Source organism: Poecilia formosa, unplaced genomic scaffold (assembly GCF_000485575.1).
Source record: "Poecilia formosa unplaced genomic scaffold, Poecilia_formosa-5.1.2 Scaffold2, whole genome shotgun sequence".
NCBI lineage: Eukaryota > Metazoa > Chordata > Actinopteri > Cyprinodontiformes > Poeciliidae > Poecilia > Poecilia formosa.
This window is the reverse complement of record NW_006799941.1, coordinates 2,261,640-2,333,728: the sequence shown is the minus strand read 5'-3', so window position 1 is coordinate 2,333,728 and position 72,089 is coordinate 2,261,640. Positions and strand designations below refer to the sequence as shown.

Below are 72,089 nucleotides of genomic sequence, written 5' to 3'. Positions count from 1 at the left end.
TAGCATCTTTAAATGTAGGTTTACTACTTTGGATTCTTGTTGCTGTTCATTTTGTTTGTGTTTTACAACTCAACTTGGTCTGGTTGCGATTCAGCAGCACAAAATGCAAACACTTTTCATTTTTTGAAAATGAAAAACCTCAGTCTTAAGGTTTTGATCAGGAGTGTGTGCGTGTGTGTTAAGTGTAAGGAGACCAAATACACGCTCAGTAGCAGCAGCTTGCATGCAAGATATGCCAGAACAACTAACAACTAACTCTGACAACTGACTGAAGTGTAAGGATTTGAGTGAGATGGACAAATAGTGAAAGTTAAACAACTGGGTCAGAGCCTCTCCGAACTTCAGTCCTTGTGGGCCGTACCCAGATCAATTTATCAAAACAGGTTTTAGCAGAAAACAGGATCACTGATACATGTGGGGAGTGCAGGATGACCCATGTGGTCTGGTCTAACCTATGACTTTACCTCAAATCATTAATGAAGTTCATGTTGGTTCTGAGAATAAAGCCAGAATACACAGCTAATCTAAAAATGCTGCTCCCAGATGGCTGAATAATGAGTTCAGGATTGGTTTGAGGAATTGACTTACCTTCCAAATTGTCCAGATCTCAGTCCAACTGAGCATCTGTGGGATCTGCAGGACAGACAACTGTGATTCGCGGATCTGCTGGTAACAACCAGATGACAGATACCATTGCACACCTTTAAGGATCTAGTGGAGTTTTTAAAATCACTTAAAAACTTTGCAGTATTCCTAGTTTAAAAGCTGCATCCAGATCAGTCTTCGGGGAAACATAAACGGACGTAGATTCAGATAAGACTTTATTTAAGTCCAGATTCAAACTACTGTCTGTCTTTCAGACGGTCTCTGGTCTGGATGGTAAAATGACTTTATAAAACAAGCATGTGTCACTGAAAAGGACTTGCAACCATAAACATATTAGTAAATACTTTGAATTACACATCTGTTCCTCTATATTGTGAATTAGGGTTCTGTTTTTAATAGGTTATTTGATGATTTGGATAATATACGTAGATTTGTGTCTACGTTTACAAAGTTTGTTCAACAAAATAAACCATGAACCTAAAACTCATTGAAAGGTCTAAAGATTTGGAGATTGAATAGAAACTCAGTTAAGTATCTAAGTGTACTTCTGCTGAACACAAAGACTGTAGATGTGAAACAGCTTAATTTGCTACTTAATGTTGTGATTTGAAAACTCAGATTTGTATTCTGATATTATCTTTGTTGGCATGAGAAAAATGATGGGTGGGAATTTTTCATGCACCTAATGAATTATATTTTTCTTGTATCAACCTATTTATGATTTTTAGACATCCGTTGGTAAATAAATTTGTGTTGTTATTAAAAAGGTGGCATAAAGTTATATCCAGCGCAAAGGTTGATCAGAGGGACATCCGTTCTTTCAGTGAGATGTAATGAAAAATAATCACAGGGAAAGATATTTCCTGACCTTTGGTCACTGAAATCTTCAGCTAGATGACAATATTGGAGCTCGGAGCAATAAGATAATGAATTTCTTTGTTACTTGCTCCTGAAATAGGAGGAGGCTAAAATCACATCTTACGCTCTCTGCTTTGACAGTTTATCAATTCCTTTCTACTTATTTCTGTTGATTGAAATTGGATTGCTGATGTTTGATCTTACTATGAGGAGGGGTGTATTTTCACTTTCATTATGAATAAATCTTAAAGTAATTATAGAATGTGAAACTGAAAATCAATTTTATGCATGAAAAAGCCATTTGTGATTTTATGCATTTAAAAAACAGATTATAAGATGATTTCATCACTGATCTTTTAAAAATGCTTATATTTTTCCTGCAACTATGTTTTATTCTTTGGATAGAAGAAGTTATTCATTTAGAAATGGAACAAAGTTGTTGTTTTTTTTTTTGTAAGTTTTTAAAATTGTGAAAAATATGATGATAAAATTTTTCACTCTATTATATTTTTAGAGAAATTTAACGCTAGAAGGTCCATGGAATTTTGAAAAAGATAAACTAATATTTAAAAACCCACAAAGTCTGTCCTCCACACCTCCAATTCTTTTGATATTCAAAAAAGCTATTAAACAGTTTAAGAATACTGAATAATGTTTCAGGGTGTGTGTGTGACGCAAACTCCTCAATTTAAAATGACAAAAAATGTACAGATTCTCCCGCAAAATTACAAATTAAGTGATGAAATGTTATCACTAATCTAAAATGAATGAACTGGTGCTGCAGACACTCACTGTATTTAAACAGGAATTTAACAAATTAGGATCTGACATCCCACAACACAAATAAAGGCCTAAACTGCTAATAGTGCGCTACAATTGAGCAATCTCTTTTCTACTAGCTGGGTGAATTTGAGAGAAAGTGATGCTCACACTGTGTCCACGTAATCTAAAATAGCTTACCACCATATGCACTCACAATAGAGGAGAGGCACTTCATAGATACAGCACAAAGAACAAAACGAATAAGATCGCCTTGGGCGTTGAATTATCGGTCTGAATTAGCCTCCTCCTCTCTCCCCTTATGTTATTTCTGTGCAGCGGCTCATGGAATAGTAAACCAAATAATCCACTCGTTGTTGCACGTTGCATCATTAAAAGATAATAGCCTGTCCTTGATGACACGCCATCAGGCAAAGGGAATTTGGTTAATATGCTTCGAGATCGTTTGTGGATTTACAGACTTTTTTTTCCCAAAGAGTATAACGTGAGATGATAAAGACTGATGTCGGAGAATATTTGTCATGCGAAAGGCTTTGGATGTATTTTCAAAATTACCATTATGCTTCATCGTTCTAGGAAAGTATAATAGTTGGCTGTAACATCCCATGACACTAATAATGAAGCATGTTTGATCATAGGACTTTTTTTTACAGCTTCTTACTGGAGTAAAGCAAGGAATTAAAGAAAACAAAATCAAGGAAAACAGAAAACAGCACTATGGTTGAGAGTCTGAAGGAGGAAGACTAGAGGTGGGAAAAGCAAAATAAAAAAATAAGAGATCAACTCTGAGAAGCCTAGCAAAGAAAGAGGAAAGAAGGAAATGGACTGAAAGTAAAACGAACTTGTAGAGGAATACAATGAAAGACGTTTGCTTTGAAGCTATCAGTCCTCTGAAGTAGACGGTTCAAAGACATTTCTGTACACTGCTGAGACTGGTGTCACCTTTGACCCTTTTCTTCAGTCTGCATAACTGCACTAAAATGTCTCTTTAGAAAATTGGTGGGGGGAAAAAAAAATAATCAGAATCTGCTAAAGTTGAAAAAGTCAAAGTGGAGAAGATTAAGATGGATTTAAATAACATTTTATGTTTTATTCTGATTTGGCAAACACCCAATCACTTAGAAGCAGAAAGTTTTTAAATTAGCTTCTCTGATGTTTGCAAAACTAATTCCAGTTGCCATGAATCAAAACTGAGACTTGTCTATAACTATAAAGTCTCTCCATTCGTGTCTCAGCTATTGCCCACTAACAGATCGTATAAAATAAATATAGCCTAAACAGTTTTTAAAGGGATGGCAAATCAAAGCAACAGTATGGAATGTTATGTATGTTTTTGATGAGGGAACAACATTATTTCCATAAATATAAAATCCTAAAATTTCACTACTGTTTCAAAAGCAATTGAGACTTTAACAGTGATCCTAAGCATACAGCTATGTTGGGTTGGTTAGATAAAAACAGTTCACAGCTAAATCCAATGGACAATTATTGAAAACCAATGATTACACAAGATATCGATGCATCATTTATTCAAAGGAACACATACCAAATTCATATACCAAACCTCAGGCCAAATGTTATTGAAGGAAAAACTCTGTTGTTTTTCATCGCTGCGTCTGCACAGTGACCTTTACGGTTGATGGTGTGGAGCGCGGGGACTGAAGTGGCTCACAGGGAAGTGTTTCCGCCTGCAGCTAAACTTATCGGCATGCAAGTTTTTAAGTCTCTTGACTCCAAAGGTGTCCGTCGAGTGAGAGTGACGCTTGAACTTTGTGTGACACAATCATTTCACGATATTTTTTTAACTTCTTCTGGCGAGTTTGAAGGCGTGAACAAGCCCTGATGTTACTTTAGTCCAGATGTGGTTCTGTTGGATCAGCTGTGCTTTAGGCTCCAGTTCCACTGTCCTCTGAATATTATTTGTTGTATTTTTGCAATCAAAGTAAAAAACAAAGACTGAGCAAATTTAGACATAGAAATATGGCAGGGATGATGTGGCTAATTACTGTGAAATGTATCCTTGAACCCTGATATTTTATTTGAATCCTCTGGAGATTATAAAATCATAGAAGTTTCTTTATTGCTTCAATAAATTCCTAGATCTCTTCCAATTCTCATGACATTCATTCACTGCTGTCCTTGGTATGGATAATGATGTGCTTAGATCTATCTAGGTTTACAGATAAGAATATTTAAGACGAATAGTTTCTTTATTTCCACAGTTTAACAGGAAGTGTAATAAATGAACACTGAGGATTCAAAGGTCAAATTAGACTGTTAACCTTAATTACTCTACTCTCTTCAAAATGACCAGGAGGTCATCATTGTGATTAGGAGTTTCATTTTATAATGCTAAGGGATGTTCTTTTACAGATGGCATCTCTCTCATACGTATATAATTTCTCAGGAAGCTACACAGAAACATGACAAAGGCAGGCTGGTAAAATCACCTCTCAAAATTAGAACCAGTTTTCAAAGTAAAAGAGAGACCAAGACATTTAAATGTGTTTATATTGCCACTGTACTGCAAAGTACAAGATGTAGCGGGGTCACAGATTAGCAAGGGCCTGAATCTTCTTCTGTTCTGTTTCTTTAAGGGAACAATGATGTGTAACAACCTAATTAAAAAACAAAAACATGAAAAACCACAAAGCTGAGAGTTGATTGTGTAACACCACAAAGGAAAATTCAGATTCCTGCTGAGAAAATTGCCCTAAAGCTTGGTGAATGACAACTTTTAGCAGCAAAAAGTCATTTTAAATTTGTCAGTAAGCCCGCTGAACACGGGTTTGGTGCACTATATTACAAAATTTTACATTATGTTTATAAAACAAGACACTTATTAATAAATGTGTGTAAAAATTATTCGATAAAGTGTAAATATTTTTGGCATAAAATATGATTAAAAATTGAAATTTACATATACAATGTACAAATATTGATCATGTGTGTTTCCTCACACATGATCAATTTTACATGCTGTAACTTGTCCTTAAACAAAGGCAGTTGAGACAGTGAATGAAATACTAACATCCATCTACTGATGATTGGATACTGACTACTTATAGTTACTCCACAGATTCTCTTTTCAAATACAAAAGACGTCTCCACAAGTCCAGGAATGTAACAGTCATAAGATCTCTTTGGTGTTTTTTTTAATACCTGAGAACTGATGTGCTAACTAACCAGTGACCCATTGCACCACGTTACTCAGCGGTGAAATTGGGAACACTGTTTCTTTCTGGACTTTGAAAGGCGATGTGACCCAGCTCTAACTAACTCAAGGTGCATGCACGTGTCTGTGTGGATGGTCTGTTGTTGATGCTGAAATGTGCGGTGCAGCTAAAATGTTGGAGAAATTCCCGTGCTTTGTTCCCCGGCATTGCTGCTTTCCGTGTGAGTCTGTGTGTGTTGCCGAGCCTCCTGCGTTGAAGATGAAGATTTTTCCAAGGTCAGGAGGAAATAAGCAGAAATTACACAGCTGCCAGAATCCATTACAGTAGAATCCCAGAGCACAGAGCCTGTCCAATGAGCAAACACCATCCAGTGAATCTGCCAAGTAAGTCCGCATGAACGCTGCACATATGCACGAGCATGTACACTGTTTCTACACGAATACACATGATTATGAGACATACAGAGTAGAGCAAAATGTTCCCACCCGCATGTGTCACGTTGTATCTGTGTGAATGTCATCATTTGTGGTCTTCACACACTGCTGTGTGATTTAATATAAAACAGACATATCAAAGGACGGACAGAACCACCCTAGCAAATTGCATTGATTCAGTCGTGGTTCTTGATGTACGCTTTTCACTCGAAAGCAAAATTAAATTGACTTTAAGCAGGTTTTAAGCAGGTATGAACCTTTGTGCCTTTGAATCAGGCTTCAGCTGAACAGCTGTGTTTGGCCTTTTACTCTCTTGGTCATTTTCACACTAATTAACAGCATAAAGGTAAGAAACCCTGTCTGAATATTTGGAGCAGAGGTTCCTCTAGAAATGTTACAACACTGACTTTAACTAGATTGGCTAAGTGTTGATTTCTACCACGTGTGACAAACATCCTGGTGGTGATGACTGTAGATTGGAGCAATGTGCACCCTTATCAATATTTTGGATTACTATTTATTTGCTGGCTACTGCAGAGGATGGGAAGGGTGGCAGAGAGGAAAGCAGATGGCTGGAGTGTCCCCAGATGTCTCCATTTATGAACCATTAACTTTGTACTTCTGTAACTCTCTCCTTTGCAACTTGTAAGTCAGTCTTTGGTATTCAAAGTCTCCCTGAAACACATTAAAATGATTATTACTAAATTATGGCATGATTTGTGGTGTCTATAGATATGAAACACTGAAAAGAACAAGGAATCAACTACAAGCAGTAATAGTGACTGTTATTCCTGCCAGAAAGAATCATTTTATGGATCTGGGCCGGATGGCTTTTGTGGGAGTTACAGCTGTTTGCATGTCAAATTTAACGTCATAATTTTACAACATATAATAACAAGACAAAAGTCTTGAAATTATATAGTTTCATATATATTTAAATACAAAAATGTTTTACACATGGTTTTACATGTCTAAAATGTAATATTTTTAAAATTCCTTTTGTCTCCAGTTTGATCTTGTCTGCACAGGTCTCTCTGGAGTTTGCTTGCACAGTTTTGTTCAAACATTTATGTTTGGTTTGTTGGTGATTTCTAAATGAACCTATGCCTGAGTTGGAGCATAGATGGTGTTTATCTGAGTATTGTGTCTCCACTTAATGTTGAACCAAGAAAAAAAAAAAATCTTGTTTGCAGGAACTTCTAGCTCTAAATGTGTTTGGTAACTGCCTTGGTAAATCTTACATTTTTGGAAAGCTGTGAAGGAAAACCAATATTTCTATGGTTTGTCAGCTACACTTACTTTTTATTTGTATTAACAATACTGGGAAGCAGACTTTCACAGACACTTTGGTACCTTTTGACCTAACAATTTCCTGTCCAGCTCTCACCTCTCTACCCTCATCAGCAACAGGAAAGCTTTATGTCACCAAATCAGTCAAATCCTCAACCTTCCCATTTCTATTTCTGTGCCACTCTTATTATTTGCTGCTGATCCTAAAATCCTTTGAGCTGACTTTTGACACAGAAACCCTACAGGTCATAATTCCAACGTGGCAGAAAGGGATTCACTAAAAACACATAATGTGTAGCCGAGTAAAACATGTTATTTATGCTACATTGTTTTATTCTTGTTTCTTTTGTTTGATTGTTTTTGAGGAGAGACACTTCTTGCATTCAGCATTTAGACACGAGACTTGAATTGATTATTTCTCTCCCATGTTAAAATGCATGTTTATGGTAGATCAGAGAGCAGAGACACTATTTTTACTGCCGTCTTTCACCGTCTCAGCATAGGACAGAATGTACAATAATTTTACCTGAAGGTGAAGCCTCTTCAGGCAGGTAGTTTGCAATTTGCTGCCCCCTACTGAAAAATAACCTCAGGTGTCAGATCATCTTCGAAGCTTAAACTGGCTTTTTGTGAAGGTTTTGTTACACCAAAGAAGCAAAAAAACAAATTGTCTGATGAGCCAAGAAGGTATATATTAAATGTTCTTTATTGCATTCTCAGCCAATGTTTGAAACATTCATGTAAAGGATTGATTAAAACATAATATTGATCTAAAATGAATAAAATTAGCATAGCACATTGTAGTGCACTGTGGATCTAATAAAAGGGTGGTTTAATATTAATAATGCCACACAGGAACAGGATTTTTTTTTTTTTTTGCACTTTCATTCTTCTTTCTCATTCTGTATTTAACGACTAGGGGGAAAGAATGGGCTTGCTAAGATCTTTGGGCAAGAGTGACTTTTGGCCGCTGCATGTTGAATTTTTCTGTGGCAGCTTTGTCCTGAAGCGCTGCCCCAGAACACTGTGCATGACTCAACTAATCTGCTCTGCATAAGAATAATGAGAGCAAGAAAGCTCCATCTCTGCAGTCTCTACTTATCGGCCTTTTCTGTCTGATCTCTAACATCTCCAACCATCTAGACTGTAAAATTGTATCTGTTATTACAGTGTCATTGCTGCCTTAATGTCATGGAATGTGTCTACTTGTCTTTCATCATATCTGCTTTCTTCTTTCTTTCTGTTTTGCTTCCCAAGTGTCATTAAAGCACATTATTCATTCTCCTTCATGCATAAGAGCATCTGTTTGTGTGTCAGCCTATCATAATCAGCCTCTTTGTGGAAGACTACAAGTTGAAACTGACCCTTTAGATTCACTAAATATGAAGCTTTGGAGAGACACTTATTATTTCTTTCTGTTTGGTGTTTTGTTTTCAATGTCTACCCGTTTACATTTTATTTCTGTATCTTGTAACTTAATTGAACTGTTCTCACAATGAATGCAACCGATTGCAAAGTTTTCTGTTAACTGGCAAAAGGACAATAATGCTGTGAGAAAGACCTGGACTTGGAGTTAAAACTCTGACCGAGATAAAAAGCAGATGAAGAAAATCTTAAATGCGCTCAACCTCACTTCCCTTCTTATTCTGCTTTCTGTCAGATGTGAGTGCATGTCTTAAACTTTTACAAAATCCTGCTTTAATATGACAAATATCCTGTAAAACTCAAAGCAAATAAATTTAGAGAAGGCAATAAAAGGCTGGTTGATATTGCAATTGTTAGGGCCTCATACTCATCAGAACGAGAAGGCGTTCTGTGTCCTAAATAAGTGTCTTTTTCGCTTATTAGCAACTGCACAAAAAGCCTTGTGTCAAGATGCCGGTTGGAGTTTTTAAGTGAGTGCCGTGGTCCAAAGTGATTGCTTTTCTGAGTTGGACTTTCTGGCATGCTTTGTAAGTAAGTAACAGCTAAAGGTCACAAACTGATAGACCTTATCCTTCTGGATTTACAGAGCATGGTTCCATCAATCAAGCCAAGTCAACCAGTTGGTACATAGATGGGATGTTTTGTTTCTGAAATGGCACGCTAGCTTTATGCTACATGTGAGAGGATGTACACCTTCCCGCTCTTGTCTCACCGGTAAGCAGAGTGTTGTCCCCAGAGTTTTCTGTTATGTTTTTTGGGGAAAATATGGGGGTGGAGGGAATCAATTGTGAGGTTTTTCTCTTTTTTTCAGCAGTAATTTTCACCTTATATTTCCCCACATTGTTTCTTTTGCTTGGCAGAAAGTTCCGTTTTGGCCTCATCTGTCCCCTACATGGCTTGTGGGAGACTGAATTAGGACTTCTGGTGGTTTTCTAAAAACAATGGCTTTTTTCTTGCTGCTTTTCCATGAAGACCATATGTGCAGAGAGCAAATGGTTGTCCAGTCCAAAATTACCACAGGCTTTTTGGCCGCTTCTGTGTTTGCCAGTGTAGGTGGGTGAATTATTCTTGATAGATTTTCATTTGTGGTACAATCTTTCTTTTTTTGGATAATGGGTTCAACTGTGGTTTAGGGGATGTTCAAAGTCTGGGGTATAAATAAATCATGCTTTAAAGATCTCCACAGTTTTATACCCTAACCTGCCTGACGTGTTCTTTGTTTTATTTAAGTTTTTGCTCATCAATGTTTTCTAACCAAACAGTTAAATTTACACTGAGATTAAGTTACACAGAGGTGGTCTCTGCTTACTAATTGGTTTCGAAATTATCTGGTTGAAGTGGATTTTATTGAGGGGTGTAACATTAAAAGAAAGAAAAGTTAAATACAAGTGGACATCATTCTTTTTCAGATTTTTGTTTGTTGAGAAAAACAATCAAAACAATGCATCGCTTTTGTACCACTTCACAATTGTACACTGCTTTCTAATGTATGACATAAAATCCTAATTAAAGATATATTTAAGTTTTTGTTTGTAGTTGGAAACAATCCAAGATATAAATGCTTTTCCAAGGCAGTTCAGTTTTTTACTAGGCACAAAGTTCTCTTAGAATAACAATTTCAGCTCCTCTGCCAATGACAGCTGATCAACACTGTAATTATTTTCTAAATCCCTTCTTCCCTTCACAATTTTTGCTCAGCTTTGAACAGTGTCACATTCCTAATCACTACACTAACAGGGAGGAAAATCAAGGCTACTGATTTTTCTTGCAACACTTTTCATCACGTTTCTCAGTCTGCTTATCTTTTGGGGAGGGGATCCGTTTGAGCCCCTTATTGGACCCCGTCTTTTCAGCACTTGAGAGAAACAGATTTGCAGTTTAAAAAGCAATATGGAGACATTCAAAATAATTTTTATTTAAACGCAGTTTCCTTTGATGTTACACCCAGAAAGGTCACAATGTCTTCTTAAAAGTTGCAAAACCACAACGTGGCACAACGACAAAATATGTCCAACATATTGTGTGTTGAATCAGCTTCAGATGGCAACTCCACATAAACTAAACTAATGCCTTTTTCTGATGAGTGCAGGCATAACTGCAGGCACTGCCTCACTTAAACACTACATACGTCTTATGGGTCCAGAAGAACAATGACAAATTCATGACCATATACTGATTCCAAACTTTGCTGGTTTGGATTCCATAAAATCTTGTTTCTAACAATGAAAAATTCCCTCAAACAAACTGAATTGACTCCTCAGTCATTGTCGGATTTTGAGAGACAGGAAAACCAAAAGTCTGAACAATAGAAATAGTCAGTAGAAGTGTTGATGTGAACATTATTTTTTTGTAAACTCCTCTTTCATCAACAAGGTCATCTTTTTAGAAACATTAGCTTTGTAAAAGCAGTAGCATCAGATTTTATGAACAGGTCAGGATTTGTTGAAAAAAAGTAATTGAGAGAAAACAGTAATCTGTCAATACAATCAAAAGTACTTTCTTACTCCTAAAGGGAAATTAAATGTTGTTGTGACACATATTACTCAAGGTTATTCAAAGACTTATTGTAGATGCCAACGTTGGTGGGCAGAAAGAATCTCCTGTAGCAGTCTGTATTACTGCGGTTCTGAAGAAGCCTCTGACTGAAACAAATCTGTTGTTGTCAAGCAACCTCATGAAGAAGATGCTCAGGCTTATGTGTAATTTCTTAGATTTTATGAAGAATCCTTCTTTGCATTTTAATCTGCAGATTTCCCACATTCGTTCTCAGAACAAAACCACAACCAAGTCCTTGAAGAGATTTCACTTTCCGTTACAAACTTATAGAAGATATGCAGCATCTTACTGCAAACAGTGAAGGATCAAATCTTTCAGAATAAGTACAATCAGTTCTGTCCCTTCCATATTTTAGTTGAACTGTAAGCAAAACTCATGAGGGTGAATGGCTGACATTTTAACATACAAAAAGTTATGAAACAAAGTCATTTTGACAATTTTAGGGAAATATTCATCCTATGCTCTAGGTACTCCTGGTAAACATTTGCAAACTTTGATTTTAGAACATAATCAAAATCCAGACAATTTTAAAAGGTAGCTGAGACTGCAGCATTTCTTGTTGCTTAATAATAAATTAATATCACGTGTATGCAAGTATAACATAACCAACAGGGACTTACCTGAAACTACTTGTTATAAAGTTCAGAAAGAACAAAAGATTAGAACGCTAGTCAGGAAGACTTCTAACTTCAAACTTTGTTCCCAAAGATAAATTCCCAAAATACCAGTGGAAACATGTAAATAGCTGGTCAGCAATTATAAGAAGAGTGCCTCTAGCATCAGTGGGAAGGGTATAAATAATTTTGATGTGCCATTTTTCTCAATAAAATATAAATATTTTTTTTTCTAAAATTGATAATCCTTTTATATTTATTTTTTAAAAATAAACATCTTGGTTGAATAAAAATACATTTAAATCAAAATCTCCCAGTGGTATGAATAGTTATGGACTTAAGCGTGCATGCCAAAATGTGGCTCATGTCCTACCAACACAAATGTTAACATGCTAACTGCTGCTGGAACATTTTGGCAACAGACAATAATCATGTAAATAATGACAATTTAAAATATTTCTTGTGCACTGTTCAGTAAGGCAGATGATCCATGATGCTGTGGGCTTTTTTCCAAAAGCCAGAGGAGCCTTGCCAGAGTGCAGGGCAATTTAAACTCCTTGAAATACCAGAGAACATTTTAAGTAAAAATATTTCAGAATACTGAACAGTAGTCGTCATGGGCTCACAGAAACAAACAAAAACTCATATTTTATTAAAGTTTTTTTTGTTTGTTTGTTAGATTTTTTTTTGCCTTAGAGCTATCTAAAACAGATTTTGGATAACACTGAAAAAAATGAGTCATAAGAACGGAAGACAAATAAAAAGCTGCAATCATGAGTCAATTTTTTTCATATTTATTTTTAAAAATGAGTAAGCAGACAGTTCGTGTGTCCAGTGAATACCAAAAGGTGTGTAGAGCAGTGCTGAACAGTATTTAACACTTTTTTAATATACCTCTATTACAGATTCTTTTGAGCATATCAAAAGTTGAAATATTGTCTTTTTATTATAGCAATTCATTTTAAACACTTTCCAACAGACAGGAAGTAAACCATTGACTACAGCAGTGTGATTAGTGTTAAGCAGCACGCTAGGATTTTGGATGCACACAACTACTACCTTGCAGAAACATGAGTGAAGAGGTGATAAAGTTAAAATGCACCAGCAACTAACGGGCTGATTAGTTGCTAGAGAGAATGTGACTGCTAAGAGGAGGCGCTTCAAACATTTAACACTTCCTCTGCTTCTTTTAGCTTCTTCTCGATCACAAACTTCCTCCTCTCGCAAACTCCTGAATTCTTCACCTACTTTTTTTTTTTTTTTTTGCCTCCCCCTAAACATTATGAGAATTTGCTTTAATTTCCTCAGATGCTCTCCTCTGGTAGCATTTTCATCAGAAAACACAAGAAAGACAAAAAGTGAAAGAAATTTAAGTGCGTGTAGGATATTTGACTGATTTAGACAATGAGACCAGCTCACTGTCTCCCACCACAGATGACTAGATCATTTCTTTCACCTTCACTGTGGCTCAGACAGAAAAAATAAAAATAAAAATTAAACCATGAGGTTCTCAGTTTCAAACGAAAGGTCAGAGAATTGCAACAGAATCAATAGAATTAATATTGCCGAGGCATAAATGTGTAATAAAATGCAAAGTATTATATTTCATTCATACAAGACTGGTGTAATTTTTCAAGCCAGCCATGCGATGAAAGGGAGCGAAAAATAAGCAGAGTAGATGAAAGAAGAAAACACTGAAAGAGGCAGAAAGGAAGAGGCAGAGGCTGAAAAGGGAGAACAGTGGGGAAAAAAAAGAGCAAAAAAGATGAGACTGAAAATAAAGGGGACAGATGAGGTCTGAAATGCTCATCTGATGCGTGTCCATCTTCTTCTCTACAGGCGGAGCAGGAAATAAAAATGCAGGGTTGAAGGCACATCTATCTGTCAGTCTCTGTTAGTCTCAGCATAATTACTGTGAAATGACAGATATCTATGACTTTAAGGAGGGCGGCTAGAGGAGAAAGAGGCGTGTTTTTGACTCAGCCGGCGAGTCACAAACATCTATTTGTAGCCATGTGAACAAATGTAGTGTAAACCTCAAAATAAAAGATTTTTAAACCAAGGAAATTGTTTTGTCTTTCTGTAATACCGCAACACTCCAAATGGTGGACATTTATGTAGAAGTTTAGTTTCTTCTTTGTTTTCATGCTGGTCTACAACACCTAAAGTTTAAAAAAAAAAAACCGTCCTCACAGTCTTAGATCTTATATTTCAATGGTAAATTATTACTTGCAGGGGTATGGAGCCCCCCCTCATGTAGCTTGAGCATGAATATGCATTCAGAACGGCCCCTCCAGCTGCTACATCTCAGTCTCATTTGGGTACCTTTTACCTAATAGGATCTCAGCAATTTGCAAGTGATTGTAGAGAGCAAGCCTTATAGAACACGCTGCTATCGTCCTAAAGGCACAGACATAAGTGAGACCATTACTGACAGTTACCAGGACAGGATTTCACCATTTAGCACACAAAATCAACACGTCTTTAAATGTTAATGGCTAAAAATGAGGAAACAGCTGCTTAAGCTTGAAAGTTAAGACAATAATTGTGTTATTTAAAAGCAGTGCAAAACAGAAGCAGACTACATATGAGCATCAACATTTCTTAGACTCGTTTCTTTACAAAACAAAAACAGCACTCTGAGTCGTTTGTTTCCATTTTTTTGTCTTGTGTGGTGGCCTGTAATGCTGCGACGGTTTTCATTTTTGTTTGACTGGTCCTTTAAGACAGCTGGCAGCTCGGGTCAATTAGAAATGCGTCTCCTTCTCTGAGATGGTGGATATTTTGCCATCTGTTTTAAGTTTGGCATCATTGACAGCGTAAGGACTGAGGGCAGCGAGCTTGCCTCTCATTTTTAGGTCAGGGCTGGGAGTGGTCAGCTTCTTCATTCTCTGCAAAGAGTCAGAAAGAAAGATGTGTTAACTTTATACGCCACGATGATCACGGCATAAAGTGTTGCTCCGGTTGAAGTTACAAATATACAGAGGTTCCTCTGGGCTTTCAGGGTATTTTTTTAGGGTTTTCACACGACATGGCAGCTTTTGAACTTTACTCCTAGAATGCCCATGTCTGGCTCACAGATGCTGCAGAAGTGTGGAAGTCTGCTGAGCTAATCAAAGATCACTCTCAGTAGACTTGGTTTGATTGTGGACCAATATTGCAACATTTATTTAGTAACATTTTCAGCTGGTCTGGTTTGCTGTCACACTGGAATGTGTCAAACAATCCAGAGTAATTGAAAAACTTGTTCTGCCCCTTCAACTGTGGTGGCGCTGCACCAAGAACCACTGAAGGAAATGACACAAAAACCTCAGAAGAAGACAGGAACACAACTTCTTTCTTCACAAAATGTAAACACAAATGGAGCCGTGTCAGATTTTAGAGGATGTGGGACTTCTCTTCTGTCTTTGGTAAAAGACCACAAGCCATTTCTCTCTCTTGCATTATATTCTTCCATTTGTTTTGGTTGTATTTACCCAGAATTCCATACATTCTAGTCCACTTCCTGCTTTTGGTCTGCTTGGCAGACCAGAGTTTGCTTTTTGGTCCACTTGAGTTGATTTAAACATTCACCTCCCCAAGCAAACCAGACTCTCTAGGCAAGCACACTAAAGTTTGATTAACATGGACTAATGTGACTACACCCTTAAAGTGCATTGATTATAATATGTTACAGTACCTATTTATCTTTGGTAGAACAACAGGTATAGCTGTTATTCTGACACAAATTTATATATTTATTAAGAAAAGACAATTTTTATGTATTAGAAAAAGATACAAACAAAAGTCCCACCCCTTCATATGTGGTATCATTGAAAAGCCCTAAATGTCCTCTCCAGATACCAAAAGGAATTAATTCAGTAGAATGCAGGGGGTGGGAGATATTCAAGTTTAGAAATGTTCTCTACAGAGGACAAAAATGAACTACTGGTAGTCAGGAGGATATAGTAAATGTATTGGAAGCCATCTAGATAAGGCAAATATCTACGAATTTGCCTTAATAAATTCATCTTTTATTGTAATAGCAAGATTTTCCACATAAAAAAATAAGAAAAATCCAACCCCTTTTAGAGTACATTTGTTCAAGATGGAAGAATTTTACTTATTTGCTTTTTTTTTTTTAAGTTGAACAGATCTTCCAGGGACATCTCGTATAGTGTAAATATGACATTAAACAAAAATCCACTGTGAGCCCCTGACTATTAAACTAGAAAAGAATCCAAGTATGTTTTGCCCATGCTCTATGAGCAGGATGTTAGTAGATAGCTAAAAAAAAAGTCACCAAAGCTCACAGAGTACAGCATCATCAAGTCTCCAAAGAGTCATTAGACCCCATCTATATGCCAACCAGCTGTTCAGAATAATCTGCCGAAAACGTTCTGGAAGGTTATTTTGATGTTCTAATATCAAAATATTACTAGGTGGACATTTCCTGAATTTCACTTTATTTTGTTTAGCACAAAATATATGGAAAAAACACTTCATGCCTACTTTTACAGTATAGTGGAGGGACTGTGAGGTTGTCGACCTCTGCCAGAACATTGAATGTAGGTTTTTTTATTCAGCAAAATAATGACATAAAAGACACACATTGTCAAATCAACACAGAAATGTTTCACCAGATGAAAAAAATCAATTTTAGTCCTCTGACTAATCTCCTATGGAAAAAAAAACTTGTAGAAAGAGCTGAAGATTGTATTACAGAGGACATATAACTATGGACAACTCTAAAAAGATTGTTAAAAAATAAACTATCACAGATCCCTTATCTCCAGCCTCGTGGTATGTTATAGAAAATAGCAAAGTCCATTGGCCGAAAAAAAGGTTTTATGAAGTATCAACTCCATGTTTAACTACAGCAGTGCTATAAGTGATTTTATTACAAACAGTTACTGCAATAAAATATTATTTCATTTTAGGGGTTTTACACATCTCCGTCAGTGGTGCCAATAAATAGGGTCAACGTGACAAATGTAATAATAATAAAGGAGAACAGTGATTGTCCTTTCTTGCTAAGATTTCTTTACCTCAGAAAAGGTCCCAGGAGTTTTCCAGATCATCCAGATAATGCCCAGTGGGATACACACCATGGAGGACATAGCCATGAACCAGCCGATACCGTAGCCCCAGTCAGGATAGATGTACACGTTGTTGTATTTCAAAGGCTTGTATTTAATCAGGAAGAACAGGAAAATTCCCTGCATCAACAAGAAACACATTGTTTGCAAATCATAGTGAAAACACGGTTTTAAATAACAAGGAACTACTTTCTGGGTTTAAATACTTTTAATGTAATGGCACACGTAGTTCTTGGTTAATCACTGGTGGATTTGGGTATAGATTAGTAGGAGACGGGAAGAAAAAAGGGGGCACAGAAGTTACTGGATAAAACAAGTTAGACATAACAGTAGATTTAAAAATGTTACATATATTTATTTAATAAATTCACTAATTAAGGGATTAGTAAAAACATCAGACTATTGATAACAATAGACAACTTGCAAACAGTTAACATATTTTTAAGCATTCTTTTGGAAGCTACTGATGTATTTTTTTTTTATTTGATTATCATTTTTATTTTTAAAATAACTGTACGCTTTTTGAAACTAACGCTCCATGCGAACCAAGCTATGAAAAAACAAATCTAAGTCATTTGCCACTTGTGTGCTCATCTCTGCGTCGTCTGCTCTTATTCATGCTCTTACTCACAGCACAGATGCCCGGGGTCAGGATCATCCAGCACCATTTGATCAAGACGAAAGGTTTGTATCCAATCATGTCCTCAATATTTAGGTAGAATCTGTCGCCTCCTGCAAGAAAACAAGTCTCACTCAGGAGATTCTGCATGCATCATCAAAATAACGACATGACTGATGCCTCTTGACAGCTCAACGTTGTGTAAGGCTACGTTTCTGACTTGATGTGAGCAAAATGTTTTTTGAAAGTTAACCTCAAGAGAGCCAGAGGCGTTTTGTGATGTTCTGTGTAACAGCAAACTTATTTAGCTGAATTTTATGTCATGAATTATACAATTCATAACAACAATAATGTTCATATACCAAAGAATTTCTACATGCATACTTTCCTTTTAGTCATTACATAATGTCCATACAGTATTAGATAACTTTATATAAGACAAGCTTTAGCAGCAAGTCAATATATATATATTTTTTTATTTTTCTTACATCCTAATAACCTGATTTATAATTTTATCACAATAAATGTATGCTGCATGTATTTCTGTGCATTCTCCAGCAGAGGGCAGAAAAACAACATTCTTCCAGTAAGGAGAGTGAAACTTGCTTTGCTCAAGTCTGTAACAACCATCAAAAACCCAAACTCGGCAACATGAGTCAGTGGTAATACAAAAAAAAAAAACTAGTTGTATTTCAGCTTTAAAATCTCATCTTACCATACACCCAGCCGATGCATATGGACTCGAATATGGCCACAAACAGCAAACACATCCCGCTGGCTGCATATGCATCAAACAGCTGGAAGACGTACATTCCTCCCTAACGGAAGGAGACAGGTGTCAGCTTTTCACACGAACATCAGCTGGGCGAAACACATAGAGGGATTCTTACCTCCGTACACATGATGAGTCCTATGAAGAAAGAGACTATGGACATGCAGAGAATCAGCAGCTCTCTGCGGTAACCCTTTCTGAAGGTCTCTGGGTACATGTCCACAACGGCTGTCACTAAACTCTCCACACACACAAACTGAAAAACAAACAAATCAACAAATACATTCACAGACACAGTTGATTCAACTCAGTTTATTTTGTGGCACAATGTATATTGTGTTAAGTATATGATGATGTAAGGGTATTAATAAGTAATACCATAAAAAACATGACATAATGTACAGATAACATACATAATAAACACAGCAAATTAAAGTGTGACTTATTTAAAGTAATTGTTGAAACATTAAGTGATACAACTTTTACTTGTAAAGCATAACAAGGTGGGAAGACTCAAAGAAATAAACAATTATAAAGCTGAAGAGCTGAACATTGTGGCAGTTTACGCTGGCCTGGGTCATTTTCTTTCAATAAATCTATCTAAAATTAGTTATGCGTAAACATTTTCAAATCTCCTTTAACTCTAGTTATTTCAAGTTCTTTCATTAAAAATAATTTGCATTTAAAGCTAACATAAACTAATTAAATTTAAATGAAAAAGGAGAAACAATTTGCTTTCAACTTTTCTCCGGTCGGATGGAGCCACCAGTTATTGATGCTTCTCCCTAAAAACCTAATTATACTAAAAAAAAAATTAAAAAAAATTAAAAAAAGATACATGATGTCAAAATTAGCCTGAAAGCATTGTTTTTCCTCAGAGTTCAAGTTTTAAACTATGTATAGTAATCTCTATGATTATTATACATTGTCTTATTTGTTCAAAGTGAGGTTTAATTTGGTTTGTACAATCCTCCAATCACAAGATTTATTCTCACCTGACTATCCAAGCCAAGGAAGATCAGCATCATGAAGAAGAGACAAGCCCAAAGTGGAGACAGAGGCATCATAGTCACAGCTTTGGGGTATGCAATGAAAGCAAGACCAGGACCTGAAACAAAAACAAAAAGATGATTCACTGTTACTTGGTTTCAGGACAGTGAAAGTTTTGCTTACGTTTTCATTCTATTGTATCTGATTTTGTTTGTAGGTTTGACAGCCTTTTCGCACTTTTGATTGAGACATTGGAGTTGGATGTCGTTTATCCATCTATTTTTTTTACACCCTTGTCCCTTTGTGGGGTCGGTTGCTGGTGCCTATCTCCAGCTAACGTTCCGGGCGAGAGGCGGGGTCACCCTGGACAGGTTGCCAGTCTGTCACAGGGCAACACAGAGACAGACCGAGGGACAATTTAGACAGACCAATTAACCTGACAATCTTGTTTTTGGACTGTGGGAGGAAGCTGGAGTACCCGGAGAAAACTCACGCATGCACAGGGAGAACATGCAAACTCCATGCAGAAAGACCGGGGCTGGGAATCGAACCCAGAACCTTCTTGCTGCAAGAAGGTTCTGGGTTGACATCTGGGATGTCATTCATGTTTTCTCTAATTACTAAACAAATGTTCAATGTTTGACCATGTCAGGACCGTTACTTTTACCATGACTTTACTACATTTATTTATCTATTCTGCATCTATTTTTTATTTTAAATGTGAGTATCAAGTGACTGTCAATGCTCACTGAGTGTCCCTCAGACAATTATTTAATAAATTAATCAAAAAACAAGCAATCAGCTGAAACCTCTGGGAAGTTGAATCTTTATTAGTGGGATTTTGCATTAGGCACTGTTGACATTCAAATCCTCTGATTGAGAGTGAGAGGGTGACAGCAATTGGAGGACCCGGGAGTGGGGTAATGGGGGGGTGGGGCGCTCATGCCACCCCCCACAAGTTGCTGCCCTGGGCTTTTGCCCATATCAGAAACCACAACTGATTCCTTGTATGACCTCAGGAAATTAAGATTGTCTTCACATCTGGAAGTCCGGTAGACACAGTTCCTTTAGTGACCAAAGTTTCAACATTAGTTACATTTTCGGCTGGCGCAGTTCGCTTTCACACTGCGCTGTGAAACGAACCAAACCCTTTGAGCAACTTGTTCCCCCTCTCTCCTGTTGTGGCACTGCACCAAGAACCACATAAGTTAGTGACACAAAAGCATCAGAAGATATGATGGCAACTTCTTTTTTCCCAAAATGCAAACAAAAATCGATTGGCGTCAGATTTTAGCGGTTGTAGGATTTCTCTTTTGTCTTTAGCAAAAGAGAAATCCTTTTGCTAAAGACAAAAGGATTTGTCATTTCTCCAGCTAGCCCTAGATTCCCACATTTGCTTTGGTTGTATTTACCCAGCATGCACTGCGCAGTAGTCTGTTTGCTGTTTTTGGTGTCTGCTTGGTGTTCACATATGCATTCAAATCCCGCCAGCGTTCATTTCAACCAAATTGAGACAGACCAGAATATGCTTTTTTTGGCTCACATCAGAGCTCACTTACACATCCACCAGTCCCCAAATGAACCAGATTTTCTAGGCAAATGGACAAGAGTTTGATTAAAGTGGACAAACAGGCCTGGTGTAAATGCACCCTAAGTCAGAAGTGCATAATGTGTCTCCTCTAAAAGCCTAATTCATTGGTTGAGCGACAGAAATAGGACGATCAACATTATGTTGTTTGGGAATTATTTTCGAACAGTTCTGTAAATAAAGTCTTATCTGAAGCATTAAGTTCATCCTAGATGTATTTTAAGATAAACGTCTCAATTCTTCTCTGCTCCGTCACGTTCTCTAAATTATTCATGATGAGTTGAATAAACCATGATGCAGCATTTTAAACACTTAAGTGAGGAGTAATGAGTTATATAACCATGGAGGGATAATCTAGTTTAGCACAATATCATATATGAGCATCAAGACTCACTTTGAGGTTTACCATATCTACAGATTCACATCATTTTTTCTGAAAGTTTGATATCCTGTTGTTATTTTTGAAGTATCATTTTACTTTATGCTCTCTCACCAGATTCAGCCACAGCCTCGATGGGAACATTTTGTTCATAGGCCATGAAACCCAAGACAGAGAAGATGGCGAAACCTGCCACGAAGCTGGTACCGCTGTTCAGACAACACAGCATGATGCAATCCCTGAGGAGTAGAGCGAAGACAGACAGAAGAGGTGATAAAACGATTAGCAAAAGAAGTACACTTTTTGTTTTTCCACTCAGTGCCTTTTACTCTATGTTTGCATACATACCTGTAGCAGTTGTTGTTGTAGGAATTGTAACTTCCAAGAGCAGTGAGACAGCCCAGGCAGATGGCATAGGAGAAGAAAATTTGGGTTCCTGCGTCCACCCACACCTGTTAGTAATATCAAAGGTAAAGAAACAGCATAAATGTAAAATGAACACATTGAGAAATGTTTCACTTGGGTAAAAATATAGTCCTCTTAACACCTGATGCCTAATATAGACGGACATAAATCCACCTGCTTTTCTGCAAAAATGCTAGACATAACTAAGGAAAATAATATATACGTAAATAGCCTAGGTACACAAGAAAGAATGAAATAATTTATTGTTGAGTCTGAAAATTAATTCTGGAATCAAACCTCAACATTTAAATATTACACATTAATCTACTCAAATTACAGGTTCAAACTGAAAGACAGTGAGGATAAATTCAAGACCAATACATAATCTGCAAGCACAGATTATATATTCTGCTAGGAGAGAATGAAGGGAAGAGGCTAAGAGGGTTGACACACATTTTTTTCACATCTTTTTGGTTCTATAACAAACATATCTTCCTGTAGTTCTTAACCTACTTATTTTAACCGTCCAAGTTTTAACCGTCAGAATGAAAACTTCATATGATATTCTACTTTACATTCTAGATTCTGCATCCTCCAGGCCTGCAATGAGTCAAAATGTAACCATTCAACTGCAGCAGTCAAAAGAAAGAACATTACATTTATGACACAGCAAACTTTTCTCTCAGCTTTATATATGAAAGTGTCATTGATATCATATAATGTGATTTCAGTTTGCTACAGATACCACAGGTCAAGATTTTGTTATAGAAGAGCTTTGATGTGAATTTAGCAACAACATAATGGAGAACAGGAAAGAAGCAAGCACATGTAAATAAGCAGTCAAAGACCAGGATGCAAATAACATGAAATGATAAACAATATCCTCAAGCAACGTTTATTATGATTCACAGTGGTTAACAACTTATTTTAGAGAACTTTTATTTACTAAAAAATGAATATGAATTAGGTTATATTGGAACAGTATATTTAGCTCAGAGCGCTGAACAATGAAGCGATTAATTCAGTTTTAATAGGTGTGAGCTGAATTCAGACCTGCCACGTCTTGTCTGAATATAAACAGCATAACAGATTTAAACTTTCAGAAACCACTGCTTTCATTGCCTGTTATTTTACTAGTCTATTGCATAGTTTAATGACAATATTAAGTCCCTCGGCACATAAAGGACGACCACGTTTCTTTCTATGATCCATTTATAAATTATTGAACCACAAAATTAAGACCTTACTGTATTACTCCCTAGGAAAAGATTTTAATTAAATAGTTTCTAGAAATATTTGACAGCTTTTTTTACCCTTCCTTTTTTGTTGCAGCAGTGACTATAATGAAATACTTAATTTTTTTCTTTCTTTTTGATGGACACAAAGGAGCAGTTGCATAAATCATGGATTAAGATTCTGAAGGAAGTCAAAATCTTTCAGTGGCTAAAAATACACGAGTCACTTCATTATTACCCTCTTCCATTGTTCTCTATGGGGAGCCTGAAGTTGAAGAGCAACAGTGAAAGTTTAATATTGTATTAAATATGTTTCATCTCTGGATGAAATTTTACTATGTAAAGCTAAATGAATAATGGAGAAATAGGATGTTTTTGTTAAGACTTTAAAATGTTATTTTGAAATGTCTTTATTGCCCAATTCCACTATAAAAGTAAAAAAAAATAAGGGCTGCACAGTGGCACAGTTGGTAGAGCTGTTGCTTTGCAGGAAGAAGGTTCTGGGTTCAATTCCTGGCCCCGGTCCTTCTGCATGGAGTCTGCATGTTCTCCCTGTGCATGTGTGGGTTTTCTCCGGGTACTCCAGTTTCCTCCCACAGTCCAAAAACATGACTGTCAGGTTAATTGGCCTCTCCAAATTGCCCCTAGGTGTGTATGCATGGTTGTTTGTCTCTGTGTTGCCCTCCGACAGACTGGCGACCTGTCCAAGGTGACCCTGCCTCTCGCCCAGAACAATAGCTGGAGATAGGCACCAGCAACCCTCCCGACCCCACTGAGGGACAAGTGTGTGAAGAAAATGGATGGAAGTAAAACAAATAACTTTTTGATAAATAAGTTTTATTTTGGCTAAAATAAAAGTAAATTGTGTCTTAATAAAATGTAACTGACCACCTGAGGTGAGCAGGAGATAAAAAAAAAATCATCTTTGGAGAATGAAAAGTCAAAATCAAAGGCTGGTTCACGCACCAACTAATTTTGAGTTTGTTTTTTTTTTTAAATTAAAATCTTAAACTAATATAAACTGAGTCATACAGACCTATATATTCACATAATTTTTACACGATGTTCAAATATCAGATTCATAAAAATACTATTTGCAACTCATTTTAAAAGCTTTAATATAATGCACAGAATTTTTTCTACTTTGGCACCACATTTTGTTTTTAATGCTTGTGTGGACATCAAATTTGGCCCATCAAAAACACAAAAATGTACAAATGTAAAACAGTTTGGTAAACCTAAACATTTGCGTTGGTGAAACTCATTCTTGGAGCAGCGCGGGACCCAGGACCCACAGGATAGCATGGGGTGCTAGCAAATTCAAACTTAATGCAGCATGACTCTTTGAAAACTCTCTCACATCACCATTCAGCGACTAATCTCATTTCCCCACAGAAAAACAATTAACAAACGCAAGGTCTTTGCTCCCTCCTGGGAGTAACCAGGGTAACTTCTGTGACCTCACAAACACAGGACTGTTCCTGTGGAAGAACGGGCTTTTCTCTCCTAATGTTCATTAATGTTCCCTTTAGTTCACCCTCGGCTGATGGCTGCACAGCGAAGGGAAACCTTAAAGGCCCAGGCTCAGAGCGGATCACTTGTTGATGTTGTGCCTAATTTGGCATTCTTGTGTTTGGTTATGTTGAGACTATGGCTCCAGGAAACTATTCCTGATGGTTCAATGGTGCATAGTAAAGAATGAAATACAAGAAAGATGATCAATGAATGAACTGGAGAGGTCTTAAAGTATATCTAAGAAAACACTTTTAAAGTTAAACAAAATGTTGGTTCAGATTCTCAGTCATGCATTTTGAGATAATCCAGCTTTCTGTTCGTATAACTGGTTGAGAACAAAACATCTGGACCAATGGCGGTCAGTCCTGCTCCCCTCTGTTAAGCAAATTCACACTTCATGCTCTTCTGCATTCATTGCTTTTAAGCAATCAGTCCCTCAGTATTACTGACTGCTGAGTAACCTCCACTATCAGGCTGTTCTTTGCAGACACAGTTCCCTTTTCCAATATTGGCATCACTGGTAAAGATTTATCAAATTCTTTCTAAATTGAGTTTCTACTTAAACAGCATTACCTAGAACTTAAAAAAATGTATTCTTTAACAGGGAATTTAGGAGATTTTATCATCATATCATCCAGTATGCAAGATAAATACAACTCCAGTTTTAAACTTTCTAAGTATTACCCTAACTGTAGATATGGGTGAGTTAAGGCGAGTATTTATTTCCTTTTAGCAATTTACTGATTTATAAAGCATAGCACGTTTGCCATATTTAAATAGCATGTTTTGTTTTGGGGTTTTTTCCGCGTTTGAAGACGAGCTGGTATAAATAGATCTCTGTCACATCACATTCATACCACAGAGAAAAAAGGAAGTCATGGATTAATAATTCAAATTTTTTGACAATCAACTTAAAGTATAGTATAAATTGCTAATTTCATTCAGTTACACCATAACTTGTATGATATTTACACAATGTAATCAAATATTACAAACCACTGCTAAAATGCCAGCTTCACTTATGCATTTTTATGATGACAAAACAATCAATAACCTGGTTGTAAAAGTACTTAACTCTCATGTTGATGTAAGAGATAAAATATACACATTCGCAAGATCTGGCAGTAGTACTAATTTTGTTTTTTAACTGTCTCCTTTGGTGACCCTAATACTTTGAAGAAGCTCCTTTTGTTTTGCATTTCAGCATTGAATAAAATCTTTTGCAGAAGCCTCTCAGCATCCCACACCAGATTGGCAATATTTGCCTACTTTGATCTCTTAAAGTTCTCCAAATCTATTTGATTACGAGGGCGTCTCTTATCCAACACCCTCCGTAATATTATGACAACTAAATTCTGGCAACTTAATTTGAAAACTTTAATCTTCTTCTCATAAAGTCCTTTGTTACTTTTTAATGAAAACTCACAGTGACAGTGCAGAGAAAAATACCCTTCAGGTTAGCTTTCTGATTTCAACTGTTCATGATTTCAACCACTGACAAACACTTTTGTTCCATCTAGAGATAATTATGCCAAAACATGATGGTACTTTAACTCCATAACTGTCTGATAAAGCAGTCAGGCAAAAGCCACTCCTTAATAAAAAACACTGGAGTTTGCCTAAATTCACCTGAATGACTCTCAAACTATGAAAAACAAGGTTTTCTGGTCTAATCAGGTAAAGACTGAACTCTTTGGTGTGAATCCAAGATATCATGACTTTATAAGGGGGTTTTTTGAGTAGAATTTTGAAGAACAATATTAATTTAATACAATTTGGAATAAGAGTGTAACAAAACAAAATGTGGGAAAAGTTAAGTGGTTGTGAATATATGCTCTGTGTGAAGAAGTTATTTTCTCTAATGAATTTGGTTGTTTTTAAGTTGAATTGTGTTGTGTATCCGCCACATCAGATGTGGAAAACGATGCAGGAGTGAGTGAGACAAAAAAAAAAAAGAGTATGAAATGTGTAGAGAAGATGCTAAAGGTCTGAAAGGAAGGCATATTGGATAGAATAGATTAGAGGAAGCGACACCCATCCACACACACATTTCACGTTGCCTTGTAAACAGAACAGAGCACTGATTGTCCCACAGGAAGCTAATATAACTTAAGGTCAAAACTAATGTCCTCCACCCAACAGGAGTCCATTTTATCGCTTGCCCATCACTCTTAATAGCTGTTTGAATTCTCTCTTTTTTCCTCCAGCACCTTTCATTTATATCACTTTTTATATGTAGATACGTCCCTCATATTGTACAAAATCTGGACACCTTAAAAAAAAAAAAAAGAAAGAGTAGCTAAGTCAAATTCATCTAAATACATTTATATCTCTACTACGTTAAATTATCTAAAGGGTTTTATTTTTGCTTTTGCTTTCTGTTGTATTTTAGGTTTTAGCACAACATAAATAAACACAAACAATAGTTCAGTGTTTATAAAACACAACAACATGGTGCAGCATAACATCCAAATCTAGAATTACGCCTTGAAATAAAATGTTCATAACACCTTTTCTTGGCAGGAAGTTGTGGTGGAACAGATGGGTTTATCTGAAAGCACATTTTCACATAGACTGCATACTCTGGTAATTATCAGGCAGACACTTTTCCTCGTTATCACATAAATTTAACTCTCCACATGATGTGTCTGCCAGAGTGTGGAGTGGAAAACAAGTGCTTGGATGAAATCAAGTCGAAAACTAAAAATGAAATTGCTAAATTAGAGCCTTAAAGTTTCCTGCCAGGCTGTGATTTGTCAACTTGTTCTCACTCTCAAATCAACATATGAAGGCTTGGTGAGGATTTTTATGAAGCCGCTTTAATGCCACAGACTTTACTTAAAGTTCAATATTTTTGTTTTACTTTGGCTGAATTAAGTATTGACCTACCTAACATGTATTGTTTAATTTAATTACAACTGATGTTAGTTTTATCCCAGAATAAATAAGATTAATGGAATATCCCCACAATGATCAGGATTTGCATGATTGTTCCAACACGCCTGGTTTGTAGGAAACTGGGAAAACCTTGCCAAGCATGTTTTGACATGGCACTTTCTTGGGTATTTTAGTATTAAAAGATTAAGTTAATTGTACAGAACATATAGAAATTATTCATATTTTGTTACGTTACAGCCTTAATCCAATTTTTATTAAATTAGTCTGTTTTCTCAAAATGTTCCAATTTTTTCTCAGAGAGATCAGAAAATGGCTGACAGTCGTTTCCCATCCGGAGAAGAACTGCAGAGAAGAACGGGCCAGACCACCTAAAGGTATAAGCTTTTGGCTTTATACTTCCCACAGATTTGAGGCTGTAACTGCTGCAAAATCTGGTTCAATAAAAAAAATCAAGTAAACGAGGTAAATATTTACATAGTACAAGTAATTTCTTGGTTTTCTTCACTGCAAAACCCCCAATATGACCAAATATGAATATTTTTGGTCTACTTCCTAGTGTAAACATCTTCGTACACTTCAAATAAGACAAAATTAATTAACAAATAACTTTACAGATTGTGAAGCCGTACAGTGAAAACTAAAAGGACATTTCCCATTCTTATGGTAATGGTTTTTGAAAGTTTGGCATGTTAAGAGGATAGACAACAGAAAATGTTAGAGCAGCTACCATTAATTAACACTTTAATATTCATAGAACTGCTTGGGATCTGTTAATTTATTTTAAAAATATGTTTAATATAATTGCTAATTATTGTGGTGAGTGTGTTTTCTAGCTTTAAGTACTGCAGTTGGTTATGATTATTAGACAGGGGTTGTAAGCTGAGAATGCTATGATCTACTTCTCTAATCTGCAGTTGTCAAGATTCAGATTATCAACCAGAATTAATGCAGTTTGCAAACAGACAGTTGTGAAAATGCTCCAGGGAACTACAATTCTTAGTTAAATGGGAGTTTAAGTTAAATTATCGATGAGCAGCTGGCAGAATGTAGACTCCAAAAAGGTGTATTCAAGTAAAACTCAATAAAATTACAACAATCTTATTCACCTCCCTGTACTGTCTTCCCACTATAGCCTATTATGTTTTTGACGTTGTCATGACTCACTATCCTGTTCCTGAGTACTCTGTTGCCAAGGAAACAAAACAATCTGCCTTGTCAAACCAGGTCAATGAGACTGAGACTGCGTGCATCATTCTGTGTCTCTCTGAATCATTCATTGTTTGTCATCAACACCATGAAATTTCAGACCAACGTATCCCATAAAACTGCAACTCTCACAGAAACTGGTAGCACAAATATCAACAAATGTTTGCAAAGATATTGGGAAACATTATTGTGGCTACTGCTTTGAAATTGTTTAACTAATCACCTTTGGGATAAGGTTATTAACATTTAAAAGTCAAGACAATTGATTTAAACTATCAAAGTTTGAGAGATTTTGCTTTTCCAGGCTTTTACAATGATGCCAATTGATCTAAAACCTTGAATGCTGGTTTCTATGAGGATCAGAAACTAATACCGACTGGCCTCTTCTAAACATAAAGATCTGAGTGACCATAGTAGCATGAAAGCTGACATTAACACATAGTTCAACATATTAAATATGAAAAAGAATCCCTACATGTACAGTCATATTCAATAAATTACAATATTACTGAACATTTAATTCATTTCAGTAACTCAGTTCACGAAGTGAAATATTGTTCACTCTAAGACTGATGTCTTTAAGCCTTTATTTCTTTAAATTTTGATAATTTTCTGCTTTAAGCTAAATAAAACATAACATTTAAGATTAGTATATAACATCAGACCAATAAAATAACATTTTAACACATAACTGTGGGATTAATGTACAGAATGTTGATATCTACTTTCAATCTCATAAAAGAGCCTCACCAGAACACACATTCAAACTTATTGAAAATTACTGTAGTTTAGTTGTATTCTTGTAAGTTTTTGTGAGTTTAAAAATAAAACAAAAGCAAATTATCAAATAGGAACACACCGCACCACATTTAATTTATCTTTTTCCAGTAGGATCAGCTTGGTGTAAATGTTCTAGTACAAACTTTCGCTGGCATTATTTTCTGAGAAAGCAGATGAGTGGAGAGAATCGACGCCTACCTGAGGGTCAGAGAGACGTGAAATGTCCGGGTAGAGGTAGAACTTGATGCCATCAAAAGCTCCAGGCAGTGTGACTCCCCTGATCAGGAGGATCAGCAGCATGACATACGGAAACGTAGCTGTTACATACACAACCTGCAGAAGCACACATGCACATCTGTTAACTGGGTATGTCAGATTACAGAGAGGAACAATAACTACAGACCAATGTAATAGTTTTTCAACAAAACTTAACATGGTTTGCACATATTGTCATGTAGGGCTGGACAATATGTCCTATATCTCCTATTCTTTGTGGCAAATCAAATGCAACCGAGTAGAGATCTCTATAGCAACAATGGTTATCTACAACTAATTTACCATCAAAAGTGACTGAGATTTCAGTTATAGAAGTTGGATTAATCAGCTCCAGATAAAGAATCAATGATCAGGTCTGCATGGTCTGATCACTGGTCAATGAAAATATTTTAAACATCATGAACTGTACAGTGCATCTTAAAAAATCCATACCATGTATTATGTTAGGCCATATCTCCTGGCCCTTACTGATGCACACTTCAAATTAAACTGAAGCGGAACAAAACAATTGGCCTGCTCCACGCAAAACATCAGAATATTGTTCTGGAGATTATTGCAGTGTTGCAAGATCATCTTTGAAATTACAAAATATGACTTTTTAGATACACCATAACAAATGCAAATGCACAATAATATAATATAATATGCGTTAACCAGTAGTGAAACTTAGATTGGATACACAGTGCTCTCATCATCATTCTTTAAACTCCACCACTCACTCCACTCTCTATCTGCCCGGTTTCAAAAAACAATGACACATGCATCTAGTGACACCATTCATACAGTAGCAAGTCCTTGCTCACCCCAAACCCGGCTCTGTTTTTTATCAAACCATTCAGGTTTTGCAGAACTGTGCTCAACATCTCAAGACTCTCCCCAACAAAGACTGTGGGCTCTTGGGAGGCAGAGGCGAGCAACATACATCCCCTGGCTTTCTGGCACCGAGTCAAAGTCCAATTGAGGACAGAACAGGACAGAGCAGAGCTGGGCCAGGATCCTTGAAAGAAAAGAGGGCTCCTCTGGCCCCCGTCTCTTTAACAGGAGGAGCCCAGAGGAGTGATCCTGGCAGTGTGGGAAAATGTGCAGTTCTTTGAAGCTCGCGCAGAAGTGCATGAGTGCTCACACACAAATGGATATTCATTCATTTAAAAAAGGAAAGGAAGAAGAGTGAACATACTACAAACATGCACTAATGTGCACAGCAGCTCCTGGACACTGTGGTCACATCGCTGTTCTGTACCGGGTGCAGCATTTTCATGAATGACTACTCCTTTTTTTTACGCTTCTGGGAGGAGGAAATGGACTTCATTCATTGAGTAAAGCTCTTAACCAACTCCACAGAAGTTCAGTCCACTTTACCAGCATGAGGCTGTGATTTACTCACTTGTTCAGAAAGACAGAAGACAAGGCATTCTACTTCACTAAATATCCTGAACATCCTTAACTCGAAAAAATGATTTAAACCTTTTAAATAAACCTGATCAAACCTTAGTTTGAACAGTGAGTATACATGAGGATTAATCCAAGAGAGGCCAGCAGGGAGGGTGTGGGAAAATGTGTCCCCCTTTGCAGCATTACCTTCCTTTAATTTGTCACATAAAATGATTACACTTCCTAAACCTTCTCCCCCTGGATGTCTTTATCTTTCTGGCGATGAAAAGGACAATATTCGGTCTCTCCATGAACTTTTGAAGCACCGCTTGCTCTCTCCCGCTCACCACGGGTAAACATCTAAGCCACCACAAATTTCCTGGTCAAACCTCGCTGTAAATCTGACAGCAGGGCTTAAATGTGAGAATGGCTGGCAAATGCGACCAACAAAAGCAAACAGCTTAGCAGAGTGTTGAGTGAATGAGCTGGAGGGTCCGTAGGAAAGAAAGCAACTCTCTCTCTCTCTCTCTCTTTTTCTCTCTCTCTCCTGCAACAAGCAAGCTGTGGTTAATTTCTCATTGCGCGAGAGGGAGATAGAGGGAGGCTGAGGATGTACTCTGCATGCTCCTCATGAACGATCCCTTCTCCTCTAGTAAATACAGGAATCAATCTTGGACCGGCTGCTGAAGCCCGGCCATGAAGAACCATTCACCCCTCTTACTTCACAGCCAACAAAAGACACTTTATGGAGTTATAGGCCTCACAACTTAGTTGTCTTTTTTCACCCCTCCATCATGTATCATGTGAACGCATTAATTTTTCTGTACACACCTCTTCTCTTTTCGTCTGGCTCTATCTTCGTCCTCATTCTGGCTCAGTGAATCTGTGAATTTGTATTAAGGGCCGCTAAGCTCTCATAGGAGGGTGTAGAGTCCTTACTGTCCGTCAACGAGACTGCCAGAAGAGACTCAAGGAAATTTAAATGGAAATTGCGACGGGAGGGAAAGAAGTAGGTCCAGCACAAGCCTTTTTGTTTCGCGTTTGCAGAAGAAAACTCATCTGGCCTCCTGTTGGAGACTTGTTTTAAGAACAAAAGAGAAAAACCTTTCTATGCATCATCCCAACACCATCAGAATAAGAATGATTAATTTATTTTTAGAAGTTACGATATTAACTGTCTTTTTTTAAACATTTCATGTAACAAACCAACTGGAATGGAAATGATTAAAGCTACTTACTTTAATTCAAAAGTATAGTTTCAGCCCCCTTTACTTTGATACTCAAAATAAAATTAATTACCACAACTGCATTCAGAAGTCACTTAAGTAGTAAATAAAGTCCAACTCTGTACCCGGTCTCTCCCCCAATGGCTGCTAGAAATAGGCATCATGGATGGACGGATGGGTGGATGAATGAACAAATGGATGGATGAATGGGTGGATAACAGAACTTTGTTTAATGCAAACAGCAAACAATCATAGAAGCAGTCAAGAGGTCCATGGTAACTCTGAGAAGGACAGTTACCATGGACTCACAATTCAAGGTGGGGAAATCTGTCACTATGGTAACTATTAGTTCAGCACGTTGCACATCTGGCCTCAATGGAAGAGTGGAAAGAAGAGAGCCATTAGAAGTCACATTAGCAGATTGTCACAAGCCATGTGACTTTTCAGAAGGACAATTATCCAAGCCTACAGTCGGAGCTAAAACATGAGTATGCCTTCTGTAGAATGACCTAGTCAAAGTCTGGACCAAAAACCCCACTCAGAATATGTTGTTATAATATTCAAAAATGCTCTTCATCCACCCTGGGGGAACAAATAAGAATAAATAATGCTCTGTGATCTGCAATTGGTCTCAGACTGGAGATGAGTGAGATTGTGGTGGAGGGAAGGAGTCCGAAGAAACATCCTGGTCAGACTGGACCTGCCCCTCCACCACACTGGACAGACAGTGGAGCAACCTTCTCCAAAATACTTTTACAGCTCTGCTGTCAAACAGACAAATACAGGAAATCTTTTCTGCACATGTTCTAATTATGGCTTCATACTGCCCATCATCATTGCTTCATCTGCAGAAATGTGTGTATTAAAAATATAGATCTTTTGGATAACATTATTTTACCATATGGAAATTTATATTTTATGTATTTCCGCCTTTCTTACGTTGAGTAAATTGACTGCATGTCATGCTGCTGCTCAAAAATTGCCCAATCCTGTGATCAATAAATTACATCTTATCTTGTCTCAACGTTACAAAATTCATGTGCTATGAATACGTTTGCAATGCACTGAAGGAACGTCCTTTCCAACCAGCTTCCCAATTCTCACAGTAAGGCACAACAGTAAACATACAATGCTTAATCCTACCTTGCCAGTTGACTTGGGTCCCTTCCAGATGCAGAAGTAGCAGATGAACCAGGCCAGAGCCAGACACATGGCCAGCTCCCAGCGCATCTCTCCCATGTGCTCAATACCATCTGATATCTTCAGGACTCTCCGTCTGATTTGGCCCAAAAACACACAGAAAAGTATTAGTTTACAACAAATATTTATCATTTGTAAGGAATGAAAATTAGTAAGACACGTTCAGTTTAGAAGCCCACTGAATTTATTGGAATTAGAGAATGATCACTTTACACACACATTGGATTATTTGCACACGGCAATGCAAATTCTGACATTTTGTTTGTATTATGCAAAAAACGTGTGAGAACTGGGTTCAGTGTGAGAACTGAACCCAGAAAGAAAAGTCACCAACAACATTTCAGAGAGATTAGCCTTGAAGCATTTAGCTGTGCTAAATAAGTAAGAACTCCGAAGGAAGATGATGAAAAATAAATAAATGTGTGCAGCAGCAGAGTAAAAATAGCAAAACCATTTCTTCTGCTGGCCAGCCACATTCCCTGGGCACATAAGTGTGTGAATCTATAACAACAACAACTATAACCACTTTTGCTCTAAGGTCGACAACACCAAGGCTCATGTTTGAAAATATGAAGACAAATCTGGAAGGGCTGACTTGTTTATCCTCAGAAAAAAACAAATCTTGAACATAAAATTAAAAAATGTGTGATTGTTGAAAAGGGTTTTACAGTTCTTCCACTGCCAGCTCCTTCTAAACACATCTCATCTCTGTCTGTCGCTAAGAGACCGTGCATGAAATAAACATTTCTTGAATAAGCTTGTTAAGAATTCAGAGACCAACTCTGAAGGGATTTACCTGCAGCAAAGAAACTCTGTCTTTACTCTGAGACTGAGGACAGAAACACCAGTAAAGACAGCAGTGGACTGCAATTTTACTACTACCACTGCAATCTTGGCAATTTCAGGACAATCCAGGAACTATTTTCCTCATCACTGGTATCCTATTTCACTTGATGATCAGGATCAAGAGGTGACAAGTGCCTATTCTCCCAACAAAAAAAACACCTTAATCTATCCGTGGCTCCTCTGCACCCCAAAGAGTGTTTCTACAAACTGTTTTTTGTTTTTTTTTGTTGGTAGAAAAACAAAACAAAACAAACAAAAACAAAAAAAATCACCCTGGCTGTGATGCAGGAGAACCACTAAAATCTATCGATAAACATACAAACACGATATTTGCCAGAGTTTATAAAACCTAAATTTCTTGATAAAAACTCCAATGTGGAGAAGATGCTGAGCTCAGCATCCTTAGTACTTAGCAGAAGATTAAGAATACATGAATGGGACAAGACAAAGGGAAAAACAAAATCAAAATCAATTTAGTTCAGGATTTTTAATGTCATTCCAGCAGTATTTAATTATTATGTCTTCATTTATTACAAATTCAGATTATTTTGGCCCCTAAACCTAAAGCTAACATATAATCAGAGAGCAGCCAAGACCAAAGTGGACTTCACCATGTAAACAACTTTAATCCTAAAAAAAACTCACAACAGCTCATCCGAATAGTCCTTTATGAACCTTTAAACCATTGTCACATCTAAATTGGCCTTTTTTCAAAACAGAAGACAACAACTATTTACATGGGAAAGGAAGTAAAAGGGGGCAAACCATCAGTAGCTTTTCTTTGTGAAACAGATTGACAACAGATGTTATAACATATTTCCATTCATAGTGATTGATATAAAAATCAATAAATAATATCCATTTAGATTGCTTTTTATTAACAAGCACTCTGCTGCTTGTAAATATAGCGCATTGTGCTACTTAACCTGTTCAGTTTAACACAACTACTGATAAAAAATATGTGTTACATGAGCACTTGGTTCATCTGAGATGGGTTACTCCTATGAGATGGAAGCTAAAGGTCCAAAGCGCATGCATGTTTGACATCATGCTAAGATCACAGCGCCAAATAGTGGCCTGGCATGACAACTACAGCAGATTCAATGTGTCTTTGCAGTCTCAAACTTGCAATTTTTCCACAATCGACATCCAAAAATACCATCAGTTTCCAGACAGTGGTCTCAGGTAAACGTCAGCTAAATTAAATGACTAAAGGGCAGCACAAATCTTTGTTGATGCAGGGCATGAACTAAGCGTAATGTCGTATATCAAGAAGCCAGCACCTTCCACGCCTTCAGTAGAGAATGGGAAAAATAATTAAAAAAGAGAAAACATAATAACTGTTTACAGCACCTCTCTAGCCAGAGAGCTGCTATGGACAAGGCTATGAGTCCATGAGTCTTTCACTGATACTTCTTCATGGCATTAGTCATGGGGTGACACTTTATGCTTTTCCTATCAACATCCAGCCTGCTGGGGGTCACTAACGAATATGAACCAAACTTGATAAGCTACAGAGAAAAAAAACTAAATTTGTGTCGAAATATGCCAAATGATGTGGGTGCAAAAAAAAAATGAGCATGCCATCTCCAGCGACATGTTGTTTGCAGTGGTGAGTCAAGAGTGTGTTTCCTGTTTGCTGAAGCTCAACCCAGCAACTGCACTGATGGAGGATGAGAAGCAGGAGTCTGTGCCACAAAGCCACACGTTCCTGCCAAAATCTGTGCCACCAAGTTCACCCTCAGGGCTTCTGACCAGCCATTGATCATCCTGACATGTTCTTGGTGGAAACCCATAAAACTGATCCAACACCCTCAGCCCCCACCCCCACCCTCTGTTTTGGTCAGCCAACAGGATAAGATTTGTGTAAATTTGCTAAAGCGGGTGCTTGGATGTATATTAATGACTTTATGGTTTTTTATCTCAATGATAATAGCTGGTTGATGTAGAAGTTCAACAAGATAGAAAGAAAATCTAAGTAAACGTATAAACACTGCTTTCTTAACCTAAGAAATTCCATTGATATACTTAGAAATCTAACAAATAATTTTGTATTTATGAGCACAGAGGCTGCATAAATACAACAATAATGTGCTAAAACTAAACTGAAAACATTTATGCTAATAAACAAAATGCTAGTGCACCTTGGCACAAGTTTAATAAAATTTGATAACTTCTACCAACATGACGGTTTACTCTGTGGCCTCTTATTTCTAGGATTAACTTAAAGCTACTAAATGTTTTCATTTAGTAGCTTTAAGTAGACTCAGTTTTCTTTTGTTTGAGTGACAATCATCCAAATATGTTTTTTTACATATTGATTTTTAAAGGGTTTTGTGCCTTGGCGTCAAATTAACCTAGTCATGTGTACAAAGCTTCTAGCAGTGGTACAGGAAGTGTGGTCAAATCTATGCACTAACAAACCATGATCTGCTGCCACACTCATGGCTCTAACAGGGAGACAGCTGGCCCACCATAGCCTGCTGGCACAGAAATATGAAAAAGGCTGACTAATTATTAGTTGTGAGGTTAGGAAGGGAGGGGGTCAATGACACAGCTTGGAGCTGTCAGAATCTCAGCTTTTTAACAATATGGCAGATCAGAGAAAAACATGACCTAGTGAGCATTTCTCATCCAGATAGAAGCATTTGGTTCAACAAATGGTGAAAATCTCAGTGGTATAATCCATGCTGTGATGTAGTTCTGTACATATAAACGGGAGGAAAATGAAAAATAAAGTCTACTCACTCCCAAAACTCAATGACTGGAGACGTTGCATTGGGGTTGGTGATGTTGGTGGCGTTTTCCCCATAGTAATCAACACAGTTTTCTGCAAACACAGCGACATGTTTTCATTTCAATGGCATCAAGTGTACATGCACAGCAGAATTTAACACAATGGTCTTTTCTGTTTAAATTAGAAGAGATTTGTTTGTCATTATAAGACAATGTTTTCCCCTAACCACCTACCTGTGTTCCAGTAATGGCCACAGCCAGCCCACGGCAGCTCAGTCGTGAAACAGTTAAAGAGGTAGAAAATGGCCCAGGCTAGGATTACTATGTAGTACACATTGAGATGGGCTTCAATCACCTGTGTTGCATAGCCGATACCTGGAAAATCAAAAGTAAATCAAGAAGCTTGGTGAAACACTTTCTCTCTCTCCTACTTTATCTTTGCTAATTAAAATTCAGTGTAAACAGATAAATCCAGGGTTTTCTTACCCTCAAACAACGGGCAAACTTTCCTCCAGCATGTGATGCCACCTTCGCTTGTGAACTGACCCAAGGCCGTCTCCAGGAAAAATACAGGAATACCGCAGCACACGAAGAAGATGACGTACGGCACAAAGAAGGCACCTTCACGCACACAAATAAATGTACCTTACGATTTCAGGAGATGCAAAAGTATTATACAACATAAGTCTAAAGGTTAATTCTCAAATCCTGTACTGAATTATGTGAAGGGTTTAATGCAGAGATCTATTCCTATTCAAATAAAGAGATGAAAGTACTCATTACGATGCCAAGCTTGGAATGCATGGTGACCTTTTCAGACATGAAGTTGCACCCTGCTGTTCAGTCTAATGAGGCAACCTGCCTCTTTTATTGATATGTGTGCAAAATAACTGCAGTGCCTTACAAAAGTAGTCAGGCATCTTTTTCAAGCAGTGACACTTAACGTACAAAGTATCAACCAAAAACTTGAATGTGTTTTATTAGGACTTTATGAAGAGCAACACGTGACATAACTGTGAAGTGAAGGAAATACAAGACGTGGCTTTTCATGGCTTCTGTTCTACGCTTTGCTTCATACAAAGGGTCTGGACCCTCAGCTGCATGCCTTCAGCAAACAGTTGTTTGCTCTGGTATATTTTGCTCTGGTAAGTTTTAATTTTACCTTTTGCCAGTGATGTATGTAATGAACCAATTCAAAGCTAAGAAGTCTGCTGGAAATTGCCTGCGCTGTAAACAACAATCCCCCAATGCGAAGAGAGAAGAGTTGCTCTGAACATGGCGGCTGTTAATGTTAATTCAATATTTGTAAGCGTGACCAACACACACTGAACAGCTTTGTTCACTTCCACTTGTGTTATTCCTAAATCTACAGGCAGACTATAATTCTAAAACTGCGCAGAAAATCGATGGCATTGTTCCCACAACTTCTCACTCTGTTCGCTGATCGGCCTGGTAGAAAATATACCAGAGACATAAAGTTCAAAGGGAGAAAATCCAGACGGAGATGAGAGGAGATGACAATCGAGCCGAGTTACACAGAAAGGCTACAGCCAGGCTAGATATTAGTAGTACTCTTCATCAATCTACCATTTACGAAAGGGACAATCCATTAAATGTCCGGATTGGCATTTGCAACATGACACTCGGTAAACATATAGAAGAAAATGCTTTTTTCAGACAGCCAACTATCGTCCTGGTGGCAGCATCATACTGTTGGGTTAAAATCTCACTCTTTATACGAGTTGTGAGAGACATACTCCGCAGACTTAATGTAACTGCAGCGAAAAACAGAGTTTTAAATCAACTCAGGCGAGCTAAATATAAGGACATGCACACGCACACTTTTTGAATTTTAAAATATTTGAAAAACTTTTTCAAACCACTTCTTGTGCTCAACTTTCTGTTGGTCTGTCATTTAAAGTCCATAAAAAACACATTCAAGTTTAAGGTTGGAAGAGGCATGAATACTGTTGTAAGGCATCTCACTGTATCTCACAGTTCCACCACTTTGGAGACTCAAAAGCCATGTTCATCCTACAGCCACAGAGATAAAGCTAAGCTTTTATCGCTTGCCTCCTCCGTTCTTGTAGCAGAGGTAAGGGAACCTCCAAACATTGCCCAACCCAATGATCTCTCCAGCCACAGACAGGATGAACTCGATCTTGTTGTTCCACATGCCCCTCTCGTTGTACTCGTCATTGTCGAGGCTGGAACTGGACCCGTCCGGGTCTCTGCCATCCTCTGGTTTACCGTTTATAACAGGCCCGCTCTTCTCAGCTGTCATGACGCTCGGGCAGCCCGCTGAGAAGTAAAACCGACAAGGACTGAACAAAGGTGATGTAAGAATGTTAACAGGATTCTGAATCATAACATGGGAAATTCCTCGAAAGTCTGTATGGAGCAAAACTGCAAATATGACGCAGAGACATTCTGGTGAAAGTTTGAACAAAGTCATAGCAGTCTATTTATCAGAATGCACAAACTTAAGAGCATATAAAACTCTGACTGCAGAATCACACATAATAGAAATGTTAAAATCTTATATATGTCAAAGAAAAATAACAGGAAACAACAATGTACTAACCCTCTTGCTTTTATGGCACTTTTTTAGTCACAAAAAACGGAATAAAGTGTGTAAAACCAGCTATAGGTTTGGAGAAATCAGCTAAAAACATTGCAGTATCTCCATTCTTTGTATCCTGGAGGTGTTAAAATATTAAAACATGCAGCGAAAGAAGAAATACTCACCAATCTCCTATGGAACAGTGGCAAACCTTTTGGCTCCCGCAATGATGCGCACTAACAATCGCCTTTACAAACACGCAGGATGAATAAAGCCCAATCAGGGGGGTGCAGAGTGGAGAGAGGGCACAAAAGAATAAAAAGGAAAACAATCTGCACCCGCAGCTGAATGAGATGGGTTTGTTAAGTCTCACGTCTATATAAAGGAAGATCCCAGAGGCAGCGGAGTGACGGTACACAACTTGCACAAGGCGATGGATAACCTGCGACTGCGCTCCCACCCAGCGGGCTGTGCGCTCTCAGGCGCCTCTACTTGGATAAAAGCCATTTGGTAACGAGTCCAGCTCTCACAGCGCAGGGAGAGCAGGACGCAAGGAGGCAGACAGAACGTGGAGACAAAAGTTCAGAGGCATCTTCTTTATGACGGCTACAACACAGAAAGGGCCATTAAATAATTAATGCCAACATGTATTTTACAAAATAAAAAGCATAAGATTAAGGGGGCTCAGGTTGGGAGAGGCAGACCAGCTCTCAGCCAATCAAATGTGGAACAAAGTGTGCGGAACAATCTGGGACCTGTTACAAATGCTGAAATATAACCAAACTTCACGAGTATTGTGTAAAATAAGGATCACACTTAATAAAAACAGCATTTTTTCATCTGAGTGTGTCATCTGTTGTCCAATAAGTACATTACAATTGTTTAAAATGCATTCAAGCCTTAAAGGAAGGGAATTTGAGTTCTAGTAACTGGGTCTTTTAAAATCTGTTAAAATAAGTTAGCATACAGTGGCCACAATGTGGCTTTTTGGGTTTCAGTGAGAAACCCTCTTTGCCCTTCTTGCCTTTAGTATCAATCATTTTAAAACTAAATGCACCTTGTGTCTGCAAAGTTTCATACTTAGAGAAGTGTTTTCCTCAGTTTCTTAATTTAGATATATAGGATGTCCAGTTTAAGTCCTATTTTATCAGGGGGAGCTGTTCTGTCCTTCTCTGCTTACAAAATACAACCATGGAAATGAATCAGCTCTGTTCGATCGGTCCTTCAGTGTTTTATGTGTCTGCTCCTCCCTCCTGGGCCCAGCTGGTAGCAGCAGGTGGCTATCCTTACTGAGTGTGTTTCTCCTGGAAGTTTCCTATAGTTAGGAGGGAGTTGTTCCTCTTCACTGTCTCCACAGGCTTCCTCAGTAGAAAGGACTGCTGCAAAGCCAAACACTTAATGCAATGAAACAGGTTATCTTAGCCCTTTACCAATTGACATTTAATGATCCAGTAATTTTGACCGTATTGTTTAAATATTAGGATCACATTGGACTGTATGTAGTTGGAACATTCTGCACTTTCTGTGTCTGTTTTTGTTATTTTCTCATAGCAATAAAAATAAGACATTTAAATAATTCCTACTGCTTGATTTTTATCTCTTTCAATGCTGTAAATATTCAGCAAAGACTGAATTGAATTAAACTGACTGGACAGTTCATAGCACTGTTGTTGCCTTGCAGCAAAAAGATCCTAGGTTTGAATCTGAGCCTTTCTGCATACCATGTGCATGTTATCCAGTAGGAGTTACTGTGTGTTGGTCCTGTGTTGCAACCTGCAACCCCCCAAAATCACTCACTCACTGAGCTCCATAGATACCAGTTTGCAGGTATAAAAAAATGGATGAATGCCATTTTTCTCTTGGATCATAAAAACTATTGATAGACTTTTATTTTTAGATGAGTCTGAATTTTTTCTATATCTTCTTCCAAATGATCCCATGACCTGTTAAGACTGTTTTGCATTATGAGCTCCATTTATTTCTATTACAGTATGACAAGGAACTATGCTGTAATCAAACCAATACCAAGCCTGCATCATGAATATGTTTGGGTTAAAGTTGGATTTACATTTGCTCAGTTAAATTACACATGTTTGCTTTCTTGCTATAAGCTCACTACCAACAAAATTAATTTATGCTTACTAAACACCTACTGAAATCGACGCATTTCATCTAATAAATGCAATTAGATTTTTTTTTTTTTACTTTTCTAGACCACTTTGTCAACACAAGGCAGGTTTTTATGAAACATGAAATTGCAGAAACAATAAATAATACTGGAAGAATGTCCATATGTAGCTTTCTTTTTTTTTTTTATTTGAGGTGATTGTTGGTGTAAGTCTGGTGGGAAGTCACCCCTAATCTTCAAAGAAGCACCTGCTTTGTTTGATTTATGGATTGTTGTCAACAGTCTGGTTTTCTTTGTCAGAGTGGTTGCTCCTCAGGTTTTGCTCCCAGCATACCAACTCAGGACTCTTTGTCTTCTCCTGAAGTCACTCTACACAAACGCTCAATTTAAACAGAGTTCTGCAAAAACATTCTCGTCAGTCGGTAATGATGAATGATTCACCCATCATAAAGTCCTAAAAACCCATGCTGTTGGGAAATAATAACTTCCCTTTGGGCTTAAAATGGAAGGCTACAGAGTTTGTTCATACACAAGTTGACTGCTCGGTTTCCAGGCGTGATAGACGGATGCAGTAGGAACTCCCCTGCATCTAAAAGCCTGACCTAGTCTCTAAGAATTTGTTCACGTAAGGGTCACTCGTCATTAGAAGCTTTAAGGAAGTGCCCTGCATAAAAAGTATGGCCACCCAAAGTGGCTGGCAAGTACTCACTGTGCTTTTCAACCAGACCAATGTCAAAGCTCACAACATTATCAGAAGGCGAGTTCTTAAGAATGACAGCTAACTATGTGCAGGTACGCTGCTAGGAGAAGTAGTGTTCTGATTTGTGAAATTATTCAAATAAAATCAACACTGAACAGCAAACTGTGACACTATAATCCAGAAAATAACTTCTGTATTTACCTGAAATAATAATAATAATAATAATTTAATGGGACAATCAAAAGAAAAAGAAAACTGTGAATCTTCAAATGTCTGGTTCATCCTTGGGTACAATCCTATACAAGAATGGGTTGAAAGGCCACTCAGCGAAGAATTCATATGTGCAAATCACATTAAAAAAAACACATTGCCGTTTGAAAATGCACTCAGAGACAAAATTCAAAATCTTTGAAGACATGTCTTGTCTGATGAAACTAAAATTCAAGTATTTCGTGGAAATGACTCTCATTACATCTGGAGGAAGAACACAGATGAAGATTGCTCAGTTGAGAACACCATTCCAACATCATGCTGTGTGGGTGCTTTGCAGCAGGAGGGACTGGTGCACTTCACAAAATAGATGGCATCAAAATGAAAGAACAGCATGTGGGAATATTGCAACACTTTAAGTCTTGGCCAGGAATTTAAAGACTGAGCACAAATGGGTCTTCTAAACGGACAACTCCAAGCTTGCAGCCAGATTTGTTAAAAAGTGCCTTAAGAAGAACAAACGTAGTGTCTTATAGTGGTCATCAAAAAGCATGGTCTTTGTGCCGCAGAAAACCTAGAACTGAAAAAAGGCAGCCTGCAAACTCACTTGAACTAGTTCAGCCAGGTGGAATAAATTAATTTCCAAGCAAAGTATCATGAGAAAATTGAGGAAACTAATTGGACAACTGGATAACAAGAATAACTGCATTAATCCTAACTGACCTCTAACAGGAAGTGTTTACTCTGATTTAATTTTTGTCAGTGAGTAAAAAAAAAAGCTTTGTGACTTTACATGTAGAGTATGTAAATACATCTTGCACCTTTTCTAGTGAGGTACCGCCAACAGGTAGCAACTGGCAGAACCTAAGCTCATCATGTTGGCTACCAGACAGTCTCCCTTCCCCTGCAGTAGCAGTTTCAAGCTAGTTTCCCTTGTGTGCTGCATTTTATCATGTTCTACTTTGTTTTTCCCAGGTAAACTGCTTCAAGTTCCTCCTTGAACTCCTGCAGAAAGAAATCCTCTGTGCTAAGTCAACTACATGCTTGGCACAGAGGCTAGTTACCTGGAACCTTACCCATTGTTTGGCAGTTCCTTCTTTCTGGACAAAATCCTCCACACCTGTCTGCACGCCCACCTATGCCCCCCCCGTGGTACATCTGAAACCTCTCAAATCCTTGATCTTAATCCAGCTTCTTCTCAGCCTCTGATGCTGACGAAGCACAATCAAAAAGCACAATCAAAAAGCTGTTCTTTAGTTTTGAAGTTTATTACTTGCTTGGTGAAAAAAAGTGATTGCGAACATAACTGTATCTTGCAAGTCCTAAGCAAAACTGAACTACAACCACAAAACAACATTTATTCGATTAGAATTCATCTGATAAAAAGTAGAAGAACAATGATAGAAAGATCTAACATGTGGGATGTACATCTACTCTGATAACTCAAAATAAAATCTTGTCTTGTAAGAGAAAACGCCGTTTATGACAGTGACATAAATCATGCGGCATGATTTTAGGCGATGTCGGCGATTTAATCAACACATCAGGAGGGAGAAGCTATGGGTCTGTTTCTAAGCTAGCTATTTCCAACTATTGTAAATACCGCCGTCTGTGAGCCCCAAATAGGTATGTTACATTCACAGACAAATTAGCTTCACTAGAACAAGTAGAAGCCACGAATAAACTGGAAAACCATTTCAGCTGCTCTGTTCAATCCTCCCGTCCTTCACTTCAGACGTCTGTTACAGTCTCGAATAATGCAAAGGGTCAATATCCGGTAATTTCGCGCATGCGCACAACGCAGGAGGGCAAAAAGGCTCTTCTTTTCCATGCCATCCATAGCCACAATTCCTTTCAGTAAATGGAACCTGGAGATGGATGTAGCCACAGCAAAGGCAAAAACTAACGCAGAAAATCATTAAAGACCAAATCAAAACCATTTTTTCTCGCTCTCTGTGTGGGCTACTCCGTGGACTCGTCGCCATAGCAACTGACAAAAACTCACATGTTGTATGTTTCAGGTTTCAACACCATCACTCAAGCATTTCCCACACAAAGAACAGAACATTCAGTCTGTTAAGTTTTTAGGCTTGATGTTCATTTTGCTGTTATCAATAAGTGATCGTTGCGGTAGATTAGCTACTGCTGCCGCTATTAGCTAATCTAACACAGCTGTCGTTGATTAGTGTAAACACTTCTATGTGATCTGTCAGAGTTGGTGTGTAGGTCGCCTTTTCTTATTTTGTAACTGAACCGAATTCTACATCGCATCTACATGTTATGGTTGTCAAAGTCGAGTAAGAATGTATTCTGAACTGAACTCTTTCCATCTCCCTCGCTATTTTTTTATTTATTTTTTTTAATTCAAACTTTTTACTGACTTTGTTATTTAGTTGTCACAGTGTAGCAATGCACTGCGTGCATTGAAGATTTAGACGTTTTATTGACAACTTAACAGATAACACCAATGTCAGCGAGCAGCTTTTTGCCCCCAGGCAGGGAGATGGGAGAGTGATGTCACGCTGCAAGGGGTCCATATCATCCAAGTACCTTCAAAGATCCAATGTGAATGGTGACGTTGTGTAGCATTGATCTCTGATAGCAGTCGGTCTTTTAAATTTGAAGAGTCCTCTGACTGAAGGCAGCTGCTGCATGATAGCTTTACGACTGTCATGACATGCCAACAGCTCAACTCGTTGACACCATCAGTTACTGAAAAGCTCTGCTAGTCCTGCTCATTTGCTTTAGCCGCTCCTCTTTAAATCCCTGTGTAGTCCTATGGTTAGAAAGTTGAGCAGAGAGATGGTTTGAACTTCCTGATATGTCCTGCTCTGCATCCAGGAAGCCTCCATTTCAACACCTCTGGGATTTTGGGACATGGTTCAGGTATTTGAGCTTTTGAGGTGCAAATCAGCTGCTGCCTGTTGTAAAAACAATGCCTTGTTCCCTTGGTGATGCATGACAACATCTTGGTATCTGTACATAACATCTTACACCAGTCAATGGAGTGCACAATAACTTCAGTGCGCTCCACTATGTTTGCTTCCAACACTTGGTCAGCGATGGCTCTGAGATAATGGATTCCACTGGGGTGAAAACCACAGAAACAACAGCAAGAACAAGCTGATTGACAGGACCTGGTCAGCTCTGTACATTGGAGCAACGTAGAAAAAGGTTCAGATTCAACATGCAGATGCTCTTTTCATTGAACATCATTCTATTGGACAACAATGGACCGAATAGCTTGGTAAATTTCCATTTGGTGTATTTATTTAAAAGTGAAGTCACTTCTACAGAAAAACACAAGCTGACTGATAAAAGACAAAGTCAAAAACGCAGCTGTTTAACATGCTGTGACGCCAACCTTCTGCTGCCAAGTGTATGAACCTCAGTCTCAACAGTGACACCCCCACATCTTCATATCAACAGCAATTTGTTTGAGCAATTCAACTGGACGCCCCCAGAACATTTCAACATGGGTCACATCACTGAGAAGGCTTTGGACTGCATTCGTGCAGAGTTTTAGCGAACAAAAAGATTCAGTGAGGGAAAGTGAGGAGAAAAGGAGCGAGGGGAAATACCAGACAAAGAGCTCACTGCAAAAGATCCCAAACTCAGGTTCAACAAACTGCCTGCAGCCAATCCACTGCAACCATTCACCTCCCCGTCCCTTTCATCTGCACGTGACGGTGTGCAACAAAACTTATGAGTCCCACAGAAGCATTAGAGGGACAACAGGAAGAGTTTAAAGCAATAACCGTAATTTAGCAAAAGTTATAAACATATCAGCAGACCCTCCCTGTGAGAGTCTTTGCTTGGCAACAGAAGAGTGTTGAGCGGTGACCAACCAGGCCACCCAGTAGTGAGCGAGTCTTATTAGCAGAACACCCGGCCACACGCCAACGGAGCTGAGGGGGATCATTTTACTATGCTGAATATTAAAAGTGTTGGCAACATGTGCAGTTTAATGAAGCAGCCTACTTTGTACAAGAAGAGAATCTGACAAAGCAAAGCAAGAACTTCAGACGCCCACTTTGCCTGGCTTTAGCTGTGGAACAAGAAGTTCTAGTAACAGCCCACTGTAAGCTTGGAAGATATGTTTTTATTCCTTAAAAGTATTGTGAACTTCTAAGCCACACTTTTTTTCTGAAGCCATTTTAACCCATTTGTTGCCAGACATGGGCCAGCTTTGGGCACCAAGGGGTAAAAAAGTTTTAAACAGAGATTACTTTTAACTATTTTCTATAAAAACTCAGAAAATAAGAGGCTGGAGAAGCTGCAATTGACCCTTTGCATGTGACTTCACACTCTTCAGAAAGTGGTCCATATCGCTATGATGGAGGTAAAAATGACTTTACGTGTTAACTTTGTAAATGTGGTCACAAAAACATACAGTTGGTTGTCTAAAATTGCTTTTACTTAGTTGATTTTACAGTAAAAATGGTCATAGGGTGTTGTGCAGTCGGCTGCACAAACAGACAACGATGCAAGAAAACGGCCTACTATCATGTAGCCTACCATGTTGCAACTAGACCTATGGACGCACTTAAATCTTCTCCGATGCAGGGGGAAATGCTGTTTATGATATTGTGGTATAAGTCACGTAGTGTGATTTCAGACAAAGTTTGGTGATTTAATCAAATCAACAAACATCAGGAGGGAGAAATTATGGGTCGGTTTCTCAGCTATCTTATTCCAACTTTTGCATATAGAGTCTACTTGTTTGTCACAGAAGCTTTTCTTTGAGCCCCAACCAGGGGCTACTTCTACAGATAAATTATCTTGACTTGAATAAGTAGAACCTGTGGCTATACTGACAAAAACAACTTGGGAAAACAATAGCAATCGTTCTGTTCGATACTCTCATCTCTCACTTCAGACACCCGCTGGATACTCTAACACTACACACCACATATTTATGCGAAAGTCTTTTTCTGTAGTGTATGTCCTGCTTTATTGATAAATTTTGCACTTGTAAAGCTCCTCCAATGCAGAATAAATGTGATCCTCATATGCCAAAGCCTGATCAGCATCAAGGCAATTATGGTATTTCAGTCTGATCCTGCACATTCCTCATGAGTGATGGATGGTAATAAACCAGATATGCAATTACATATTCAGCCATTCCTGCTTCTGTCTGCCTCTCCGCTCACCTGCCAGGCAACCATGTGATGTATGAAGCCCTTAGCGCATTACTGACAGCAGTGGACCATGGGTAATGAAGACAAACTGCACATATCAAATCAATAGCTGGTGGTCTCTTTCTTTCTGTTCTGGTTTTCTCTTTCATCTATCACCCTCCTCCTCCTCTTCAACTCATTCTTACCTCAAGATGAGATGTTGATCAGTCTCCCCCCGTCATTGTGTGAATTTGCCATTTCACGTATCGCCACCTGACATCTCAGTATTGACAGAATGAACAGGAGAATGAAGCAATTATACCAGTGAGGTTTGGAGGTGGAGCAGTAATCACAGGCCTGTCCAGCTGCTGTAATTGAGGAGCTGAGTATGATTATGGGTCTGAGAGAGATAAATATGACATCGTCTGTCATCAGGTTGTGTCAGGATTTGTGTGTTAACATTACCAGCCCAGGAATCTTGTGTCATAGACAAATATGACCTGTAAACTTTGAAAATATAACAAAAAGTGATTTACAAAACATCATTAATGTCTGTGATTGGAGCCCAGGAGGTTTATATTCCAAAAAAACTCATTTGTCAGTAATTAAACTATGGTATCATGATCTGGTCAGAAGACTGAATTTATCAGCTCATGGAGCAATGTAGTAACATTATAAACACTGTAAAAACAAACTACTAGCATGCTAAGAGTGGTTTAAGGCAGGGTCTGCAACCTGTGGACCTTTGGACCTTCCACAGTTTTAATAATTTTGTCAACAAAAACAAAAAAACAATTCATGTATTTAAATAAAGATTTTAAAAACAAATATTTTAGAAGTTTTTCTTGATTTTTCAGATGGAATAACTGTTCTAAATATCCACAAAAGTGTTAGGATTTGAGGTTTCTGTGTTTGTTTTGGGTTTTTCTGTGTTTATTGTGATCCTGTTCCCCGTGAGTCTCTGTGATGTCCTGTCTGTCATGTCTTGATTGATCCCAGCTGTGTCTAGTTCCTGATTACCTTCCCCGTGTATTTAGTCCCTCCTCTTGTCTGTGTTCCTTGTCGGATCCTTGTCGTCTAATGTCAGTTGTTGTCTGTGTCGGCTCTCCAGTAGAACTGTTTAAGTCCTGGTTAGCTTGCTCCATGTTCAGTCTTTCATCAGTTGCTACCTGTATTTAGCTGTGTGCTAATCTCTCTGCCGTGCCGCCTCTGTTTGACTGTTTTTGAGCCTTCATCATTAAACTCATCATCTTCATCACAACCTGGGTCTCTGCGTTCATCCTCACCACCACTATCACCTCCACCCCATGACAAAAAGAATGATTCCAAAACAAATTTTTAGTGTCATAAGGTTGGACACTATGTGTTTCTTTGGAATCAAATTTGTGGGGTAAGATCGTGTAATAAAATCTAAATTTTGACTTTCATTTCAAGCGCTCACAGTGTACCATTAGCAATAAAAAAATATACTTTAGCAGAAATAAAGGATTTTTTTTTTTTTTTTACAATAGTTCCTGGTTTAGAGAGTCAGAGTAAGATGAATGGTCAGAATTCTGTTTTCAAGTTTCTATTTAAATCTTAGCTGTTGCCTTCATGCTGACATTAATTAGGAATGTGGTAAGACCTTTCTTTAATTAAGATCAGCTTTATCTTGGTCCAAGAGTCTGCAACTCCAGCAGTCAAGTGCCCATGTCCTGCAACTTTTGGATGCATTCCTGCTCCAATACACCTTGATCAAATAAAAAAAAAAATATCACCAGACTTTTGGAAAACTTGCTGACATGACAAAGAGGTAATTCAGCCTTTGATTCAAGTGTGTTGGAGAGTGGATGCATCCAAAAGTTGCAGGGCACTGAGACTGAAAGACTGGAGTTACAGACCCCTTAGTCTAATTTCTCTCTCTCTCTTTTCTCTCTCTCTCCATTGCATCACAACTGACAGCTTTACTTAATATGTTCCTACAACTTGTTTGACACAGAAGCTTTGCAATTCACAGGGGACACGAAAGTTGGCTCAATATTTTGCCACAGACGACCCCTGCTGGCCAAGATACTTTATTGCAACCCACTGCAGATTCAACTAACTTATAGTGAAACTTTGTTTCCTCAAATGGTACATTATGTTCGGTTAATATGAATCAATGATCATAAACAATATAAGTTCACAAATACAACTTACAGTTGAATTTTTTTTTTTTTTAATTTTTGATGTTTAAGGTTCAGTCATGCTTGGATGTTTGGAAAGATTTGAGAATATTTGCAGACCTGAGGCCTCTTTTGAAGACACCAAGTCACCTTTTTTGTGAATCAACCAACAACATAGCCACTGGTGCGATGAATGCAACGTGTGTGTGTGTTTTCCCATGTCAATCCCACAGTCCTGTTCCCTTCAACAGGAACCATAGTCTCCCCTTATCCCATTAAGACAATTGCCAGCACTGGCATTCAAGCATGTGCCTTGTGGGTGCCTGCATGTATGCATGAAACCACATACATATGGACCAATGCACACAACTATACCAACCCGTACACACACCGGGCAGCACACGAGTAATTTCAAAATCAGTCCTTTCGGAGAAAAACAGAGTAAAAAGGAAAAAAAAAGAAAAGAAGAAGAAGAAGAAACGAGAGCCTCCAAAACCTCCACCAGTGTTGGCGGATTGTAAAGGACTGTCAGTTACTGCAGCCTTCTATTAGGCCAAAGGGAAGCAGCAGGATTCAACTGGGGGCCCAACGAAGGGCTTTTCTTCCTGGAAATCGGCCCTCGCACTTGGACCTGAATGCACTGTGTCGCTAATCTTCTGAGCTGTGGGAGCCCACTCGATATTCACAGACTGTGCCACCCCAGCAGAGACTGCCACGCATGCTGATGCAGCTGCACCCACTGTGAAGCTGATGCTCAGATGAACACAGGGTTAACATCAACGTTTTAGGAGAAAGGAAAACAGATTTATTTAAAAATTTACTTTAAAAACACAAATTTTAATCCTAATGACTGAATACAGGCAACCGAGTGAAGTTTTGATCGGTTTCTTTTAAATTATTCCTTGAGGTCAACAAGTTCAAGTGCAAGTTCAATTGAAAATTTAATTGGTTCAATTGAAAAAGCTTTTAAGCTTTTTCAATTGAACTGATGTATTTCAATTGAAATACATCAATTGATGTATTTCAAACATTTCAAACATTTATTTATGTTCCATTTGCAATTTCTGTTTACAGCTAATCGAAACAAAATTCAGTTTCTTTGAATTTAAAATTTTACATTAAAACAACTGGAGAAAAAAAGGATTCTTAGGAAAGAAATGTGCTATGGTGTAGTAACCCACAAAAGAAGATTGCTAGAAGAGCTGGTTGTTCACATAGCAATGTGTCCAACTATAACAACAGAAGGTTGAGTGGAAGAAAGAACTGTGGTTGAAAAAGTGCAGTTGATCAGGGAAACCTACAGATTATCAGGCAAAATACATTAAAGAGTTTGGGACAGATCCACAAGACATGGACTGCAGCTGGAATCTGAGCTTTTAGAGTCAGCACACCCAGATGTTTCAAGCCAAGGACTAAAAGTGTCCCAATTCTTACATCAAATTATTCCGAAACCAGAGACAATGACACGATTCTCTACTTTGGTGCAAAGAAAAATGACTGGACTGTTACTCAGTGGTGCAGAGGCATTTTTTTAGGATGAAAATAAATGTTGAATTTGATTTTGAATATAACTTAAACTGCTTGAGGTTCACTGTGAAGGTTCTGCAATCCTTCGCTGATCAGTTTTTAGCTGATCTAATTTTTCTACAGGACTTGACAATCTTTTTGCTGCTGTGTGTATTTGTAGGAACTCAAGATACTAAAAATATATCCTGCTGTCAATATGATGACTGCTGACTGGTCATATGCATGTAAGGTAAACCAAACATTAAAACAGCATGGAAGCAGTTCAACATCTCTGTCAACCATAGTGGACAGCCATACACAAAGTGGAACAACTTCAAGAATCAAGATTACAGTAATGTGGACTGTGTTAAATATGGCTGATGAAGTGCTGCCCTCCAGTGGACACATAGTGACATAGGCGTCATTAACGGATTACATGTGCGGGGGCTTCCTTTGGTACAATATGTGAAAATATATTTTCTTTAGTCACATTAACACGAGACAGAGTAAAAGCAAGGCAAACGGTTAGAAAAATTATAAATTTTAACTGAATTTGAATCTTAATAAAGAGTGACATACGTAGTTCTTTTTCTCCTTGGCCCAGGTAAGACACCCTTAATGTTTCTGGTTCAGAAGTGGATAAATGTGATGTTTGTAGCTCATGTGGATGTTCAATCTGTGCTTGGCTTCCTCCTCGTTCACACGAAATAATTTCCTTCACTTTGTCCATGAAGCTTCCTATTTAAAGCAATTGTCTTTTGTCTCTCTTTTAATAAATCCCTCCACTGTCCTTTTTAAACAATTTAAGTTTTGCTTCTGTCATGAAGGACCCACAAAAAGCATTTTATTAGCGGAATATTGACAAAGTAACATTTGTAATGGAACCACAGCTGGTGTGTTACTCTAAGTTTGTGTTTGATTGGCTGGCCAATTTCTGACCTGTTCTTCCTGGAAATGGACTCTTCTCCACTGAGATGGAGTCAGTGAACAACTCTGAGGAAAGCTCTCTCACTGGATCCAGGAAAAGAGTCGATTGCACACTTCACCAGGTTTTATGCACTCCATTTGACAGCATCAGAATTTTATTCATTTATTCTTATCAACAGTTTACCTCTCAGATCATTAAACACATCAATATGCTGAACTGATGGCTCATCTAAACGTGGCTGACTTGTTGAAGAATGTGGATGCATTAAGTACTTGTATGCTGCCAAGAGGGAACAGTGTTTCTGCAAAAGTTAAAACTGCAATGAGTTGGACCTTAAGTTATTCTCTGGATAACTTTGCCAGCAATAGGCAGTTGTCTATTGCTGGCAAAGCTAACTGGGGACAAAAGTAATTCGAGAACTGACGACTTTTCCATTCCCAACTTTTTCGCTCGTGTTCAAAGTTAGGTTTCATTCTAAATCAAGGCATAAAATCCTTTCTTTGGCCTCTCAGAAAGAGATTAGATTTTGGTAATCGTGTTTTTAGTTATTATTGCTTCAGGTGCATGTTTTATAGTTGTTCTTTTATCCATAGTGTGGATTAAAATTAGTATTGTTTTGATTAGTTTCTGTTAGTGTTTCATTTATGTGGTTTTTGTTTTGTTAGTATTGAACAGATAAGTTTGCCTGATAAAAAAAAAAAACAAATCTTGAGCTTACCGCTTTATCAGATTTGTTTCTAATGTAAAATTAAAAAAATGTTGAGAAACAAACAGAAACCTCCTTGTTCTCAGTTAAATATATGCAGCTCCCAGAAAAGAACATTTTCAGATTAAATATGATGTTATGACTGAATGTGTAGGAATCCTAATATAATCTAATACAGATATAAATTCATCACACTTCTCTAATTTCAACTTCAGATGCACCTCTGATGTGCTCATTTCTAATCTTGCCCATTCTGATCACTTAAACTATGTGTGATCTGCAAAGTAACAAGCGAGGAGAACAGGTAAGATTTCAGACGACACTTCTTTTGTTCCTTCAGATGCTGCTGTGCTGCCTCGTCGTCATTAGAGTTTCACAAATAATTAACTTGCAACCGTAAAACACCTGAGATGCTTTTAAATTAAACCAACAAACAGCAAAAACAAAGTCAGAGTGAGGCGCGACAAAATCAGAACAGGACATGTGACACGGGGCGAGGACACACCATGCTGGTCATGCTGCTCTGGGAAATTTATTAAATGAGTTTTCTTTTTTTTTTCTTTTTTATTACCGTTATTAGTAATACGATGATTATGTTTTCACTAGTGCTCCTGTAAGTAGAGTGATAAATGGGTCAGTCAAGCAGCAGGAGTCACAGTCCATCATCATAGTCATCACCACTATAAAATCCTTTTCATCGTATTCTAAGAATTCTCAGCATCATTTTTACTTTTCGTCAGGCTAGAAAATAATTTACATCACATTATTTTTACTGACTTTTGAAACCACAAACATTCCAGCAACACACTCTACAACTGAGGGGATTAACAATCAGAAAAGCATGACTTTTTGCATAGTATTAAATGAACAAAGACATTGAGTTCTTTATTTACAATTATTGTATAGATAAAAAAAATATCATAAAAACAAGATGAACACTTAATTCACTTACCCATGAATGGCTAAGTATGCCAAAAAGCTATCTGTTGGCATTTCTCTTTTTCTTTGTTCCACAAACTGCATGCTGCTAAATACAGTACATCGAGGCAGGTGAGTATATTGCAAAAAAGTATCATTGATATCATCGTCATCATCATGATGGGTGTCATCATAAACATGACAGGTCGTTACAACACATTATGATTTGGATGTGTCTCTGACAGGAGCGGTGATTGATTACAAACAGCCAAAGTGCCGCGTCATCAGTATGACTCATTGAGTTGCATGATGTAATCAGGAGGAGTTCATGTTTTCAACATTTCTGTCCTCAGTGGACCCATAACTCTATTTACAAGAATCAGTTTAACTTCAGTTTCTTAAAGCTGAAAGTCCTCCTCGATGTAAAAATGGTTCGAGAGTGTTGGCTTAAGTCTTTTTTTATATATATACGGAAAATGCTATATCTATGTTTTTTTTTTATTATTATTTGTTTGTTTCATTTATCGCTTGTAATTTTTACAGACAAAAAAAAGAAAGAAAAAAAGAGGCAAACACCAGAAAAAATAGCAAAATAAATTAAGAACTTCTAAGGTAAATATCAAAACCCAGACTGTTTTCTTTCAAATTAAATAAGACCGATTTTATTCAGATGTTTTTCGACATGCCTGAGCTGACCAGTAAAGCTTGTGCACCCTCTTCAGATAAACGGATTGGCTGAACAATGACAGAGGAGGAGGAGGAGGATGCAAAAACAAAAACAAACAAAAGAAGATAAAGCTGCTCAGAGAAATGATTGTTTACGTCGTCTACAGAATACTTTTTAATTTATGTTAAAAACGAAAAAAATAAAATACAATTCTTCAAGTTGCATAATGAGCCTACTTTATGACATCATGCTTGCCACTGACTTCGGTTAGGTAGAGTAATAATACTAGAGGCTAGTTAAGTGGCCTTGTCCTTCTGAGTGCAAAAATATGGAAAAATGTGCCTTCTGTATGCGACTTCTGATAATGTCTGATTGGTCAAAGTACAATAAATAGTTTACAACTAGTGAGTACAGTTGAGATGCTAAGAGTACTGTATATTCTGTGACGGCAGGAAGACAAGCTTGGTTAAAACACACAAAAGCACATCTAGTTACACCACAGACGTTTTCATTCATAACCAGATAGTGCAGGAAATCTTTTTATGTATATAGATAGAAAAAGAGTCAAAGCAACATTCCATTTTTGTTGTTATTAGTTTTGTTTGGTTTTTTTTTTTGTCAGTTTTTCCTTTTTCTTTAGATGTTAAAAATGCCAACAGCATTTAGGGGCTGCTTGTGTCTAGATGAAAAGAAACTTAAAAAAAAATAAAATAAAAAATAAAAAATAAATTAGAAAATATCAGCACAATATATTGCAAGTTTGAAACAAATTTCTAAAAATGACTGGATTGCAGCCTTTTGATGGTCACATACATCTTTAAAACATCAAGTCCTTTGAACAAGCAGGTTTACCTAGACGACAGTTAAATAAAAAGGTCCTGATATCAACCTTTTACACAAGCACTGACTCCAGGTCAGCATTAAAGCAAAGCAAAAATAAAACATAATTAATAATAATAATAATTAAAAAAAATCTAATCAAATCAAATATCCTCCTCTGTCATAAAAAGGAGGCCTTCGTTAGGAAACACCAAAGGCAAGCCGCTCTTATTTGATCCCAACAATCATAAAGAGTAATATTAAGATTCCACATGTACTGTACTATGCATCCCATTATATTTTGGTTTCTTCTCGTTGTTTATCCTCTAAAAATATCTACATTATTTGACAATATAGCAGGCAAGTTTCAGCACATGGTTTTTCCCGTAATAACACAGCAACAAAATTCTGAGCTCACCTCCTCTAAGAAACCAGGAAATTCATCTCTACGAGGTTGTAAACAATTACATTCTGTTTAAGACATAAATAAGTCAAAGTAATTTAAGCCATTGAAGCGGAAACAAGGCAACATGCCAACAAACAAAGATAAACTCTCTCTAAATAGATTTTATGAATTTATATGTATAGAATATATCCCACAAATGCTATCATCATCATATTATTATTAATATTTTGCATTTCTCTTTTTCATCAGGTGCAAAACTACTGTGCAAGTTCAGCCCTACCACCTCGATACACATTTCTGCTTATGGATTATGTCATTTAAAAAATAAAATAAAAAATTTAAGAGTCCGGTACATGTTCATGCCACACAGAGGAGGGAGGGAGGACTCAGAGAAGCTTTCTTTACATGTGTAGTCCGCTGCGATGCTCAGCCCATCAGAACCAAACAACTCCGATAAAATGAAAACCCTTTTTAAATAAAACTTGGGTAATGTACATTCATGCAGGATCAATAAGAATAATAACAAGAATAATCAGACTCAGAATAATAACAACGGTTTTTAATTTAATTTAAACTATTACTGTATCTCTGTTAACAATGTTATTATTGAAGAGAAGGAGTTTAAGGAGAGTATAAAGTCTGTTTGCACTCTGCACTCCTCGGCAGTCTCCCTCCTCCTCGTCCTCCCCCAGGTGTCGCTGCGGACACAGTTCATACGCAACGTGCAGTCAGCTGCACGTTTATACAGTACATGCTAACCGGTACAAGCATAGTGTCATACACACCATCAAGGCTGCCACCATACACATGCAACCACAAAAGCAGGATGGCTGTGTAGGTCGTGTAGCTTTGCGGAGCTTTTTGGATTGTGTTTTTCTTTTTATTCTTGTCATTTCACAAAGATTCGCCCGATGTTGAACGGAGGCGAGAGCATTATTGGCTTTAGCTTGCAAGGGGGGAGATGGACCAGATCTGTGTCGGTGGTGAAACACGGTGCGCTGGGTGGAGGGGAAAGGCGAGGACTGAGTGGCCATGTGTCAAGTAGTGGTAGAAGTAACAAATAACGGGAGAGCCGGACGAGGCGCTCCGGGACCATGAGGGAACAACATGAGTGGTCAGAGCGGCGTTCAGGACGGGGGTTAGAGGCTGGTCTCCAGGCTGTGGAGAGGGCTGGCGGGGCTGGAGGAGGCGGCAGATTTACTGATGTCGATGGTAAGGTTGATGCCACTATCAATGGCGTTGTTGTTCTTGTTAGGAGACGAAGGCTGGCTGGAGTACTTCGTCCTCCTCCGGGCCGAATCATCATCTGTGTCGTCGATGAGGGGGATGCTGGGCGTGGAGTCGTCTATCCTAAACTCGGGGTGTGTCATGAAGTTGTGTATGGATGTTCTGGAGTCGGGTTTTTCCAGGCCTTCATAGAGGGAGCTACGGAATGCATTCACAACTCGAATCTGTTGTGTGAGAAGATCAAAAAAAAGGAAGGGGAAGAAACCATGAGCGGTGATGCTACAGATCAAACAAAAAGAGCTGCAGGGAACCTCGTAATGAGAGAATAGGTGAAAAAAGAACAGACAAACAAGAAAAAAATATTTATTTTTAAGAATATAAGGTGGAAGAGAAAAAAGTGAAAGAGAAACAAGAGAGAAGGTAACTGGAGTCTGTTTTCTGCTTGCACAAGATGACTACAGGTCACAAGTCACTTAATTTTGGCGTGCACTAAGAAAAAGTGTGAGGAACATAATCATAAAGAACACAAGGAAATCAGACATTTCCAGAAAAGCAAAAGCAACACAAACGCTCGTTGTAAGTATACGCTTTAGTCCAATGTGCTGTATACCTAGAAACAAGCCACATTAATAAATGGAATGCTTACAGAAAAAATTGGAGGACAATACCACATGCAGTTTTGAAGAAATCTGGTGGACGAGGTCAGTAAGAAAGAAGTTGGTTATATCAGAGAAATCCAATGAGGCGGTTTAAAAACTTCTTGAGGGGCAGAGGGGGGTAGGGGGCACCAGACCGCCGTCTGGCTGAATATCCACACAGACTCTGAATGAGACACACAAAACACTCAAATATAGCACAGCGTAGCAGAGGCATTGTCCCAAATGGAGTGAGTCAAATCTGCATGAGGTTGGCTCAACCTAAGCATTGCAGTGAAAATAAAACTCACACCAACAAAACACATCCCAGAAATAAAATAGTGGCATTTAGACGACAAGCAAACACCGTAGATTAAAATATTATGAACACACACACAAGATGTAAACACAAAGTACATGCAACAGTGACAAAACTGGACACTGGCACAAGAAAAGCCGACATCAAACGAAAGGAGGTGAATAATGAAAATAAGTTTCATTGTCAGAGGTCTGACGGTTGAAGCATGTTTCTCACTCCATGCATAGCTGAGTAAACACTCAAGTATAAGCCCGGCTGTGTGCGAGTGTTTAGTGAATCACATGTTCCTGTTTCCGAGAAATAACTTGCAACATGGCGACCTTGAAACCATACAGAAACTGAGCTCTGAACAATCCGAAAAGGTAACATGTCCACTTAGTTACATCAGACATTTTTGGCGTTGGTATAAAACAAAGGGAATAACTGATTGTAAATTATTATTTCTAAGTAAACGTAGATCAGCATTACATTTTCTAAAATTTAAACAAGTTTCTTAAGTTGAATTTTATAATCCCCTTCCACCTGTAAAGGTTACCAGTACCAATTCCGATTCATCTTTTTGTCAATCTTAGGCTGATCTGACATGTGGTTGCAGGTGAAGTCCCAGCAGGATTTAGAATAAAGCAGAAGCATGGAGGGCAGAGAGCCTTTTTGCTGGATTGCTAGACTCAAACTTTAATATCATCCAACGGTGCCAAGTTGCCACTAGGCAGAGTTGAACCTATTTGCTGCACTTTTGCGATGAGCTCTGGAGGAGTCGAGATTTTTATTTTTTTATTTTTTATTTTTGGCACTTTCACAGTTATTTTAAAGTTTTTTTTTTAAATGTTCCTCTGAATATCACAAAGTTTAGGAAAGCAGTTGTTTTCTTACATATTCCCTGGTTACTACCTACACTGCATGTTCTATTTTAAATTTTGACTATGAGTGTCACTCAAAGTTTGAGCCACAGGGCTAGGAGGATGTTGTGAATTACTAATTAAAAGTTTTTGTTCCATCTAAAAGGTGAATTATAAAAATCCTTAGCTGTACCAGTAGGTGTGACCCAAGTCATTTTGTTTTCAGAGTTTTTCAAAGTGACAAAAGAAAGTGATTCTATGTATGTATACCAGGGCTAACAATAAGTGTAGGATCCTTTATGTGAATTTAAGTTGTGGTCTGAAGGAAAAACTAACTTCATTGAGGAATTTTAAAATATTTTAACATGAAATGCAGAAGACATGATATGTAGCAGATGTGTTGCCACCTTTAAATAATAAATTGGAAAGAGAATTCAGGTTTGTGAAATTTCTCTTTTAGAAATTTTAGCATATTAGACCTGCAAATTACAGCACAGTGATAGCAGTGGTAGTAACTTCTTGCCTCGAAGTTTGAGAGTCATGTGGGTTCTGGAAATTAGAGCTATTACATGTAATATACAATAACACTGCTGCAATTATGGCTTAGTGGGTGCAAGAAGATGCAAAAGCTAAAATAAAAAGTAATAATGAGAGGGATCTTTTTGAATAAGTTTGGGCCAGGAAATATGTCCTGTCACAAACTTGTCATAACCCTGTCATAACCCTGTCATAACCCTGTCATAACCCTCCAACTCTCCAAAAATGGAGAGTTGGAAGGTTATCTATTTTGGTGCTTCTGCTGGGAACCTGTCTGATAATATGGCAACATGATAATCAACCACAGCAGGATTATTAAGGAGAAGAACAAACTAGCTTACAGACAAAATCTGCAAGCAGCTTTCTGTTTTATCCAGCAAATAAGGAATAAGGAATAATTTCTCATTCTGGTGGTTTTAAGTTAAACCTATTCTTTTATTTATATATGCATATGAGTTTCACTTTAAAGTGTCAATTACGCTCAGACATGGCTCAAAGCTGAAAATAGAGATGATCACAGATCTTAGGATCTTATATCTTGAGCTAAGAGGAAACATTTTTCTGAAAGCATTCGAGGTAATAAAAAGGACATCCTTAACCACACATGCAGCCGCTTCCTCAGCGTTTATTGAGTTAATAAGATATATAATACACAATACAATTTTGATTTGTCTCGAGTTGTTGTTATCTGCCACTTATGTGGCAGATAAAACAACATTGCCACTTATACTTGAATGTTCTCCCAGTCCCTTTGAGAGTTGATTGGAATTAGTTAATATTAACGTCCGTCGAGACATAAAAACGAGAGGAGTGACAGATGTGATGAAGTATGGAGGATGAGCAGAGGGAGACAAACTCACAACCTGAAATGTCACGCCGTGGGTATCACTCTTAGTCCTGTGCTCCTAGCACTCTGGGGAAACAAACACACATTGACCAATGAGAGGACAGTACAGCCAACCATGGGAGGAGATATCAAGATGAATTTGAAATCCAGTGTGAACATCAAAAAGACAGAATAAGAGAGAAAATGAAAAAAGCAGCAAGAGAGAAAAGGACAAATCTTCAGAGATGCCAACGTCACAATGGAGGCATTGGTGGCATAATGTCTAGTAATTTAAGTTTAAAAATAAGAGCTTGATGAGGACTGGATGGCACCCCTGAAGCAAAGAGAGCAGACAAGCAGACTGACAGAGTTCTGACTCACGGCCAGTAGTGGGAGGAGCAGTAGCAGCAGTAGTGCTTGTAGGAGAGGAAAGGGCATTGGACAAGGACACGTGACTAGGACTAGAAACATTGGTTACATCCTGGTTCTGGCTGGTGGTGGATGACTGGCGTCTCAGAGCCCCAGCCCCCTGAAAGGAGGTGCCGCTCTTGAAGGTGTTGACTACTTCAATCTGTGGAAGAAGAGCGGGACAGGAGAGGACAAATGGCTGCTCAGAGTGACACGAACTGAATGGTAACACATGCTGGCTGGTTGGGTAAAGGGAGTACAACTTTGCAGTCATGACACATAAGGGTGGGGGGAGGTAAAGGTCAGGGTGGAGTATCCCCACAACCAAGTGGTGAAAAGGAATAAAAGGCCATCTTACAGATAGAACAACATGTACCTGTCATGGTGGTCATGAACATACAGGACTGTAGAAGTTGTGATTCTTCCAACATCTGCTGCCAGAACCAGACTGTGTTATGACCTTTAAAATGGTCTGGATTAACAGTTCTCCAGGCTTTCTGAAGACTTAAGTTGCTTTTTCACGCATTTTTCAGTCTTTGTAACATTTTAGTTTGTTTATTCTTTCACTTAACAGTGATCTATTAATCACTGAGGCAGAATAAGGCTCCGAAGCTATGAACCTGTGTTGTGTCTAGACATTTTGGTCAATTTAGTGAGAATGGGATCTTAGGTGGGAAGGTAGAGGACTTTGTGAAAGGTGGCCACACTTTGTTCCCAATTCTTTAGCTGAATCTATGAAGGACATAAAAATAATTCAGTTGTGAAATATAATAATATAAAAAGTTGTTTTTTGCTATGAGAAAGAAACTTTGCTTAAAGTAGATGATCAATTGAAGGATTATGCATACCGTCGCTCCTGTGTCCGAATGTTTAGTTTAATTTCAGATTCAGATTTGAGATTTCAGATACTGGACATTAGCTGTAGATCCTTTTTAAAAGCCTAACATGTCTTTTGTCTTTCGCTTGCCCACTTTGTAGGCTATGAACACGCACAAAGGCTGTGAACAAAATAAGTGAAAAAGCAGACAAGTCTAAAACAACTGTGAAAGAACAACATAAAAGCAGCGTGAACTATTGATTTTTGATCAAATAAAATTTAGACAAGTCAAGTGCAATTTGATCTATAGATTTTTGTGTAAACAAACGTTTGTCTCAAGTGAACATGCTATGGCATAACTTCACACTAGTGACACATCGGTGAGATGAAATCAAGTGTAACACAAAAGCAGAATAGAGTTAGCTATCACAGTGAAACCGGTGTTAGAGAGCATCATAATGACAACAGTTCAATGATTATTTTCTGTTCCTCCGATGGTCCACAGTGCTTCCATCCACCCAGGAAAAGTTGGATCTTCATGTTCCTAAATTTGTTATCTTGAGACAAAATGACTTTAACGTTGTGCCATTTATGTCTTAAATATTATGCAGAAATATAGAAGAAACTGGATCTTTGACGCTGACCAATAAAGCATCTAGAATCATGCTATTCTGCTATTAGCCCCTTGAAAACAAAAACCATTGGCACATTTGTTTCTGAAAATAAGTGCCAAGGGGAAGGATGAATAAAGTAAAAGGAAGCAAATTTGTTTTGTCTTTTCAGGTATCAAGTCACACGAAATCCTGAAGTGAAATAAAAATCTTACCTGAGTCTGGATGCGGTTTAAACCTCTGAACCAAAGTATTTGACCTCTCCGTAACTCCCTCTCTGCGTGGTCAATCTCCTCATTCTCTTCGTTTACGTCTTCCTCTGGCAGCTCATCTTTGTGAGTCAACTGGCCCGCCCGACGCAGGAAACGCAGGTGGCTGTTGGGTATGGTGACAATCACCTGCACAACAAAATAGGAGAGCATTTTTTTTTTTTTAATTTAAATCCAAAAACTGAAGCAAAAGGCAAAGAATAAGCAGTGCATGAACAGTAGGCAATAATTCATTTGAGTTACCTGTCCCCAGACCAGTTCTCCCAGCCCCAGAAAAACACACCACAACCACTTTTCCAGGCTCAGAGGCTGACAGCTGAATGGCTTTCCTCCAAACTGCACAATCACAATCTGCACAAAATATTGCACAGTACGAAAAATAAAAAAATGACTTTCCAGACACCTCAATATGTGAAATATCCTTAGTTGATAAATAAAACATTCACCAGTAGAATAAAAAAATATATTGCAGCAGTTTACCTGTATAGCAAAGGTGCCAAAAACGATGGAGCAGAAAATTGGGTTTCTGAAGATCCCGTCAAACACGTTCCTCTCTCCGTGTATTTTCCGAGCATTTATCTCATTAAACAGCTGCATCATTACAAATGTGTTGAATATGATGGTGTAGTGCTCGGACGGCGGAGAATGGAGAGGAGCGTTACGGCCACTGTCGATGTCAAAGATTTTCTCACCTGGTGGAAACAGAGAATATAAAATAACTTCTTGAATTCTGAACGGGTATTGTAGCACGCTGTATGTGAACTGCGCGTACCAGCAAACAGGAGCGTGAAGATGAGAATGAGCTGATAGACGGCGTGTCCCAGGATGTTCTTGGTCATAGTGCTGGAGATAAGAGGCTTATTGCGACCATACGGTTTTCTCCTCAACAGGGCCTCTGTGGGGGGCTCCGTCGCCAAGGCCAGAGACGCAAAAGTATCCATAATCAGGTTAACCCACAACATCTGCACCGCTTTAAGTGGAGAGTCCTGTGGAAATCAAACGCAAACTCCCACTGAGAAAAACAAAAACTCCAATAAAACTGGAAACATACAGTGGAAACTGAACCTTTACACACAACACAATGATGTGTTTGTGTCATCATTCTGACACAAAAGCATCGTTTTGCTCAGTTTGTAGGACATTCGATTACTCCAGTCACCATACTTAAAACTACGGATGAGAAAACAGAAACACAATTCTAGCCCAACCAGGAGAATGCCATCACCTGCTACACTATTGCCAGAAAAGGAGATTGACACCCAATTAATGCCTCTTACCTGTGTGATGCAGGCTCCAGTGAAAGCAACGATGACGGCCACGACATTGACAGTAAGCTGGAACTGAAGAAACTTGGAAATGCTGTCATACACATTCCGGCCCCACATCACTGCCTTGACGATGCTGCTGAAGTTATCATCAGTGAGAATAATGTCTGAAGCTTCTTTAGCCACGTCTGTTCCAGCGATACCCTGAAAGAGCACAAAATGACCAACAATGAAGAAAACCATTTTTAATTTTTCTTTTCTTGTTCTGGGAACATGGATTGGTTTTAGGAAGAAATTTGATTAACAATATGTAAATAATTGGTAATAGTTCAAAGAGATTATAATTTCTTTTTATTTAACAAATGCTGATTAAATTTTTTTTATTTTAAATCCTAAAGTTTAGGGTTTATTTTGTAATTAAAAGATTGAAATGGGTAAGTAGTAAAATCCAGAAATGCATGTGTCTTCTTTGAGTTTCTTTGAGTGTGGCAAAATGAAAAACAGTTCTTAAGAATTATTATTAAAAGCCTAAAATCTTATTAAGAAGTAATGAATGAGGCACAGAGAAATCCTCAGAAGCCCTAAAAGTAGCAAAGTAAAAAAAACTAAATGCTCTGTTTTAGGGACAGCAAAAAAAAAGTATTTTAATCATTTTTTTTTAATTCTCTTTATTTCAATTTAAAAAAGTAAAGCTAAAGATGCACTACACACAAACCACAAATGATAATTGCTGAAGAAGCTGGCTGTTCCCAGGGAGCTCTAGCCAAGCATATTAATAGAAAATTGAATGGAAAGAAAAACTGTGGCAGAAGCTACTTATCCATTTCAATCTTTTAATTACAAAGTGTTGAGATTCACAGAATCCAAGTGCCATGTCATATGCTTTTGTTGGTCCACTTTTGATTCATCAAGTCATAATTTAGCACAGGAAATATTAGAGCCCTTCATGCTTCCCTCTGGTGCAAAGTTTTATGGAGACACTGATTTCATTGGCTCTGGTTTACACTGGAAAAAGTCTCAGTATTTGTTTAATGACCATGGAATCACTGTGTATGGCTGACTCACCTGCAATCTCACCTGGTTATAATGCTATGCCACACTGATACAGTAATTTATGCAAAGCAAGCCCCAACCAAACCCCATGTGCATATACTGTCCAGTGCATAGACGTACTTTTAGTAGGCTGATATTGTCATTTAAGAAGTCCCTTTTAGCTTTATGTCAAATTCAAACAGTGAAACAGATTCTTGAAACAGATTATTCTGTGTTTAATAGTGCTACATAAATTATTTTTTTCTTTTTGAACTGAATTGCAGAAAAAAAAAACTTTTTAATTAATTTGATTAAGCTGTGTGTTACTGTCACCAACAACTAGAGGGCGCTCCAAAGCAGCAAATATAAAGGGATAGTTCTTGAGAAAATTCTAAATAATGCAGCAGCGGAAAAGACATTGGGAGATGTTCACTGCAAATCAGGCTCAAATTAATACATGTAATTAAAGAGAAAACACTCAAGCAAACATAAATCCCATGCTAGTTTTATTACCATCGCAAACCCGACATCAGCTTTCTTTAAGGCAGGTCCGTCGTTGGTGCCATCTCCTGTCACAGCAACCACCTGCCTCTGATCTGCCATAGTGCTGTCAATAATTCCTGTCAAACCACGCAGAGCAGAACAGTTCAGATGATACAGCCAATCAGATTATTAGTTATTGGGTCTTATTTAATAAAAAGAGAAAACACACACCCAACATCTCAAAATCTAAGTTTGAAGTAAATTCAGCCACAATTCAATTTCCCCAAAATGACGCCACAAACTTACCTTTGACAAGTGTGTGTTTATCTGTTGGGGATGATCTGGCCAGGACCCGGAGTTTAGGCCACACCTTGTCAATACGCTCCTGCTCCACCTACACAAGTTTCATGATGCGCACAAACATTTGAAAATGGAGAGATAAAGTGGTTGAAGTTTAGATATTTTTCCATCATTTTCGAGGCTGTCTCTTTTTTTTTTCCTCCCAGTTATTTTGGCGACACCCTCTGTACCTCGCCTTTCTCATTACGGATCCTCCGGTTGAACTCTTTGCCATCAATGCAGAGGAAATCCTCTCCTGGATGGATGATCCCACACTTGATGGCTATGGCTCTGGCCGTGTTTATGTTGTCACCTGTCACCATGCGCACAGTGATGCCTGCACGCTGACACTTCTGAATAGCATCGGGAACCTAAAGGGCAGAGATATGGAGCTTGTGATGCACGCACTAACTGTTAAAAACTGCCATTTTATTAAAGCATCAAAATTATTGTTTTACTTCAGTCACAAAACGTTGTCGGAGTTGTGCTTCTGACACGTTATATAACTTTTTTTTTATCATGCTATAGTGCTGTTTTCAGTTTACATCAACTCCAGAAGGATATGTTGACTCTGTCAACCATTTGGTGGTGTGGGTACAGTTGGTCTTACAGCTTCAATCCTGAAATGAGCGCACTGCAAAATACTAAAGCTGCAAGCTGGTGAGGAAAACATACAATGTGGACCTACGGGAAACTACAGACTATTTTCTGAAAATTAAAATATGAAGAAAGGTACCTGATACATTCGATTATATCAAACTAGAACTATTTTCTTTAATTTTTTTTATAACTGCGTGCAGTGAAGTTTATTGTTTCCTTGTAAACAGGACTCTAAATGGTTAAATGTTATACGATATTGTGCACACAGGGCACAAAGAAAAATCTGTGTTATCAACAGCTTGCAAAACAGTATTAATTCAGAAATACATCTCCTTCTTGGCAAAGGTCAGTGTGGGAGAGTGCTGCTCTCCAAACCCACACATAAACAAATGTGTGCACATAAAGTAATGAGAGCCCACATTGATTTTTACAAACACGGAAGACTCTATTTCTATGCACAGAAATGTGCAACTACACACAGTGGAGTGAGGAAGGTTATCCACAAGAAGGAGGTTGACCAAGCAACAACATGTTTCCGTTTTGACTAATATGTAGCAAAAGAAACAACAAAAAACAACATTCTAGATAATAAAACCTACAAGATTGGAAAATATGAAGAAGATCCTGCTGCATTCGTTTTCCATTTCGTCTTTCATAAACAAATTACTGCTTACCCATGAAAAACATCTCTCAAGATTGAAGATCCTTTTTCTAATTTTTAAGCAGCTTTGGCTCTATTGAATAAATGTAGTTCACATTTGTCAGAGGATATTTAGTTTTAAAAGAACTGTTGTTCCAGTTCCTTGAATCAACCTAAAGTAACTAAGCTATTCAAAACTAGACAAATTCCCTTAAAAGAACAAAAACATAGTATGTTTTAAACCATTGAAAATACAATTTTTGGTATCCATTTATCAAACTGCTGCAATATTTTGAGATAAGATGTAATTTTGGATTACTAGCCACCATTTTTTATGTATGTCCACCAGTTCATATTGATTTATTGATCAATAAAGTTTGTCAGGGCGTTTCGCAGAATCATCTGGTGTAAAAAAAAAACAACATTTTATAAATACATATATATAAAGATTTTGTGAGGCTTGGAAATATATGTATATAATCATTTATATTTGGTAGAAAATATAACCATTGTAGATCATAGTTTACATTACAGGGAAAATGTTAATTTTCTTGACATCTTAAGTGTTAATAAATATAAAATACAAAATGGATGACAGGTACTTTTATTTTAAAATACAAATTAATGAGGATGAATTCTGTTTGTGGCAAGTGCATTATTTCCAAATAAAAATACCATAGGTATTCCAGTTGAATTTCTTTTTTTAATATTATGAATGTGTAGTTGTTGTCAAGGTGTTAGGCTGCTGTTTGTCATCTTATTAGTCTTTTTTTTTTTTTTGTTTTTTTTTTCACTACAGCTCTATTTGACTTGGCATCTGACAGAGGAGAGAAAGGAAAGAGTAAAACGGATTCTGACCCGACAAAGGAGGAAGGTAGGAGTCTAGATGTTATACGGAAAAACAAGCCTCTTGAGTACCTGATATGGATCTGGTTACCGTCTCGTTCTCCTCCATTTCTCTTTACTCATCTCCCCCCACCTCCATCGTTCTTACATCAATCTTATTTCTAATCTATTTATCTGTCTCAGTCTCTGTTTCTCTTTATATTCCTGTTCCTCTCGAAGTCCTTCCTCCCAGGAGCACCCGTATACAGAAGCCAGGGATCATAACAACAAAAAATGTAAATTTAGAAGGAAGAGATTTGCTGCTAATAGAGAAATAACAATGTTTACAAAGTTGTTTGACCTTTTATTCAGGAGGATTAAATCTTGAAAAGACTAGACAGAAAAAGTGTACTGTAATGCAGCATTTCTTTGAACTGCTTTTTTTTTTTTTAAATGTCACATAATGTACAACTTCAAAACTAGCAAAATTGTACAAATGTTGAGGATTTATAGCTTTGATAACCTGAAAGGAAGAACAAGAACAATTGTAGCCAAGCAATTCTCCTTCTTGACAATAATTGTTTACCTTTACGTGCATTTTCTGTTTCAATTGCACAAATATACAAATACACAAATCCCTGCAAAACAACTAGATTGATGCATAAAGTTGTATATTTTTCACAAAGTGTGTTTATATTTGTTTGTGTTATTACTGATTTTTTTATTGTTAGTCCTAAATTGGCTCAGATACTTACATAAATAAAAAAGAAAGGATAATGATAAAGAAAAAGGGCACAATCAGATGAAAAAGACCAAGAGCAATAAAAAAGAAGGTGAAATTAATAAAATAATGGAAAGTGGAGAGAAGAAAACATGGTGGGGCGAGGTTGAGTAAGAGCCGTTGCTTCTGAGTGACGAGAGGGTGGAAAAAAAAGATAAAAGGAAAGGGTTTAATAATGCAGCGGTCAGCTAGGATCCTACGTTTGTACTATCACTGGAGCTGTGTAAAGGAAGGTCAGCTAATCCGTTACACAAAAAAATACAGCACTCTAATAAATACATTACACTTTTTCTTTAAGAAAAGCCTATCAGAAAATATTTTTGTGATAACCATAATCCGAATTCTTTAACAGTGAGATTTTCATACAGTAAAAGTTGGAAAACAATAAAGTCCGTCCTCCCATGAAGCCTCGCAAGATACAAGTTAGCAGCATCTGAACGGTGATGAGCAACAATCACCTTCATGGAGTCGAGCACCTGTGGGTGCTGCCAGTCGGTCAGAGAGGTTTAGGGTTAGGAGACTACAGTTGTTGAGAAAGACAACCCTCCAACCCACTGCAGTACTTGGAGGGGTTAATAAATTGCGACACCCCACTTTGGCTAAAATATTCCAGAGGTAGCTCTCAGTTCCATCTAGTAGTGTGGAAAGTGAAAGACTATCTAGCTTAGTGTCTAACGTTGTAGCTGAAAACCAAAACCAATCACATATTTTTTATTAAAAAACATGCTCCTCATTTTTTAAAAATAGGCTTCACAGACTGATTAAAATATAATTAGGAGCTGAACAAATAGCTTTATTTCCATATTGTGCCTATTAAAATGTATTCATTTTTTTGGATGTTTTACCTATTTATTGCTTTTACAAATCAATCATAATGAACAAAATTAAGTTGTTGTTTTTTGACACAACAAATGACAAAAGAAAACTTTTTTAGTATTACAAAGGGACAACTGATTACTACAAAAACAATAATGAATAAAAGAACATAGATATGTGACTGCAAAAATATTTACTAGCTTCAAGGCAGTATTTATTAAATGCACCTCTGGCTGCAATCAGCACAGAGTTTGTGTGGATGGGTCTCAACCAGACCTGCACATCTGGATGCAGATGTTTTACTCCATTCTTTCTTGAAAAACACTAATAGCTCAGCTTTTGTGGGGATCAGCTATAAATGACACTTTTCAAATCCTTTCACAAATTCTCTACGGAGTTAAGGTCTGGGCTTTGACTGGGCCACTCCAGAACATACACCTTGCTGTCTGAATGCTTCAAGTCTTTATCAATGGCTTTTGAACCAGCATGAAAGAAGTAAATTTATTTGTTTGAGTAGTTCTATGACATAATTTATATTATTGTGTTTATGTTTAATGCTTTTCTACAATATCTATTAAGTCCTTCGGTGAATTGCTCTGTTTTTAGAGTGCTTAAATAAAGTAGTCCTGGCTTAGAGAAAGTATTAAAAAGTACAATGTGCACCTAACACCTTACCTTTAACCATTATTTCTCATCAACAATTTAAACCCTCATAAAAAGGTTGGACATCTGGGATAAACCTGCTAATTTCTGATTGCATAGACACATTTTTCCTACCTCTGGTCTGACAGGATCCTCGATTCCCACAACGCAGATGGCTGTAAGGTCAGTGAGGATGTTGTTCTCATCATCCCATTTGGGCTCAGGATCACTGGCAAAGTCACGGTACGCCACACAGATGGTCCTCAGGCCGTCACAGGCCATGGGCTCAATCACCTTCTTCACCATCTCATCCTTGTCTCTAGGCCGGAAAACTCTGGGCTCACCAACTTCATTCAGAATGTGACTGCATCTGAAACAAAACAGTGAAGCCTGTTAAAAACCTGAAAAGTGTCTTTAATTTGTAAAATGATAGCACTGTAGAGTAAAGATCTTCACTAAACCTCAATAAACAAACCATCCATCCAAACATGCATCCATATAAAAAGTATTTTGATTCAGTGAAAAGCTACAAGAAAAATACCCAAAATTAACCAACAAAGCAATCCAAAATGTGGACAGATGCAGTGTAACGAAGAAAGGTAACCAATAAAGTATAAACATAAAGAGTAAAAACAACCCAAGAAAGTACCAGGGTTAAACCTTGTATGGGTTACATATTGTCACACATCATATCGCTATTATTTTTGATTAATATTAAGTGTAAATGAGATACTAAAGGGAACAAACATCCTCCCTTCCCATCATGTAATCTCATGTAGTATACAGTAAAAACACAATTTTGAAATTCCACTGAAAGCTCAGCAAAAAACTGTCAAAAGTCACAAAACTTTACCTGAAGTTTTAACAGCATGTCTTCTTTAAACTCAGTTAGTCTAAATAAACAGTACCGAACAACTACACCATCACTAAAATATCAGCGTTACCTTACTGTATCCAATAAATTAACAATTTATTTGTTGTAACAATGCTCCTTGTTTAAAGAGAAACAAACAGGCCTTTTCAACAGGCTTAATTTTTGCGCCAAGTACCCAGAATACTGGACTCACTTCTTGAGAACAATTTCAGAGGCTCCCTTGCTGTACATTCGGAAGCTCCCTTCAGGAAGTTTGATTACAGTGCTCATCGATTTTCTGACAGAGTTGAAGGTGTAGACTTTATAAAGCTTCTCCTCTGGGATCTGGTTTCTGATTGGCTGGTAGTCCCGTTTCAGGTCCAGGACCAATCCCAAGAGTCCGCACTCAGTCTTGTTTCCAACTTGCTTGGGCAGACCACCTTCCTTATCTGGGGGCTGAAGAAAAACACAAGTAGAACACGTGCAACTCTCTTTAAGTGAACTAAATCAAAACCCCAGACAAGGCATAAGAACCACTTTGTTCAATTTCATTCAGTGATAACTGACCAGCAAGCAGGTGACGGGGTTGACGTATGGGAGAGCAAGAGATGAGACAGACAGAATCAAATTTGGACGTTCTTATTTCAGGCGAGCAGCTCAACCCTTCATGTAATTACATGTTTAGAAACATACAATTACTGTATATGGCTCAGTAAACATTCAAATGTATAACCAACAAAATAAAGCAGCATCTTAGCCATCTTCTTCTTCCTTTGCTTTTTCTGCTTATCGCTGTACTACATCCTAGATTCAACACCATTCGCTTTCATAAACAAAACAAGGTAAAAACATTATTTCTTCAATTACTTATTCACTCAAGTACTTCTCTCATATCTATTTCTTATTTACGTTGTTAGTCGGTCACTTGCTTGACAAATAAAGAAAGCCACTGCCTTGTAGAGCACCAGCAGAGTAGATAGTTTAAATGGAGCCAAACAGAAATAAAAGTGAGATCAAAAGCGTAAAGTAACAATGTAAGTGTGTTTGCACAGAAAAAAAAAAGAGTCTTTTCTGACATGTTGAGACATCATCAGCTGTAAACGTCACAAGCCTATGGGACAACAATGTAATATGCATTTTTAAATGACTGTAATTGCAATAAAGAAACACAAATCAATAACTGCTTGGAAGAAACATAGCAAATAAAGTTATTGCAGCAGAAGGAGTCTAAGGTAAGCAGTTAATAATCACCTCATAATTGGTTTTCAGTACAAGTAGAACAACTTACATTGTTTTTTTTTGTCAATACATTTATTTAATATGGTTTATTTTCCATGTTATGATAGTTAAATTGTCTTATATTAGGATGTCTAACATAAAAATGATAATTTTTGTTATATATATATATATGAAGAAATTGTTATGATGTAGTGCTCTTTTTTTTCAGCTCTAAAGCTGGAAGGGGACTTTCTCCACAGTCTTACAGTACAAGACACATGACGTTTCACTGACCAGTTCAAATCATGTGTGCATGTGGCCTGTGAGGTTCTACAGTACATGGCGGACTGCTGTGTGCTCACTGTATGTGCAAAGCGAGTGAGTGTGGTCAGCTTGTGTGAGGCTCAGCGTTCCCATGGTAACGCTGGGCAAA

At 37.7% G+C, this 72,089-nt stretch overlaps 2 protein-coding genes and 1 long non-coding RNA gene across 16 annotated transcripts in view; all 3 read right to left on the bottom strand.

Moving 5' to 3' along the window:
* Positions 1-12,941: 12,941 nt before the first annotated feature.
* slc6a11b (solute carrier family 6 member 11b) lies at positions 12,942-39,895 on the bottom strand. The gene is made up of 15 exons (XM_016670394.1): positions 39,608-39,895; positions 38,933-39,160; positions 37,346-37,480; positions 37,094-37,234; positions 36,872-36,953; positions 33,221-33,353; positions 29,403-29,537; positions 21,514-21,617; positions 21,280-21,404; positions 19,204-19,316; positions 18,327-18,464; positions 18,152-18,254; positions 17,449-17,549; positions 16,767-16,937; positions 12,942-14,630 (listed from the first exon to the last, which is right to left on the bottom strand). The coding sequence occupies exons 2-15, from the start codon at positions 39,141-39,143 to the stop codon at positions 14,487-14,489; spliced, it is 1,836 nt and encodes a 611-aa protein (XP_016525880.1). The 5' UTR covers positions 39,144-39,160; positions 39,608-39,895; the 3' UTR covers positions 12,942-14,486.
* Positions 39,896-41,717: 1,822 nt separating this feature from the next.
* LOC107835971 (uncharacterized) lies at positions 41,718-43,699 on the bottom strand. The gene is made up of 2 exons (XR_001661815.1): positions 43,537-43,699; positions 41,718-41,919 (listed from the first exon to the last, which is right to left on the bottom strand). It is a non-coding gene; the product is annotated as an uncharacterized LOC107835971 (long non-coding RNA).
* An 11,368-nt stretch (positions 43,700-55,067) lies between these two features.
* atp2b2 (ATPase plasma membrane Ca2+ transporting 2) overlaps positions 55,068-72,089 on the bottom strand; it is a 119,001-nt gene continuing 101,979 nt past the window's right edge. For 10 of the 14 annotated variants that reach the window (XM_007549290.2, XM_016670369.1, XM_007549281.2 and 7 more), the window contains 11 exons: positions 70,653-70,894; positions 69,721-69,955; positions 65,473-65,652; positions 65,249-65,336; positions 64,973-65,079; positions 63,440-63,631; positions 62,935-63,148; positions 62,643-62,854; positions 62,406-62,513; positions 62,109-62,291; positions 55,068-57,125 (listed from right to left, as the gene is read on the bottom strand). In XM_007549290.2, the coding sequence (XP_007549352.1) occupies positions 56,814-57,125; positions 62,109-62,291; positions 62,406-62,513; positions 62,643-62,854; positions 62,935-63,148; positions 63,440-63,631; positions 64,973-65,079; positions 65,249-65,336; positions 65,473-65,652; positions 69,721-69,955; positions 70,653-70,894 (2,073 nt within the window). In that variant the 3' untranslated portion in view covers positions 55,068-56,813. Of the gene's footprint in view, positions 57,126-57,579; positions 57,724-60,094; positions 60,145-60,438; positions 60,629-62,108; positions 62,292-62,405; positions 62,514-62,642; positions 62,855-62,934; positions 63,149-63,439; positions 63,632-64,972; positions 65,080-65,248; positions 65,337-65,472; positions 65,653-69,720; positions 69,956-70,652; positions 70,895-72,089 lie in introns of those variants that run through there. The other 4 variants (XM_007549343.2, XM_007549315.2, XM_016670391.1 and 1 more) reach the window with 4 other exon arrangements.

Excerpts from the sequence above, each read along its gene's own strand:
- slc6a11b (XM_016670394.1), bottom strand. The coding sequence starts at position 39,143 with ATGACAGCTGAGAAGAGCGGGCCTGTTATAAACGGTAAACCAGAGGAT. Across the intron at positions 17,550-18,151 it reads ATGCATCGGCTGGGTGTATG|GAGGCGACAGATTCTACCTA; the intron begins GTAAGATGAGAT and ends GTTTTCTTGCAG. Across the intron at positions 16,938-17,448 it reads TGACCCCGGGCATCTGTGCT|GGAATTTTCCTGTTCTTCCT; the intron begins GTGAGTAAGAGC and ends TTGTTGATGCAG.